Source organism: Aethalodelphis obliquidens, unplaced genomic scaffold (genome assembly GCF_003676395.1).
Source record: "Aethalodelphis obliquidens isolate GAN/ISIS:26980383/991018 unplaced genomic scaffold, ASM367639v1 scaffold2, whole genome shotgun sequence".
Taxonomy (NCBI): Eukaryota; Metazoa; Chordata; class Mammalia; order Artiodactyla; family Delphinidae; genus Aethalodelphis; species Aethalodelphis obliquidens.
In genome coordinates, this window is record NW_020837946.1 from 77,800,801 (window position 1) to 77,872,889 (window position 72,089).

General features: G+C 37.0%; 1 protein-coding gene across 6 annotated transcripts; it reads left to right on the top strand.

The window, feature by feature from the left end:
- Positions 1–7,204: 7,204 nt before the first annotated feature.
- Positions 7,205–58,266, top strand: STAM2 (signal transducing adaptor molecule 2). 6 transcript variants are annotated; one of them, XR_003438131.1, is made up of 14 exons: positions 7,206–7,533; positions 35,629–35,713; positions 36,642–36,717; positions 36,828–36,926; positions 38,051–38,197; positions 39,743–39,812; positions 40,349–40,535; positions 43,925–44,019; positions 46,057–46,139; positions 46,274–46,361; positions 47,333–47,387; positions 51,196–51,349; positions 53,428–53,569; positions 53,939–54,054. XR_003438131.1 is itself a non-coding variant. In XM_027131350.1 (14 exons), exons 1-14 carry the CDS (start codon positions 7,260–7,262, stop codon positions 55,817–55,819), a joined length of 1,812 nt encoding a protein of 603 aa, XP_026987151.1. In that variant the 5' UTR covers positions 7,213–7,259; the 3' UTR covers positions 55,820–58,266. The 6 variants fall into 6 exon arrangements, 5 of the variants coding, with proteins under 5 accessions (XP_026987160.1, XP_026987151.1, XP_026987149.1 ...); XM_027131350.1 differs by lacking the exon at positions 53,428–53,569 and adding an exon at positions 55,588–58,266 and having other exon boundaries at positions 7,213–7,533; positions 46,060–46,139; positions 53,939–54,108; XM_027131348.1 differs by lacking the exon at positions 53,428–53,569 and adding an exon at positions 55,588–58,266 and having other exon boundaries at positions 7,215–7,533; positions 53,939–54,108.
- The last annotated feature ends 13,823 nt before the right edge of the window (positions 58,267–72,089 follow it).

Consider the following 72,089-nt stretch of genomic DNA (forward strand, 5'->3'; position numbering starts at 1 on the left):
CACATACTATATGAAAAGCTCTCATGATCCCATTGAATCTTCATAGCAAACTTATGAAGTTATACTTACAAATAAGAAAACTGAGATTCCTAGAACTTAAGTATTTTCCCAAAGTCACATAGTCAGTGGCAAGGCTGTGAAAATTCACCTGACTTCAAAAACTGATGCTTTAAGCCATGGAAAATAAGGTTATTGGGTAGGGAAAAATGAGTTATTTACCACAGACAGTGACAGCCCAGATTGAACTTTCTGTGGCAGGCAAATCCAGTAGGTTCTTGAGGGAACAAAACCATAAAGGTGGTGTTTCAGGATAATTAAGTTGTTTTGTGGGCAGGGATAGGCTAGCCCATATGATGTCTTTAAAAGAAAAAGGCTCCCTCTCTGGGAGAGATGTAGCCTTATGGGTTCATGACTCAGTTAACAGAGCATGAAGTAGATCCCAGCCCCTTCTATTGGGTGCCCTTTCTCAAAGGGAAGAATTGGAAGGCGTGGAGGAAAAGAGAGCGTGGGATACAATAGAGGTGATGCCAAAGGGAGGGGGTGGGTGGACAGCAAAAAGAAAGTTTGAAGACAGAAGTGAAACAATTAGGTTTTTAAAAACTGGAAAAATAGAAGCAGAGTTAGAGCTTATTCTAAGGTTTCTAGTATGTAGGTCCAAAACACTGTAATGCCTATGACAGAAAAGAGAGAGAAAAAGAGAGCCAACTTCTGGTTTCTGGTCTAGAATCCAAGAAGCTTAGGAGTTGTCACTCTGGTCCACACAATAAGAAAAAAAAGCTGACCTGAAAATCAACAACTCTTTTTAGCTCCCTCAGAGATCTGAGGTCACAGGGCAAACTGCTGCCCCCAAAGTTGGAGAGACAGACAGGCAGCAGAAGCCTCTGCTGGAACAAGTACTGGGGTAGGGAAACCTGAACTGTGATTGATGAACTGCTGGAGGCTCACTGTGGATAAGTCTGAGAGTTAAACACTTCATGAGGACCCAGTAACAGGGAGGCCCCCCCCATTATTGTAAGTTTTACCTCTAGGAGCCCTATCAAGTTCCCACAAGGAAGATCAGAGAAAATCCCCTTGTGCTTCTGGCAGGGGGAGGAGGAAAGTAGCCATTCTGAAATAAGCCCAGAGCATTCTATTCTTTTTAAGGAGGCCTGACCTCAAGAGAAATTATTATTTTAGAATCTGGTAAAACCCTAGATTCTAACCTAAACTAGGGTTTTACCAGAGCCTAACTAACTAGGGTTTCACCAGAGCCTAACCAACCTGGCAGAAATTAAGCCAGGTTGAAGAAATGTCTAACATCCCTGCCATGTCTGAATCTAGTTCTGATGCTTGCTCTTCAAACTGTTTTGTTTTGGTTTTTGTCTTTTAGTATGCTTTGTGAGTTTTGGTTAAAAGCCAGACATGATATACTGGGTAAAAGGAACTGAGGAGAATAGGCCTTTTGTGTGAAGTTTTATGTTTACCTGGGTAGGGTTTAGGTTGTGCTCCACACAAGATTTACTAAATCAGAAACTCTGCAGTGGGGTCCAGCAATCTGTGTTTTTAGCAAGTCCTCCAGGTGGTTCTGATGCCAAATGTTAAGAACTACTTCCGTAGCATCACAATTACTAAGATCATGGTAAATTGGAGTTGGGTACAGGTAGAAGGGCATGCACTGGCTTCTATAATAGCTCTAGCATTTGAGAGAGGCGAAGACAGTTATAAAAACTGTGGAATTGGATGGCTGTTGTTAATTACTGTTAATGTGCTTCAGGAAGGAAATAACAAGCTCAGGTTAGCCAGCTCTCTACTTAAGGCATCATGAAGTCTAGGAATCTTCTATGGCAGCCTTTAAAGAGAACGTCAGAACCAGGTTGCCTTCGAGAAATGGTTGATTCTAAGAATGCAGCAGAGAATACACAAGATGAGCCTAGAGCATCTTATAGTACCAGGAAAGTAAAGAAATGCTAAAAAAAAATAGTAACACATCAAAGGGACATAGAAGTCAACTGAAAGAACTCCCAGTGACCAAAGATGGAACACTTTGAGCAAACGCAAACAAGAAAAGAGCAAAAAAAAAAAAAGTATTATTGGGTTACAACTCAAAGTATAAGATAAATATACATGAGTTCATACTGCTATAAACAATTTAATAAATGGGTAAATAGGATAAAAGAGACAAATTTTCCTTATAGAAAAATTCCAATAATATACTTAGATATTCCCCTCTACAGAAGGTAAAGCTTAATGCCCTTCCTTCCCCTTGAGGGTGGGCTAGACTCAGTGACCTGCTTCCTAAGAACAGAGTAGGGAAAGGGAAAAATATTAACTTTTAAGTGGAGGAACTTGGCAAATGCTACATTTACTAAGTGCTAAAAGTTACCATCACCAGATATCATGTACTCCTTACAATAATGTGATAAGGACACTCTACCTCTGTGAAATACTTTCCAAAATCCTACAACACCCATCTAATCATGAGAAAGACATCAGACAAACTTAGATTCAGAGACAATCTACAGCATATCTGGTCAGCACTCCTCAAGACTGTAAAGGTCATGAAAAACAAGGAAAGACTGAGAAACTGTCACAAACCAGAGGAGACTAGGGAGACATGACAACCAAATGAATTGTGATACTCTGGTATGCACAAAAGGGTTAACATAGCAGGCCTGAGACCACTATCCTTAGAAAGGCCTGCTTGCCACACCACTATATATAAAGTAAATCAACAAGGATTTACTGTATAGCACAGGTAGCCATATTCAATATCTTGTCATAATCTATAATGGAAAAGAACTTGAAGCTGTACACCTGAAACTAACACAGTATTGTAAATCAATTATAGTTAAATTTAAAAAAGCAATCAGAAATGATCATGCTAAGTGAAGTAAGTCAGAAAGAGAAAGACAAATACCATATGATATCACTTACATGTGGAATCTAAAATACAACACAAATGAACCTATCAAAGAAACAGAAACAGAATCAGGGACATAGAGAATAGACTGGTGGTTGCCATGTGGGGGGGTGGTGGGAGAGGGTTGGATTGGGACTTTGGGATTAGCAGACGCAAACTGGTATATATAGAATGAATAAACAGCTAGGTCCTACTGTATAGCACAGGGAACTATATTCAATATCATGTGATAAACCATAGTGGAAAAGAATATGAAAAAGAATGTATATATGTATAACTGAGTCACTTTGCTGTATAGCAGTAATTAACATGACATTGTAATTCAACTATACTTCAATAAAAAATAAATTAAAAAGAAAAGGAAAGTCCTGCTTGCAAAGTTGGCCCTTGACTGGCATCTGGGAACTTAGATTTTGGGAGAGTTCCCACAATTTCCCTGATAAGAATGGCTCATGGTGTCTAAACTGTACAAACAATGTGGTTTATGCTGACTACCTGCTTTCCTTCTGAGAGTCTGGAAACATGGGTGCATGTTAGGTAGAGGGTGCCTGTGTGACTAGACCCCGGTAAAAACCCTGGGCATTGAATTTGCAATGAGCTTACCTGGTAGATGACATTGTTGTACGACTCATTGTTGGAGGATTTAAGCATGTCCTGTGTGCCTTCCTTGAGAGAGAACTCTTAGAAGCTCGCACCTCCAGACTTTACCCTATGTGCCTTTTCCCTTTGCTGATTTTGTTTTGTATCCTTTAGTTGTAATAAAATATAGTCATGAGGATGACTATATGCTGAGTCCTATGAGTCCCAATGAATCATTGAAACTGGGGATGACCTTGGGGACACCTGGCACACCTGGATTGGATCCTGGAAAAAAAAAAGGAGGCCATTAATGTAAACATTGGTAAAATCCAAATAAATCTGTGGTTTAGTTAATAGCAATGAACTAATGTTAGTTTCTTAGTTTTGACAAATATACTATGGAAACGTAAGATGTTAACAGTGGGAAAAAGGGCTGAGGGGTAAATGAGATCTCTCTATACTATCTTTGTAACTTCCTTGTAACTCTAAAATTATTCCAAAATAAAAAGTTTATTTAAAAAACACTCAAACTGAATGCTTTGGAAATTAATGAAAAATAACATACCACTCATCCTAAAGACACATAGAGAAATTATCCAAACTGAAATACAAAGAGAAAAATGAGAGAAGGAGAGAGAGAAAGAGAGAGACAAAGCTAGCTAGCTTTATTTGCTATGGCCAGAGGCGGGGCCAGAGGGACGGATTACAATTAAAAAAAAAAAAATCAGACTCAGGACCTGATTGTGAGAGTAGCAGAATTTAAAAGAAGGTTGAATTCATAACCCATAGCATAATGTAAAGTCAGGACTCTGCAGGGGAAAGAATGAGACCCTGAGACCTAGGATGATGGGGATATCTGGGTGGATACTCTTGAGAACTTTGAGCTGATAGATTCACCTCAGTCCTCTGGACTGACAGAAGTGGTGTGCTTGCCCCTGCTAGAGGATAGTGACCTCCCTTTGCCCGAAGACCATGGAGAAGCCTCATCTGAGGAAGATGCCTTCCAAAATGCTGCTTTCCCTTTCAAGCTTTCCCTTTTTATCCAGAAAGAACCAAACCACTGCTTTCCCTGCTGACCTCAATCCTTATTCACTGAAGTATTGGGAGGAGGTCATGTTCATTAATCTTTTGCGAGGGAGAAAAAGAAAAAAAGATTTCCCACAACCCCCTTCAGTTTTTCTAGACCAATAACTAGAGTCAAGTTTCATCATGTCTTGACTGGGGAAGCACTGTCCCTGTTTTGGAATAAAAAGGGTTATTCACCAAATACGGACTGGCAGAGTTGGAAGAACATACCTGAGGTTGGATCTTGGTGTATGTTCAGAGAAAGTGGTGTGAGGTAAGGATGTAGATTTGTTGACTGTAAACCCAAAATAATAACAACAACAACAAAAGCCCCTAAAGAGACAGAATTTAACTGAAATTGATGAGATTATTTTGTTATCAGGGAGACTGGGGCTCAAAAGAGGTTGTACAACAGAAATTTTGCACACCAGAACTTGTGGGCTGCCATTGACATATCTTTTACTTCTTCAATAACTTCATTAGGTGAAGTAACAATGAACAATCTTTGTATCTTCTTGTTTCTATCACAGGGCCTGGCTCTTAGTGACTATTAAAAATTTTGTTAACTGGATTCACCAAGAGACTGAGTATATGCACAGATGAGTAAATACCCATAGATTCTTTTTTTTTGCAGTACGCGGGCCTCTCACTGCTGTGGCCTCTCCCGCTGTGGAGCACAGGCTCCGGACGTGCAGGCCCGGCGGCCATGGCTCATGGGCCCAGCTGCTCCGCGGCATGTGGAATCCTCCCGGACCAGGGCACGAACCCGGGTCCCCTACATCGGCAGGCGGACTCTCAACCAGTGCACCACCAGGGAAGCCCAACCCATAGATTCTTGAACATGCTTGCTATTAAAGATGTGGAGGAGCTAAAGGAATCTCTTTAAAATGTGAATAGTTTCCAAAGACAAATCCTCAGACCTTTGTTCTTATCTCAGTACAATCTCCTCTACAATATCTCTTCTTCAAATACTACGTAACTCCTAAACTGTTCCACTGCCTGGTCTGCTTCTTAATATATGTCATGCACACTGCTGTCAGATTACTATCTGGAAACTCTTTTTTGTGTACTCCTCTGCTGCTCAAAATCTTTAAATGATTATCTAGTGCCTTATGTGATAAAATTAAAAATTCTTAGCTTGCTCCTTAAGGCTCTTCCCAATCTGTTTCCTCCTATCTCTATCTACCCTTGTTTTCCATTCCAACACTAAGCCTTAATCCTAGACAAATTCACCTAGAAAGTCTCCAAACATATCTTGAACATCCTAGGTTCAATGGTTTTTGAAAATCAGCTCCTTTCACCTGCTGATGTTTCCTCCTTATTTGTGAACCTATCTTTATGATATAAAATGCAACAACCTTTCTGAACTATTCCATGTATAATGGTTCTCTCTCTTTTGTATCAAGTCTTTACACAGAGGTTGTAAAATGGTCTTGTTTAGCCCATTATTAAAAATGTTGAAGTAATTCTTAACATTAAAAAAAATCATTGAGGGATTCCCTGGTGGCGCAGTGGTTGAGAGTCCGCCTGCCGATGCAGGGGACACAGGTTCGTGCCCCGGTCCGGGAAGATCCCACATGCCGTGGAGCGCCTGGGCCCGTGAACCACGGCCGCTGGGCCTGCGCGTCCGGAGCCTGTGCTCCGCGACGGGAGAGGCCACAGCGGTGAGAGGCCCGCGTACCGCAAAAAAAAAAAAAAAAAAAAAAAAAATCATTGAAAAACTGGAAGCTCTAGTAGAGCCCACACTTAAACAAATAGCTTAAGTTTACTGGTAGCTGCCATGCACTGTTTGGTTGGATTTGAAAAGTATTTACTGAGCACCTATTACTTGCTGGACACTCTTTTAGATGCTGGGGGTACAGCAGTGAACAAAAATAATCATGGAGTTTATAGTCTAAAGAGGAGAGACAGAAAACATAATTCTATATTAGGAAGTGATAAATGCTATAGAAAAATAAAACAGGGTTAAGAGGGTTTGGGAGCGTGTGGGTGGGAAGGGTGCTTGCACTTACACACTCATTTCAATACCTGGCTGTCTCCGATGGGAATTTGAGTTTGTGACCGCGATTGCATATCAGAACCGTCATGTATTGTCACGTATATGCTATACACTGTCCCCATAAAACTGTCAGCAACTTGAAGGCAGGGACGGTGCCTCATTCGTCTCTGGATTCCCAGAGTTGAGCAGTGTTTTCAGTGTAAGAGCGCGATGGAAAGCGAAAAGTGAGGAGTCCCGATTTCCACGGCGGTTATTCTGGCGGGGTTTAGGCGCCGAGGAGAGTGTAACCCCAGAACCGCCAGGAGCGGAGCCAAACCCTTCGCCGACTCTCGAAACCAGTGAGGCTCCATCCGTTTCCAGGGCAACGGGACTGTGACGCGAACGTAGCCGCGGGCCCTCAGCCGCGTGGGACTAGCCCATATTTTAGGAAGGAACTAAACTGGAGAGAACTTGGCCGTCGGAACCAGCAGCCCTACGCAGGGAATCCCAGAACACCTCGCCCCCTGCAGAACTGCCGCCGGCATTGCAGCTCCCGGTCCTCTGGCGTCGCCAAGTTATAGGCTCGACAACTTCCGGCCCTGAAGGTCCCCCCTCCATGGCTTGCCGGGGTCCTAGCGATGGAAAGGTGGCCTCGGCGGCCGCCTGACCCCTACGGGGGCTTCGGATCAGGGCTGCTGCCTCCTCCCGGAGGGCGGCGGCTACAGGGCCGCTGAGAAGATGCCCGCAGCTGGTGGGACCTCATACCGGGAGGAGAGGTCGGGGCGGAGCGCAAGGGCGGAACGCGGACCTGGAGCTGGTCCGTCAGGCAGGAGTGGGGCAGGTGCGGTGGCGGAAGTGCCGGACGCGACTGGAGCCGAGCCGTCTAGGAAGCCGGGGCCGTGGGTACCCCAGCCCGGAGCAGCTGCAGAGCCTCCGCCTGACCGCAGCAACTCGGGCTCGGGCGCCGGCGAGATGCCTCTGTTCACCGCCAACCACTTCGAGCAAGATGTGGGTAAGTGCTGGGCCGGGGCCCCAAGCCGTTGTTTGTTGTGCTAGAAAGTGGGCGGTGGCGACTCCGGGGACTGGAAAGCCTAGCAAAGGGGGAGGAGGGTGCGGCGTCGCTGCTGCCTGGCAGCCGGGATTTTTCTGGGGGCAACCTCGGCGCGTCCCTAGCTGCCAGGGGAGTGTCCCCAGCCCACCTGAGGTTGGGAACCCCGAAAGAGGACCGTTCCCCTCGCCAGGCACAGGAATAGGGAGGAGCCTGGGGTTCTCTGGAGACCGGACTAATTGAGCAATTGCGGAGTTGATGACACAGAACTTCCAGCTCCCTCTAGAACTGGTTGAGTCTTGTGTCCCCCCCTCCCCACTCCCCCGCCCCGCGGTTAAAAGTGATGCAGCAGACCCTGTTGTCTAGGGCAGCTCAGCACTTAGAGACTTCAACTTGCCCCGGTTCAATAAGAAGAACCTATTTTATCTCGCTTATATATAGATGCGTCCAACCCTTGATCGCACGGCTTCAGGATTTATTTATGATAGTTGGAAGTGTTACACTATCCATGGATAGTGCAAGTGCTATAAGGTGTTCTGCCTTAGGGTATGGAAAGGAAAACCCCAGGATTTCAAAACAGTCCAGAACACCTGTTTTACTTCTTGGGGGGTCGTCAGTGACTATGGAGTGAGAAAAAGATGGATTGGGCATGAGAACTCTTAACTTGTGGCTTTAGAAAAACAGTAAACCAAGCTGGCTAAAATAAATATTTTTGTAGCAGTAGTTAATTCTAGGTAGAGTTTTAGGATTTAGTGGAATGAAAAAAACACATGGCTGCAAATTGCCAGTTATACAGAATATTGCACCTGTTTCATAGTTACAATTTTCTAATTATGGGGAAAGTCTAGAAAGTGCCCTATTTTGGTATATTATGTGATTCCAAAAATGTGTTCAGAAGTCAAATATGATGTATAAGTACCTTCCTTTCGCAGAGAGCTAAAAAACTATAGATTTTGATCCTTAGATAGTCTTCAAATACGTATTTCCATAATTTCATTCAACTTTTTTCTTGGTAGTTTAACATTGCCGACTGCTATAAATCTAGGAAGCATAATGTTGAGGTTCACAGCGTCTGCTTTTGGAACACCTAATGATGTCTTCCTTTGCTGCAGTGAGACCTTCACTTTTTATTGTTGTGAAGACTTTCATTTTGTCATAGTGGGAAAAAAAGGCAAAATAGAATAAGACAAATGATTTTCAAACTTAACAACTGTGGAACTCTTCAAGGGAGATCTTTCCTGGCAGCCCATTGTTTTCTGATTGACAACTTCTCTGGTGAAAGTAAGCCAAGTTGCTTTTCTAAACCTCCCCCTCAGTGTCTCCTGAGGTTCCTACATGGTTTAGTGGATCACAGTTTAGTTCCACTGTAGTAAAAGAAGCACTGCTGTTCAGACAAAAAAAAAAAATACTGTGTATAGATTATTTCATGGGCAGTGCCATCAGCACTGTACTTACTTGTTAACTCAAGTATGACTGACTGAAGTCAGTTTCCAAAAGGCAGTTTAAGATAAAATAGAAAGTTTGATTGTAACCTCTTTTAGGCAAGTGGTTGGAATTAATAGAAAAAGTGGCATGAAATACTAAGGATTTCAAATTGGCTTTATACATCTATCATAGAAGAAAAATTATATATTGCACTTTTCAAAACTTAAAGCCCCTGTTAATTTGAAATACAGTAGTTAAGTAATATGACGATCAAGTCATTGTTTAACTTGAGATGCCCACAGGAATGTTCCTTTGCAGTGTCATTGTCCTTTTCATCTTTCTTTGATTCAGTCAGATTTTTATTACCATTGTTTCTTTTTTGTCATAGCTTTGTTTACCTTTCATTCAACAAACAGGCTTTGAGTGATTACTGTGTGTCAGACAGTGTGTATCAGACTTTGGGAGCACAAATTTAATAAATAAACTGGGTTCCCTCAAGGAACTCTCAATCTAATGGAGGACTCGTACACACATAAAAAGATAATTGTATTTTTCACACCATATTACGATACTAGAAATACAGGAGATGCTTTACATTCTCCCTGTATTTAAAACAATCATCTTCCCTGAAGAGAAGACAAGGACCTTCAGGCAGACACTTTATTTGTAAAAGTGTTGACACTATCCTCTCTCTTCCCCTGCTATCCTGATAGCACTTACACCTGCAGGAAGTGACCATCTCTTACTATATGTATGGTTTGGTCATTTTTATAATTAACTGTAAAGTTGAAACTACATTCCTTTGGTCGATGCAGTCTCATCAGAGGGTGAACAGTGTTTCTGACATCATTCATGTGGGGAAGAAATCCTTTTCTCAGACCCTGAGACTCTGAGAAAAGGCTGTAGTGACTCAAGATGTCTAGGAAGGCACTCATAAGTTGATGATGGTATATGACTTGTCAAATGGTAGCCGGCCAAAGGCTAAGAGGTAAGGAACTCTGGCAAGTTCCTGGTTTTTTTCTTTTTTTTCTTGGAGTCAGAACCTACAAATCCTGAAAGGTATGCTAGGTATGGTAGCATTAGAGCTCTTTAAATATTTATTGGATCGCTTCTCAGCCTTTTGATCAGCTAAGATCAAGTGTAAATATTTATTGGATTTCTTCTAATATGGGTTTATTGTTTGTTTTGTTGAATAAAATTCCTTTGAAGCTGTGCTGAGAAAAAAAGAGAAAATATCCACATACATCCCCCCTCACCCCGGGCCCTGATTCTTATCTTGAAGGGGAGTGTAGGTTTCCTAAGGTAGAGAGCTGGTTTGGGGCAGCCTTTTTAGGAGATCCCAAGGAGAAAGTAAAACGTGAGGGACAGAGCCACAATAGGAAGATTTAGTGGCAGTGTTAAAAGGGCAGACAGATGTCATTTCCTTACATCCTGTACCGATTTTTCCAGTCTCATTACATTGATTCCTGAGTCATGGATGTCTGTTCTGCTCCGTAACCCCAGTTCTTATTTCCGTGTCTTTTTTCTCCTTACTCAAGCCAGGCAATCTTTCTTGCCAGTTTCTGTCTCTGTGCCGTTTACTACTATTCACTGATAGATTTTTGCTTTTTTCAGCAATACTTGGTATCTCCTTTCTTAAAGATAAACTTACTTGTGTCCCACAGAGCTGAGCTCAAATTCTACTTCTACAAAAACTCTTTTCATACAGTGGATTGAAGTATGAACTTTATCTTAAAAGGAGACTTTTCCAAGTAAAATTTGAATGCATGTATTGCTATGTCTTTGGCTTGTGTTTGGTCAAATAACTTGACAGTGAGTAGCTTGGAGTTTTTGATATTGGAATCGTTTTCTCCAATGAAATTTTACAAGAAACCCTAATATAAAAATAGATATTGGGCTTCCCTGGTGGCGCAGTGGTTGAGAGTCCGCCTGCCGATGCAGGCGACACGGGTTTGTGCCCCAGTCCGGGAAGATCCCACATGCCACGGAACGGCTGGATCCGTGAGCCATGGCCGCTGAGCCTGCGCGTCCGGAGCCTGTGCTCCGCAACGGGGGAGGCCACAACAGTGAGAGGCCCGCGTACTGCAAAAAAAAAAAAAAAAAAAGATATTGATGGCACTCTGGTAATACAAATTTACTTTATACATTTAAATATATTACATTTACATAGTCATTAAGGCAATTCTTGAACACATGAGGTTGTTGCAAAATATTAAAATTAAAAAAATTTTGGTTTTAGGTGAGAATGACAGCTGTAACAGCCAGTTTTTTTCCTATACTTTCTTTTGCTTACATGGTACCAAAAATTTCTAATACCTAGTCCTAATTAAAATAGTTACAAATTTTAATTAATATATTTTGTAATTTTTTAAACGATGAAAAATTTTTAGCATAAAGTATAGAATATAACATAAACTCTATTCCTGTCAGTCACCTCTGTCAAGTCCTAACATTTTGCCACACTTCATTCTTTTTTTTTTAAAGAAAACATTCAAAATACAGTAGAAATTATTACTTTTATTTATTAGCTACCTGATAATATTCTTTTTCCTCTCTTCTCAGAGTTAAACACTCTAAAAAGATTTAAAAGTCTATTTTGTAATATATACTATACATACAAATATACTATATATATTGTTTTGCATGTTTTTAAACTTCATAAAAAATAATATTCTCTGTAGTCATTTGTAGCTTGTCATTTAGCATTTTTTGTGAGAGTTATTCATGTTGATGTTTGTAGCTTTAGTTCATTAATTTTAAGAGCTATGTGATATTCCACATTTTTTAACCCATTCTCCTATTAATGAACATGAAGTTTTTTGCAGTTTTTTGCTATCACAGACAACACTGCAGTGAAAGTTATTATCCACGTTTTCTTCTTCACAAGAGTGAGAGATTCGCAAGGGATTGTATCTTGAAGAGGAATTCTTTTTTAAAAATGCATATAGTGCAAAGTTGCAAAATGTTAAATAATACAGAATTGTTCTTCTAAGTGTTTGTGGGAGATTTTACTCCCACCAGCAGTGGAAGTGAAGTCCCTGTTGTTCCAGAGTCTCACTAACGCTGGGTATTGTCAGACTTTAAAATTTATGCCAATTTGATGGGTGTGAAATAGGGCATTGTTTTCCATTTATTTCAGCTTCATTGCAGTTGAGCATCTTTTCATGTCTCTTGGTCAGTCTGTTTTCTTTTTGTATAAATTGCCTGCTCCTTACTTTCATGTACTTATTATTCTGTTGGATTATTTTTTCTTATTGATTTTTAAAGTTTCACATGCGTTCTCTACTAATCTTTTGTTGTTTATGTGAATTGCAAATATATATCCTTGTCTGTTGCTTCTTTTTGTTTTTCTTTTTGTGCTGCCTTTTACTATTAAGAAGATTGAAGTTTCGGTTTAGTAATATTGTCTTTCTCCCTTGATTTTATTTTTCTTGTTCAAGAAAAGCTTTCTCTCCTCCTTGAGTCTATAAGGATCTTGTTATGTTTTCTTCTGAAAGTTTTATTGAAGTTTTGATTTTCACAGTTAGGTCTTTAGTCCACCTGGACTTGGTCTTTATGTAAGGTCTAAGGAGAGATTTGATTGGATAGTCGATTCACAGTAGACAATTATCAGTTGCCTAATCACCATTTATTGAATTATCTATCCTTCCCCCACTAGTTTGGAGCACTTTCTCCTTCATATAGTAAATCCCTTTCCTTGTATGAGGACTGTGTCTGTGCTTTCTGTTCTACACTGTTCTCTTTATCTATCCTGTACCAATACCACATTCTAATGCCATTGGCCTTTATAGGTGGTAGGGCAAGCCCCCTGTCTTGTTTTTCTTCATTTTTATACTCTTAGCTGTTTTTTGCCTTTTTTCTTTCATATGGGTTTATTATCAGATTAGTAAAATCATAAAAGGGAATTTCTTTTATGTTCTTTTAGAATTTGAGAAGACATTGTAGTTTATATTTTTGATTCATATGCACTGATGATGTTGATAGTTAATAATACACTTTTTATTTCCTGATAATAATGTTTAGTTCTAATCTTACTTAGATTATATAGTTGACCCTTGAACAACTCGGGGGGTTAGGGATGCTGACCCCCTGTACAGCTGAAAATCCATGTGTTAACTTTTGACTCCCCCAAAACTTAACTACTAATAGCCTACTGTTGACTGGAAGCCTTACCGATAACAGTCAGTTAACATGTTTTGAAGGTTATGTGTATATCTACATATATTTTATACAATTCATGACATACTTTTTTCTTATTTTTTTTGATATTTCTAGGCTACCCGGTTTGTCTGCAAGTTTTTTCTAATTGTTACAAATCTCCAAAAATTTTTCCAATATAGTTATTTTTAAAAATCTGTATATTAAGTGGATCTCTGCAGTTAAAACCCATGTTATTCAAGGGTCAAGTGTAATTGTAAAGTTAGGTAAGAGAGCAAGAGGATGATTTTTCTACAAGTAAGTATACACATACTACTACTGTCCCTTGAGGTGGAAGGGAAAGGGAAAGAACTTTTTTTTTTTTAAATATTATTGCCTTATTAGGCTCTGTAACTTTACTTGATAGTGAATAAATGTTTGTATTGAGTATAGGGATTGAACCTAAGAAGGTCTATATGACAGATATCAGACATTGCCCCCTGAAAATTATTGACATTTTGAAGCCACCTACTTATTTTTAGCTCATATTACTTCAACTTCATATAAAAAATTTGTTGGTACATGGTGGTGTAATTTTAAGAATTTTAGCCATTCTAGTGGCATCTCTTTGTGGCTTTAATAAGTATTTATTTATCTAATCTTTAATATAGTTGTTCACTAAATTAATATCCTCTTTTTTGAAATATCTGTTTAAGTTTTTCACCCATTTTTCTTTTCACTTAATTTTCACAACTCCTCTTTTAAGCATGGCAGCCATTTTAATTTCCATTTTACAGATGAGAACATGGATTCAGATTTGAGTCAGAGCTGAGGTGAACTACCTAGCAACCTTAAGCTAATATGTAAGTTTCAGAGCTGGGAATAGAGAAGGTGGGTCTTCAGTGTTAGTGGGTGATGTGTGTACTCCACATGTGCATAATGATTTCCTCAGTCTGCAGAGGTTATGTGGTCATCTGCCCAACCTAACTGCTTTTGATTCTCCATCTGTGATGTTTTGGCGTGTTAGTGGCTACTTTGAGACTCATTTTTCCTTTTCCCCAGCTCTTATTGTGTCTTGCACGTGAAGCTTCCAGATAGGTCTGTTAAAATAGAAATTATACTTACTACATTTATTCTTCTGCCCTGTTCCGTAATGTAAGGATGTTTGTAGAAAAGAGCATGCCTGTTCTGTGGAGTTGTGAGGGGGTATGGCTCTCAATGAACAGGATTACAGAGGGCATCTTGGGAGTATTAGACAAGAAGAAAGTGAACTTGTAGGAATGTAAAGGCTGGCTCTAGACCTTTTACCTTTTAAATAGATGATTTACAATATTAGAAGGAAGTAAAAGATGATTTTAATTTTGTTTCTTCCTTTTTCCTATCTGCCCAACTCTCTAAACTCTTCCTAGTCCCCCCACAAATGTTGGTGGTAACATGTGAAATGAAAAAAGAGTAGCAATCACTCTTCTGTATTCCACCAGAGCAAGAAGTTCTTAAATATGTACATTGTGTTATTAAATGATGCGGTAAATGGAGTTAAGTGTGGCATTGTGTCTGATTCTTTTCTTATAAACAAGAGTTGGTCTTGCATTTGTCCTATTCAGTATGTTTAAAATGTTCATGCATAGAGAAACTGAAAACTAACTTGTTGAAAGAGTTAATTTAGCAGTTTTGAACAAAAATTGCACCCAAGAGGCAGATTAATAGAAAATATGCCCTGAGCCAGACTGCCTAGACTGAAATCCCGCTTTTACTATTTAGTATCTGTATGATCTTGTGCTAGTTACTTTTCTGTCTCAGTTTGCTCATGTATAAAATGGGGCATCTTCATTGGATTCAATGTAAGTAGTTTAGCGTATGTAAAATACTTTGAAACTATTGTTATTTTTTTCTTTTTTAGTTAATTAATTAATTTATTTTTGGCTGTGTTGGGTCTTCGTTGCTGCGCACGGGCTTTTTCTAGTTGCGGCGAGTGGGGGCTACTCTTCATTGCAGTGTGCAGGCTTCTCATTGCGGTGTCTCCTCTTTGTTGCAGAGCACGGGCTCTAGGCGTGCAGGCTTCAGTAGTTGTGGCACACTGGCTCAGTAGTTGTGGCTCTCAGGTTCTCGAATGCAGGCTCAGTAGTTGTGGCGCACGAGGCTTAGTTGCTCCGTGGCATGTGGGATCTTCCCGAACCAGGGCTCGAACCCGTGTCCTCTGCATTGGCAGGCAGGTTCTTAACCACTGTGCCACCAGGGAAATCATTGTTATTGTTTTTTAATTAATTATTACCTATCATTCATTACTCAGAGCTGTAAGTAGGCTTTCATTTTAGGAAAAGTAGAATTTATATTACTGTTTTCTCCAGAGTAAACTGAAGATTTGTATCAATAAAAATTTTACCCAAACAAATCAAAGCATTAAATGGGGAGGAGGATTAAATGAGAAAATGTATGTTGAACCCAAGTACTCTAAAATGCTAAGTGTGGTTGTTGTCATTGGAGTCAGAGAAGCAGTGAAATATTTATAATCTGTCAGTTTGAAGTATTGGGCGTTTAAATATTTTAATTTAACTACAGAAGAATTGTGTGGTCTAGAAATTTAATAACAAATATGTATTTAATAGTGTAAACATGTAAGATTTCTAAACTAGAAAAAATTGGCTGTTCTGTATTTTCAAGTAATTGTTTAGTTTATAATGAATTGGTACAAAGAAAAAGCATTTTTATATCTTTAGTAAAAGCTGTCAGCTATGGTTTCCTGTTAGATACCAAAATGAATTTTACTTATTTACTTGCTTTCCATTTTCTAGTTTATTTCTTCTTCTGGGAAAAAAAAATTTTTTTTTTTTTGCCAGTTTTCCCCTGTTCTTCTACTATAGTTTTAAGGTATAAAAATAATTGTTTAAAATTAATACATAAGAAGTAATTTTTCCTCTAAGATCTAAGCATTGCTTTAGTCATAGCCCAAGATATTGATATATAGTATCCTAATTATAATAAAATTTTATGTTACCTTCTGTTATAGTCTTAATTATATGTTGTGATTGTTAATGTCCATGTGATTGGCTATTATGTTTGATCTAATACAAATACAGTGTATTCAGAGAACACACTGAGTCTGTTGTCCTAGATTATTTTGGTGTTGGTAGTTTTGTGCACATTTGAAGAAATATTTAAATTCTGCTTTAATGTACAGGCAGTCTTCACTTTACGTAATTCCAACATGCATGAATTTAGTTACCATGTGTAATTAATTAACAACAATTCCCCAACAACAAGTCTGTAATAACCTGAGCATAGAGCCCAACTGAGCCTGCTTAGATTTTGAACTACAGAACTATGAGCTAATAATGGGTGGTGTTTTAAACCACTAATTTGCATTTGTTACATAGAAAGTTTAAAAACTTAATATACTGAGACTCTTCAGTTTTCTTAAATCTTTTTTCACTGTTCTTCAAATTTGATAACTTTTGTTGACTTTTCTTCATGTTCACTAACTTTTCTTTTTTTTACATGTTCAGGTTTGTATCTGAGGTTATATTAACTGTATAATACTGAAACTTTCTTTTTTTACCAAATGACAACCATTTCCTCCATTACTCAAAACTGTATATGAACACATCCCATAGTAGTTGACAGTTAGGACTTTTTACTTAATTGCATTCATTCACTTGCTCATTCATTCATTCTTCAAACATTGAGTAGTCATTTTAATTTACCATAGATTGTGCTTATGTGTTTCCTTTCCCATGATAAATTAACTTTTGAGTAAGGATCACTTTTTAAAATTTTCATTTATTTTTTGGTACAGCAAGTTCTTGTCATCCACTGTATACACATCAGTGTATACATGTCAATCCCAATCACCGAATTCATCACTCCACCACCACCCCCCCCACTGCATCCCCCCTTGGTGTCCATACGTTTGTTCTCTTCATCTATGTCTCAATTTCTGCCCCGCAAACTGGTTCATCTGTACCATTTTTCTAGGTTCCACATATATGCGTTAATATGCGATATTTATTATTCTCTTTGTGGCTTACTTCACTCTGTAAGACAGTCTCTAGATTCATCCACGTCTCTACAAATGACCCAATTTTGTTCCCTTTTATGGCTGAGTAATATTCCATTGTATATACGTACCACATCTTCTTTATCCATTCGTCTGTCGATGGGCATTTAGGTTGCTTCCATGACCTGGCTTTGGTAAACAGTGCTGCAATGAACATTGGGGTGCATGTGGTTTTTTTTGTTTCTTTGTTTTTGTTTAATACAGCAGCTTCTTATTAGTTATCAGTTTTATACACATCAGTGTATATATGTCAATCTCAATCACCCAATTCAGCACACCACCATCCCCACTCCCCCGTGGCTTTCCCCCCTTGATGTCCATACGTTTGTTCTCTACATCTATGTCTCAACTTCTGCCCTGCAAACCGGTTCATCTGTACCATTTTTCTAGGTTCCACATACATGTGTTAATATACAATATTTGTTTTTCTCGTTCTGACTTACTTCACTCTGTATGACAGTCTATAGATACATCCATGTCTCAACAAATGACTCAATTTCGTTCCTTTTTATGGCTGAGTAATATTCCATTGTATATATGTACCACATCTTCTTTATCTGTTCGTCTGTCGATGGGCATTTAGGTTGCTTCCATAACCTGGCTATTGTAAATAGTGCTGCAGTGAACATTGGGGTACATGTGTCTTTTTGAATTATGGTTTTCTGTGGGTATATGCCCAGTAGTGGGATTGCTGGATCATATGGTAAATCTATTTTTAGTTTTTTAAGGAACCTCCATACTATTCTCCATAGTGGCTGTATCAATTTACATTCCCACCAACAGTGCAAGAGGGTTCCCTTTTCTCCACACCCTCTCCAGCATTTGTTGTTTGTAGATTTTCTGATGATGCCCATTCTAACTGGTGTGAGGTGATACCTAATTGTAGTTTTGATTTGCATTTCTCTAATAATTAGTGATGTTGAGCAACTTTTCATGTGCTTCTTGGCCATCTGTATGCCCTCTTTGGAGAAATAACTATTTAGGTCTTCTGCCCATTTTTTGATTGGGTTGTTTGCTTTTTTAATATTGAGCTGAATGAGCTGTTTATATATTTTGGAGATTAATCTTTTGTCCATTGATTCGTTTGCAAATATATTTTCCCATTCTGAGGGTTGTCTTTTCATCTTGTTTGTAGTTTCCTTTGCTTTGCAAAAGCTTTGAAGTTTCATTAGGTCCCACTTGTTTATTTTTCTTTTTATGTCCATTACTCTAGGAGGTGGATCAAAAAAGATCTTGCTGTGATTTATGTCAAAGAGTGTTCTTCTTATGTTTTCCTTTAAGAGTTTTATAGTGTCCTGTCTTGCATTTAGGTCTCTAATCCATTTTGATCTCTAATCCATTTTGAGTTTATTTTTGTGTGTGGTGTTAGGGAGTGTTCTAATTTCATTCTTTTACATGTAGCTGTCCAGTTTTCCCAGCACCACTTATTGAAGAGGCTGTCTTTCTCCATTGTATATCCTTGCCTCCATTGTCATAGATTAGTTGACCATAATAGGTGCGTGGGTTTGTCTCTGGGCTTTCTATCTTGTTCCATTGATCTATAGTTCTGGTTTTGTGCCAGTACCACATTGTCTTGATTATTGTAGCTTTGTAGTATAGTCTGAAGTCAAGGACTCTGATTCCTCCAGCTCTGTTTTTTTCCCGCAAGACTGCTTTGGCTATTCAGGATCTTTTGTGTCTCCATACGAATTTTAAGATTTTTTGTTCTTGTTCTGTAAAAAATGGCATTGGTAGTTTGATAGGGATTGCACTGAATCTGTAGATTGCTTTGGGTAGTATAGTCATTTTGACAATATTGATTCTTCCAATCCAAGAACATGGTATATCTCTCCAATTGTTGATATCATCTTTAATTTATTTCAACAGTGTCTTATAGTTTTCTGCTTACAGGTTCTTTGTCTCCTTAGGTAGGTTTATTCCTAGGTATTTTATTCTTTTTGGTGCAATGGTAAATGGGAGTGTTTCCTTAATTTCTCTTTCAGATTTTTCATCATTAGTGTATAGGAATGCAAGAGATTTCTGTGCATTAATTTTGTATCCTGCAGCTTTACCAAATTCATTGATTAGCTCTAGTAGTTTTCTGGTGGTGTCTTTAGGATTCTCTATGTATAATATCATGTCATCTGCAAACAGTGACAGTTTTACTTCCTCTTTTCCAATTTGTATTCCTTTTATTTCTTTTTCTTCTCTGATTGCCGTGGCTAGGACTTCCAAAACTATGTTGAATAAGAGTGGTGAGATTGGACATCCTTGTCTTGTTCCTGATCTTAGAGGAAATGCTTTCAGTTTTTCACCATTGAGAATGATGTTGCTGTGGGTTTGTCATATATGGTCTTTATTATGTTGAGGGAGTTTCCCTCTGTGCCCACTTTCTGGAGAGTTTTTATCATAAATGGGTGTTGAATTTTGTCAAAAGCTTTTCTACATCTATTGAGATGATCATATGGTTTTTCTCCTTCAGTTTGTTAATATGGTGTATCACATTGATTGGTTTGCGTATATTGAAGAATCCTTGCATCCCTGGGATAAATCCCACTTGATCATGGTGAATGATCCTTTTAATGTGTTGTTGGATTCTGTGTGCTAGTATTTTGTTGAGGATTTTTGCATCTATATTCATCAGTGATATTGGTCTATAATTTTCTTTTTTTGTAGTATCTTTGTCTGGTTTTGGTATCAGGGTGATGGTGGCCTTGTAGAATGAGTTTGGGAGTGTTCCTTTCTCTGCAATTTTTTGGAAGAGTTCGAGAAGAATGGGTGTTAGCTCTTCTCTAAATGTTTGATAGAATTCACCTGTGAAGCCATGTGGTCCTGGACTTTTGTTTGCTGGAAGATTTTTAATCACAGTTTCAATTTCATTACTTGTGATTTCGTCTGTTCATATTTTCTATTTCTTCCTGGTTCAGTCTGGGAAGGTTATACCTTTCTAAGATTTTGTCCATTTCTTCCACGTTGTCCATTTTATTGCCATAGAGGTGCTTGTAGCAGTCTCTTAGGATGCTTTGTACTTCTGCAGTGTCTGTTGTAACTTTTCTTTTTTCATTTCTAATTTTATTGATTTGAGTCCTCTCCCTCTTTTTCTTGATGAGTCTGGCTAATGGTTTATCAGTTTTGTTTATCTTCTCAAAGAGCCACCTTTTAGTTTTATTGATCTTTGCTATTGTTTTCTTTGTTTCTGTTTCATTTATTTCAGCTCTGATCTTTATGATTTCTTACCTTCTACTAATTCTGGGTTTTGTTTGTTCTTCTTTCTCTAGTTCCTTTAGGTGTAAGGTTAGATTGTTTATTTGAGATTTTTCTTGTTTCTTGAGGTAGGCTTGTATAGCTATAAACTTCCCTCTTAGAACTACTTTTGCTGCATCCCGTAGGTTTTGGATCGTTATGTTTTCATTATCATGTGTCTCTCGGTATTTCTTGGTTTCCTGTTTGATTTCTTCAGTGATCTCTTGGTTATTTAGTAAAGTATTGTTTAGCTTCCATGTGTTTGTGTTTTTTACGTTTTTATCCCTGTAATTCATTTCTAATCTCATAGCATTGTGGTCAGAAAAGATGCTTGATATGATTTCAGTTTTCTTAAATTTACTGAGGCTTGATTTGTGACCAAGATGTCATCTGTCCTGGAGAATGTTCCATGTGCACTTGAGAAGAAAGTGTAATCTGCTGTTTTGGGATGGAATGTCCTATAAATATCAATTAAATCTATCTGGTCTGTTGTGTCATTTAAAGCTTGTTTTTCCTTATTAATTTTCTGTTTGGATGATTTGTACATTGGTGTAAGTGAGGTGTTAAAATCCCCCACTATTATTGTGTTACTGTCGATTTCCTGTTTTATAGCTGTTAGCAGTTGCCTTATGTATTGAGGTGCTCCTATGTTGGATGCATATATATTTATAATTGTTATATCTTCTTCTTGAATTGATTCCTTGATTATTATGTAATGTCCTTCTTTGTTTCGTAACATTATTTTAAAGTCTATTTTATCTGATATGAGTATTGCTACTGCAGCTTTCTTTTGATTTCCACTTGCATGGAATATCTTTTTCCATCCCCTCACTTTCAGTATGAATGTGTCCCTAGGTCTGGAGTGAGTCTCTTGAAGACAACATATATATGGGTCTTACTTTTGTATCCATTCAGCAAGCCTGTGTCTTGGTTGGAGCATTTAATCCATTCACGTTTAAGGTAATTATTGATATGTATGTTCCTATTACCATTTTCTTAATTGTTTTGGGTTTGTTCTTCTAGGTCCTTTTTTTCTCTTGTGTTTCCCACTTAGAGAAGTTTCTTTAGCATTTGTTGTAGAGCTGGTTTGATGCTGAATTCTCTTAGCTCTTGCTTGTCTGTAAAGCTTTTGATTTCTCCATCGAATCTGAATGAGATCCTTGCCGGGTAGAGTAATCTTTGGTGTAGATTTTTCCCTTTCATCACTTTAAGTATATCATGGCACTCGCTTCTGGCTTGTAGAGTTTCTCCTGAGAAATCAGCTCTTAACCTTATGGGAGTTCCCTTGTTTGTTATTTGTCATTTTTCCCTTGCTGCTTTCAATAATTTTTCTTTGTCTTTAATTTTTGCCAATTTGATTATTATGTGTCTCGGCGTGTTTCTCCCTGGATTTATCCTGTATGTGACTCACTGTGCTTCCTGGACTTGGTTGGCTATTTCCTTTCCCGTGTTAGGGAAGCTTTCGAGTATAATCTGTTCAAATATTTTCTCAGGTCCTTTCTCTCTCTCTTTTCCTTCTGGGACCCCTATAATGCGAATGTTATTGCGTTTATTGTTGTCCCAGAGGTCTCTTTATTTTATAAATAAAGACAGTCCCAGGCTGTCTTTATTTCTTTTCATTCTTTTTTCTTTATTCTGTTCCGCAGTAGTGAATTCCACCATTCTGTCTTCCAGGTCACTTATCCATTCTTCTACCTCAGTTATTCTGCTATTGAGTCATTCTAGTGTATTTTTCATTTCAGTTATTGTGTTGTTCATTTCTGTTTGTTTGTTCTTTAATTCTTCTAGATCTTTGTTAAACATTTCTTGCATCTTCTTGATCTTTGTCTCCATTCTTTTTCCAAAGTCCTGGATCACCTTCACTATCATTATTCTGAATTCTTTTTCTGGAAGGTTTCCTATCTCCACTCCATTTAGTTGTTTTTCTGGGGTTTTATCGTGTTCCTTCATCTGGTACATAGCCCTCTGCCTTTCATCTTGTCTATCTTTCTGTGAATGTGGTGTTTGTTCCACAGGCTGCAGGATTGTAGTTCTTCTTCCTTCTGCTGTCTGCCCTCTGGTGGATGAGGCTATCTAAGAGGCTTGTCAGATTTTCTCCACTGATTCTTTCTGCAGTCTTCAATCTGTTTTAAGCCCATTTAGTGAAATATTTTAGTTGAGATGTTGTATCTTCAGTTCTAGGTATACCACTTTTTAAAATAGATCTTTATTGGACTATAATTGCTTCACAATACTGTGTTAGTTTCTGTTGTACACCAAAGTGAATCAGCCATATGCATGCATATGTCCCCACATCCCCTCCTTCTTGAGCCTCCCTCCCATCCTCCCTATCCCACCCCTCTAGGTCATCACAAAGCACCGAGCTCATCTCCCTGTGCTATGCTGCTGCTTCCCACTAGCTAACTATTTTACATTCGGTAGCGTATGTATGTATGTATGTCGATGCTACTCTCACTTTGCCCCAGCTTCCTCTCCCCCCATGCCCCCGCCGTGTCCTCAAGTCCATTCTCTATGTCTACGTCTTTATTACTGCCTGCAGGTTCATCAGTACCTTTTTTTTTTTTTTAGATTCCATATATATGCGTTAGTGTATGGTATTTGTTTTCCTCTTTCTGACTTCACTCTGTATGATAGACTCTAGATCTATCCACGTCACTACAAATAAATCAGTTTCGTTTCTTTTTATGGCTGAGTAATTTTCCACTGTATATGTGTGCCACATCTTATTTATCCATTCATCTGTCGATGGACATTTAGGTTGGTTCCATGTCTTGTCTGTTGTAAATAGTGCTGCAGTGAACACTGTGGTACATGTCTCCTTTTGAATTATGGTTTTCTCAGGGTATATCATTCTATTTTTATAGTTTCTATTTTTCTGCTGGGCACTCATCATCTACTCACTTATGACCATCGTTTGCTTTAAGTTCTTGAAAAAAAATATAATATCTGCTTTAAAGTACTTTTTTGCTAATTCTAACATTTGGATTATGCTTTTTTTTTTTTTTTTTTTTTTTTTTTTTTTTTTTTTTTTTTTTTTGCTGTACGCGGGCCTCTCACTGCTGTGGCCTCTCCTGTTGAGGAGCACAGGCTCCAGACGCGCAGGCTCAGCGGCCATGGCTCACAGGCCCTGCTGCTCCGCAGCATGTGGGATCCTCCTGGACCGGGGCACGAACCCGTGTCCCCTGCATCGGCAGGCGGACTCCCAACCACTGTACCACCAGGGAAGCCCTATGCTATCTTTTTTATTGATTATTTTTATCTTGATTGTGGGACACTTTTTTGCACATCTAGTGATTTTTTTATATTACGCTGGTCACTCTTTATTCTTTGTAAGGAGGCTAGATTATGTTGTCTTCCTTTAAAAGAGTGTTGAATTTTGTTCTGTCAGGTAGTTATATTATTGGAGAATCTTTTAGGTTTTTGTCTGGCCTGGTTTTCTTTGTGAGGTAGGCCTATTTCAATATTGTACTAAATTTTCCGGTACCTGTACTCCTAAGGTGTTTTAGCCTTTCGGGGGTTTCAACTGATAGCCTGAAATGTTCTCTCTACTCTAGTTGGGTGGAGTATTAATCTTCTTGGGCTGCCATAGCAAAATACCATAGACTAGGTAGTCAAGCAACAGAAATTTGCTTTCTCACAATTCTGGCAACTGGAAGTCCAAGGTCAAGGTCCCAGCAGGGTTGGTTTCTGGTGAGGGCTCTCCCCTTGGGTTGCAGATGGCTGCATTCTCACTGTGTCCTCACATGACCTCGTCTTTGTACGTGTGAGGAAAGACAAGTGAACTCTCTGGTGTCTCTTCTTATGAGGACACATTCTCTTGGATCAGGACTTCGACCTTATGACCTCATTTAACCTTAATTACTTATTTTGTGTCTAGTCTCCAACTACAGCAATGCTGGGGGTTAGAGCTTCAAGGTGTGAATTTTGTGGGGACACAGACATTCAGTCCGTAACAGGAACTTTAAAAGACTCCTTGCATTGCACAACCTTTCAGCCTCATAGTAGGTTATCTGTGCTAGACCTCATAGAGCCTCACCCTGTGTGGATGTGGGTGTGGGTGTGTATAGCACAGCCCTTGAGCAACGAGGACCCATGATTAAATCCCTGTGCTTAGAAATCTGCTGTCTCCTAGCTGCTTTATTTGAGCTAGTCCTCCTTGTATTGGGACAGGAAAGTGTTCCCAGGCAGAACACTGGGGCCATCGAGAGGCTCACTTCATATTTCCCTTCCCTCAAAGACCTCAGATGTGCACTGCTTGTTATTCATTTCCTGAACACAGTTGCTTTGTATATTTTGGCCAGTTTTATCCTTGTTTTCGGTAGAATAGCAAATCTGGTACCAGATATTCTGCCATGGTTGAAAGCAGAAAAGTCATGAGTTTTTATTTTCAAACATAGTAGGAGAAGCTTTAAAGATCTCTTTTGGGCATTCTTGTTTTTCATAGTTAATTTTTTTTTTTAATATTACTGAAGAAGCCTATTTTATTAAAAGTTTTATGGGTAGACTTGGACTTCCCTGGTTATGCAGTGGTTAAGAATCTGCCTGCCAGTGCAGGGGACACGGGTTCAAACCCTGGTCAAGGAAGATCCCATATGCCACAGAGCAACTAAGCCCGTGCGCCACAACTACTGAGCCTGCACTCAAGAGCCCACGAGCCACAACTACTGAAACCCACACGCCTAGAGCCCGTGCTCCGCAGCAAGAGAAGCCACTGCAATGAAGAGTAGCTCCTGCTCGCCGCAACTAGAGAAAGCCCGTGCAGCAAGGAATACCCAATGCAGCCAAAAATATATATATAAATAAATAAGTTTATTTTAAAAAAATGTTTTATGGGTAGACTTGAATTCTTTTTAATGCTGTGTGTTGAACATAATGGACTTTGTAGAGGGTGACTCTTTTGTTCGTTATAGGTATTGATGGACTGATTCTTTATGATATTGTTAGAACCTTTCTGAAGTATTTCACTGTGTATTTGAAGCTCTCTATATACAGTAATCAAAACCTGGTGATGAAATGTTATAACTTACACCCACCAAACCCTAGAAATTTAGCATTTATTTAGGCCCCAGGAGGGCTCTTTTAACTCTCTCCCCCTATATGAATTTGACATAGGATAATGTGAGATATGGCCCCAACGCTGGGCAAAGTGACATGCTATAAAAGAATGTTTCCTTAATTATAATAGTTAAAATTTTTCCAGGAGTTTAAGATACTCATAAGTACATAATTTAACTGTTACTTTGTTCACTTGAAAAATGAAATCCTTTTTGGCAGGCCATTATAAAGTCTTTAGATTTTATACTTTTTGAAAAGAGTAATTATGAGTCCTGTATTTGTTGAAAGTAAACTATGCTGGATAGAGTAAGTCAGGATTTTTCCATTTTCTATAAGGATTACATCAAGTAAAAACAATTCTGTTTAGATATTTTTGCAATTGTTAGAAGGATTTTGAGGGGTATTGAAAAGGCTTCACATTTAATTATGTATCACATCGCCAAAATTGAAAAAGCAATCATTAAAAGTTGAGTTCTAGCAGAAATAGGTAGGTTATTGGATGGTCCAAAATCGGACTCATTTGCATGTGGGGGGTGGGTATGAGTGGGTGTGAGTGTGTGTATTTGTACTCATACACATATGTACTGGCAAAATTTGGTAATTGATTATGCTGGCTTCTCAGATCAGAGAGGAAAGGATAGATTCTTAGATGTTGGAACTACTGAAATAATATATATATAATTTATATAATTTATATAAATACTTTTCTGTCCATGCCTCACTCCATGTGCCAAATGAAATTTCAGAAAGACTAAGGATTTGCCTGTAAATAATATATATACAGAAAAATATACGGGTGAATATTTAATCTCAGGTAGTTATAACATTGCCAAATGACATTTAAAAAAAAAAAAGATCAATCTGTACAGCAAAAACAAAACCCTATCGATTATAAGCAAAGAGAAGAGTTGAGCATGAAGCTGGCAAGTCATATGTAATATATGTGATTTGTTCTTCAGACTCAAGGTAAAAAGTTAGTCACCTATATATCACTGTACAAGAAGTCCTTTGCCTCCCTCTCAGGCATTCCCTTCCGCACTTACCTTGTCTGCCTGTTGAAATTCCCAGAGGTATTGTCATTCCTCTTTAGTAAACAAGCAGAGAACTGGAACCTCCCTCTTAAGCCCCCGAGTGCTGTTGCCTGTTGTTGCCACAGGGTGTTGCTATTGAAGCTTGATCCTGTGCAGCCCCTTGATGTCTGCTCAGCGGTGAAGCTCGTAACTGGTCCAGAAGTTTGCACAGACTTCACTGGGGGCACATGGGGCCTCTTAAAGGCTTTTAGAGTTCATATAATCAGAAGTTCTGCTATTGTTTCCCACTTTACAGCCATTGTACCAGGGTTATAGGATATGAAGGAGCAATGAGCATCATTCATTCATTCGACAAATATTTACTCAGCACCTGCTATGTGCACCAAATACTGTTTTATGAATTGGAAATAATAATAGTGAACAAAACAAAACAAAAAATTCCTGCCATAATGCAGTCTACATTCCTTCTGAGGATTGGGTGGAGGAAGAGTAACAGTGGCAGAGACAGACAGTAGATAAGATTAAGTGTGTATGCTATGACACATCTACAGAAAGGCCTATGCATGAAGTCCTGACCTCTTTTAATTATTTTGTATTTATTCTATGTGGGACATCAATATGAATGGTAACAGTAAGTGTATCAAAGAAGAGAGGCTGAGTACTTGATGTATTTAAAATTATAGTTTGCTGATGACTTCTCACTAGCTTGTATAGGCACTTTGTGGCCACACTGTATACAGTGGTGCATCATGCAGCTATTAAAAATGTTAGTATAGACATATATTTATGAACATGGAGAGATGTTTATTATAAGTGGAAATGCAGGTTAGGAAATGATACATTTAGTATGATCACGGTATCTTATCTGATTGGTAAATTAGGGAGTAACTGGCCCTACTGATGCCCTTTGTCAGCATAGCAGCTAGCTAGTCTTTCCACAGCCATTGAGTGATTTCTTCATGGAATAAGTTGTACAGGGGCTCACCCCTGAGGGAGAGCTCTTTTTCTTTCTAGTGCTAACATGTCCACCTCTGGGGCTATTAGCAAGCCCATTTGTCCAGCACACCTAAAGCTTCTATTAGTAATGACAGTAATATTTTATTCTTTGTTTTGTTTCTCAACTTGTTCATTTGGCAGGGAAGTGGTTATCAGTTTTTGGGTGCTCTCTTTGGACACCTTATACTTATAAGCCTATTTTGTTTAGTTTTACACATATTTTTATTATTTTTCCATATACATATATAGGAAGAAGTCTGGGAAAATATGCATCATAGTTTTCCAAGAGGTTTGTAGAATTAGAAGATTTTTGCTTTCTTTTTTTTCTTGTCTGTACTTTTGAATTCACTGGAATTATTAGATATGTAATTAAGAAATAGTTAAGCATTTTAAACCTCTGAAAAATATAGCCTGGTCTGACTTTCCCTGTAGAAGAGTTAGTCATCTTTGTACAAGGGAAGAAGCTGGACCTGAGTAGATGTTTCCACCTACAGAGCTTGGTGCTTGAGTCTAGAACTTATGGTAGGCAAAAATATATTACTTTTCTGAAGTCTCTGACTTGTCATTTCATCACATATGTCAGAATAATTGCCTTTTATCCTTAAATTGTGTTAGGCAATTTGCATGATTTTTTTTTTTTTTTTTTTTGCGGTACACGGGCCTCTCACTGCTGTGGCCTCTCCCGCTGCGGAGACCGGGGCATGAACCCGCGGGACCTGCATCGGCAGGCGGACTCTCAACCACTGCACCACCAGGGAAGCCCCCAATTTGCATGATTTTTAAAAGTTTGTTACAGTATTTAATTGAGGTCAACTGGATTCTGTATTTTTCTTTCCTACTTGCAAAGTATAGCTGTTTGCTAATAAGCCTGTTTATTTTTTTGGTTTCTTTTACTATCCCTTGCCTTTAGAAAAGGAGCTACTCTAGATTCCTACCATCCTTTCTGCTTATCATAGTGATAATAGTACCCTTATATGTATATAGTACCCAGGTTTGTCTGTATTTGAAATCATAGGATATATTTATTAAAAGGGGAAAAGACATAAGGAAAATGTTTCTAAAGTGCTAGTTTTTAATATCCCCACTTCTCTATACTAGTAGAAAAAAATTGTATTGTCCCTCTTGATATTGAAGTTGTAAAAGAGTAAACATGCTACATAATTAAATTATTATAGTTTGACCATGCTTTTTAAAAATTTACATTTTTAATTTTTATTTTGATCATGAAATATTTCAGACCACAAAAAAAGATACTGAGAATAAAATAAAGAATTTCTGCATACTCACTTTGCAACTTAATAAACAAAAGTTTACAAATACAATTAAGTCCCTGTGTACATTGTTTTAATTCCCCATCCACCTCCAGTTTGGTGTTTATCATTCTTGTGCATATGTTAATATATTTACTGTCTGTATATGTATATCTAAAGAATAGAGCGTACTTTTAAATGTTTTTTTAAAACAGAAAGTTTTAATTTTATATGAAACATTCATATATTGCTAGTAAGAATGTAAAATGATACAGCTGCTTTGGAAAACCGTTTGCCATTTCCTAAAAAAATTGAACAGTTACCATACAACTCAGCAGTTCTCCTAGGTATATGCCAAAGAGATATGAAAACATATATCCACACAAAAACTTGTACACGGATGTTCATAGCAGCATTGCATTATTCAAACTTAGCCAGAAAAGCCACAAAGAAAACCCCACCCAAATGTTCATCAGCTGGTGAACGGATAAATAAAATGAGGTATATCTGTAGAATGAAATATTATTCAACATTGTAAAAAGGAATGAAGTACTGATACCTGCTTCAACATGGATGAGCCTTGAAAACATTATACTAAGTAAAAGAAGCCAGTTACAAAAGACTGTATATTTTATGATTTCATTTATATGTGAAGTCCAGAAAACGTATAGAAACAAAGTAGATTAGTGGTTGTCTAGGGGGAGAATGGGCTGTGATTTCCCATGGTTAGGGATTTATTTTTAGGATGATGAAAATGTTCTAAAGTGAGATAGTGGTGATAGTTGCACAACTCTGTGAATATACTAAAAACATTGAATTGTACACTTTAAATGGTGAATTGTATTGGGATGTGCATTATATCTCAATTTAGCTGTTTTAAAAGTTCATGTGAATGTTATATATAAGCTTTTCAAACTCAGCATAAGCCAAACAAATCATTTTGAGATTTACAGATTTTTGGACAGTTCAGTTCTTTGTAACTCATTTTCACATTCTGTTATATGAATTTACTGTATTTTCTTAATCCATTTTCCTTTTTGCTCTTAAAAAAATGCTTCAGTGAGCAGTTCACTCCATGTTTCCTTATACTGTAACACATTTTTAAGGCTTTCTTTGAAGTAAGAATTTGGTAGAATTATTGATCATTTGAAATTTATTTAGTATTTAATTATTTAGAAGACATTTTATTGGTGTACCTCAGCACATTTAATTATACAACTTAAAATTGAAATTAATAAAAGTACTCATTGTCTGAAATCTTTCTGTGCAACTTTTATATTTGGCAAAAGAAAAGGTAAGACTTCTCAATCTTAACTACTGTGCCTTTCTTGGTATTTTTATTTTATTTTACTGTAGTTTAACTGAAGTATAGTTAATGTAAAATATTGTTAGTTTCAGGAGTACTACATAGTGATTTGACATTTGGGTGCATTATGAAATGATCACCATAATAATAAGTCTAGTAACCATCTGTGCCCATATCAAGTTATTACAGCATTATTAACCGTATTCCTAATCCTGTATTTTTATCTCTGTGGCTTATTTATTTTAAAACTGAAGTTTTAAAATATTCCCCTCATCTATTGCCCCCCCCAACCCTGCCAAATCCCTCCCTTCTGACAACCACCCACATTTGTTGAGTCTGTTTCGATTTGTTTCATTTTGTTTTGTGTTTTAGATTCTACGTATGAGTGAGTTCATGCAGTATTTGTCTCTTTGAGTTACTTCACTTAGCATAATATTGTTTATATCCATCCATGTTGTCACAATGGCAATTTTATTTTTTTCATTTTTTTAGAATATTAATGAGTAATATTCCATTAAATAACATGTATATACACACACCACATCTTCTTAATCCATTCATCTTTTGCTGGGCGCTTTGATTGCTTCCATATCTTGGCTTTTATAAATAATGCTGCAGTGAACATTGAAGTGCATATATCTTTTAGAATTATTGTTTTTATTTTCTTTGGGTAAATACCCAGAGTGAAATTGCTGGACCACATGGCAGTACTATTTTTAATTTTTTGAGGAACCTCCATACCATTTTCCATAGTGGCTCACCAATTTACAGTTTCACCAGCAGTTCACGAGATTTCACGTTTCTCCACATCCTTGCCAACACATGTTATTTGTTGTCTTTTTCATGATAGTCATTCTGATAAGTGCGAGGTGGTATCTCATTGTGGTTTCGATATGCACTTCCCTGGTGATTAGTGATGTTGAGCATCTTTTCATGTGTCTGCTGGCCATCTGTAAGTCTTCTTTGGAAAAATGTCTATTCATTTCCTCTGCTCATTTTTTAAATTGGGTTGATGGCTTTTTTTGATGTTGAGTTACATGAGTTCTTGGTGTATTTTGGATATCCCTTATCAGATATATCATTTGCAAATACCTTCTCCCATTCAGTAGGTGGCCTTTTTGTTTTGTTGATAGTTTCTGTCACTGTGCCAAATCTTTAAATTTGATGTAGTACCATTTGTTTATTTTTGCTTTTGTTTCCCTTGCCTGAAGAGACATATCCAAAGAAAACTACTAAGACTGATGTCAGAGAGCATTCTGCCTATGTTTTCTTCTAGGAGTTTTATGGTTTCAGGTCTTAACATTTAGGTCTTTAATCCATTTTGACTTTATTTTTGTATATGGTGTGAGAAAGTAGTCCAGTTTGATTCTTTTGCATGTAGCTCTCCAGTTTTCCCAACACCATTTATTGAAGAATTTATTTCCCCATTATATATTCTTGCCTCCTTTGTCATGGATTCATTGATCATATAAGTGTGTTGTTCATTTCTTGGCTCTTTATTATGTTCCATTGATCCATGTGTCTATTTTATGTCAGGACCATACTGTTTCGATTACTGTAGCTTTTTAGCAGTTTGAAATTAGCTAGTGTGATATTTCCAGCTTTGCTCTTCTTTCTCAAGGTTATTTTGGCTATTTGGGGTCTTTGTGATTATGTACAAATTTTAGAATTATTTGCTTTAGTTCTGTGAAAAATGCCATTGGTATTTTGATAAGGATTGAATTGAATCTGTAAATTGCCTTGGGTAGTATGGTCATTTTAACAATATTCTTCCAATCCAAGAACACAGGACATCGTTGTTTTCAACTTCTTTCTTCAGTTCTTGTAGTTTTCTAACTATGGGTCTTTTACCTCATTGGTCAGATTATTCCTAGGAATTATATTCTTCTTAATGCAATTGTAAGTGGGATTATTTTCTTAATTTTCCCTTCTGATAGTTTGTTGTTAACATATAGAAAAGCAACATATAGTATATCATTTGCAAACAGTGACAGTTTTATTTCTTCCTTTCTAATTTGGATTCCCCTTATTTCTTTATCTTGTCTGGTTGCTGTGGGTAGGACTTCCAATACTCTGCTGAATAAAAGTGGCAAGAGTGGGCATCCTTGTCTTTTTTCTGATGTTAGGAGAAATACTTACAGCTTTTCACCATTGAGTATGAGGTTGGCTCTGGGTTTTTCATATATGGTCTTTATTACTTTGAGGTATGTTTCCTCTATACCCACTTTATTGAGTGTTTTTATCACAAATGGATTTTGAATTTTGTGAAAAGCTGTTTCTATTAAGATGCTCATATGATTTTTATTCTTCACTTTGTTAACGTGGTGTATCGCATTGATTGATTTGTGATTGTTGAACCATCCTTGCATCACTGGGATAAATCCCACTTGATTGTGGTGTATGATCCTTTTACTGTATTGTGGAATTTGGTTTGCTAATATGTTTTTGAGGATTTTTGCATCTATACTTATCAGTGATATTGGCCTATAATTTTCTTTTTTTGTGTGATTTCTTTGTCTGGTGTTGATATCAGGATGATGCTGGCCTGGTAGACTGAGTTTGGAAGCATTCGTTCCTCTTCAGTTTTTTGAAATAGTTTGAGAAGAGTAGATGTTAACTCTTCATTAAATATTTGATAGATTCACCTGTGAAGCCCTCTGGTCCTGGACTTTGGTACTTTGGTTTCTTGGAGGGTGTTTTTGTTTGTTTGTTTGAATTACTGATTCAATTTTATTACTGGTAATTGGTCTGTTCATGTTTTTTTTTCTTCCTGATTCAGTCCTGGGAGATTGTACATTCTAGGAATTTATCCATTTTTCCTAGGTTGCCCCTTTTACAGGCATACAATTGTTCATAGTAATTTCTTATGATCCTTTGTATTTCTGCATTGTCAGTCATAACTTCTCTTTTATGTCTGATTTTATTTATTTGGGCCCTCTCTTTTTTTCTTGTTGAGTCTGTCCAAAGTTTTATCAATTTTATTCATCTTTTCAAAGAACTAGCTCTGAGTTTCATTGATCTTTTCTATTGTTTTTTTAGTCTCTCATTTATTTCTGCTCTGGTCTTTATTTTCTTTCTTCTATTAACCTTTGCATTTTGTTGGTTCTTCTTTTTCTAGTTCCTTTAGGTGTAGGTTGTTTATTTGAGAGTTTTCTTGTTTCCTGAGCCTGGCTTCTGTTGCTATAAACTTCCCTCTTAGAACGGCTTTTGCTGTGTCCCAAAGATTTTGGATCATTATGTTTCCAGTTTCATTTGTCTCCAGGTACTTTTTTTATTTTTTCTTTGATTTTTTTTTCAGCGGCTCATGGTTATTTAGTAACATATTGTTTAGCCTCCATGTGTTTGTGTTTGCAGTTTTTTTCTTGTAGTTGATTTCTAGTCTCATACCACTGTAGTCAGAGAAAGATGCTTGGTATGATTTCATTCTTAAATTTATTGAGAGTTGTTCTTTGACCTAGCATATAATCTCTCCTGGAGAATGTTCCATGTGCACTTGAAAAGAATGTGTATCCTGCTGTTTTTGGATGAAATGTTCTATATATGTTTGTTCCATCTGCTCTATTGTGTCATTTAGGCCAGTGTTGCCTTATTGATTTTCTGTCTGGATGATCTGTCCATTGATGTAAATGGGGTGATAAAGTCCCTTACTATTATTATATTACTGTCAATATTTCCATTTCTGTTTGTCAATATTTGCTTTATGTATTAAGCTGCTTGAACGTTGTGTGCATAATTTACAATTGTTGTATCTTCTGTTGGATTGATCCCTCTATCATTATGTAATGTCCATCTTTGTCTCTTGTTACAGTCTGTTTTAAAGTCTGTTTTATCTGATATACATATTGCTACCCCAGCTTTCTTTTTGTTTCCATTTGTATGGAACACATACCTTTTTCCATCCACTCACTTTCAGTTGGTATGTATCTTTCGATCTAAAGTGAGTTGCTTGTATGCAGCATGTATATACAAGTCTTGTTTTTTAATTTATTCTGCCACCCTGTGTCTTTTGATTGGAGCATTTAGTCCATTTACATTTAAAGTAATTATTGATAGGTTTGTACTTACTGCCAGTTTGTGAATTGTTTCTGGTTGTTATCGTAGTTCTTTTTTGTTCCTTTTTCCTTTGATCTCTTGTGATTTGATGACCATCTTTAGTGTTACATTTGGATTCTTTTCTCTTTTTTGTATGCGTATCTATTGTAGGTTTTGGGGTGGGTTTTTTTAGTAAATCTATTTATTTATTTTTGGCTGCGTTGGGTCTGCATTGCTACGCACAGGCTTTCTCTAGTTGTGGTGAGTGGGGGCTATGCTTCATTGTGGTGCGCAGGCTTCTCATTGCAGTGGCTACTCTTGTTGTGGAGTACAGACTCTAGGTGCATGGACTTCAGTAGTTGTGGCACACAGGCTCAGTAGTTGTGGCTCGCAGGCTCTAGAGCACAGGCTCAGTAGTTGTGGTGCACGGGCTTAGTTGCTCTGCGGCATGTGGGATCTTCCTGGACCAGGGCTCAAACCCATGTCCCCTGCATTGGCAGGCAAATTTTTAATCACTGCGCCACCAGGGAAGTCCTTATTGTAGGTTTTTGATTTGTGGTTAGCATGAAGTTTATACATATCAACATATAGATATATATCGAGACATATACATATATATATATAATCATATGTATATTTTTTGACTTGATGACTTCTTTTTTTATTAACTTATTTTATTTACATACTTGGCTGCATTGGGTCTTCGTTGCTGTGCACAGGCTTTCTCTAGTTGAGGCAAGCGGGGGCTACTCTTCGTTGCGGTGCACGGGCTTCTCATCGCTTTGGCTTCTCTTGTTGCAGAGCACGGGATTTAGGCATGTGGGCTTCAGTAGTTGTGGCACACGGGCTTAGTTGCTCCACGGCATGTGGGATCTTCTAGGATCAGGGCTCGAACCCATGTCCCTTTCATTGGCAGGTGGATTCTTAACCACTGTGCCACCAGGGAAGTCCCGACTTGATGACCTTAAGTTCAAAAACATTCTAACCACCTTACATTTCCCTACATTTTTAATTTTTTTATGTCATATTTTACAATTTTTCATTTTTTGTATCCCTTAATTACTCTTGTGGTTGTAGATGAATTTACTATTTTTGTCTTTTAACCTTCCTACCAGCTTTGTAAGTAGTTAATCTACTACCTTTACTGTATATTTGCTTTTACTAGTGAGATTTTTCCTTTCATAATTTTTGTATTTCTAGTTGTGGTCTTTCCTGCTTAGAGAAGTCTCTTTAACATTTCTTGTAAAGCCAGCTTAGTGGTGCTGAACTCTTAGCTTTTGTTCGTTTGTGAAACTCATCTCTCCTTCAAATCTGAGTGATATCTTTGCTGGCTAGAGTATTCTTGTTTGTAGGTTTTTTCCTTTAATCACTTTAAACATATTGTGCCATGTTCTTCTGGCCTGTAGAGTTTCTGTCAAAAAGTCAGCTAATGGTCTTACAGGAGTTCCCTTGTGTGTAACTGGTTGCTTTTCTCTTGCTGCTTTTATGTCTTTCTTGGTATTTATTGTTATGCAAGACATCCTTATTTTTGTGTGTGCTTATCTCTTATAGAAAAGGCCACAAATGAGTACAACACTACAGAAGATTGGAGTCTTATTATGGACATATGTGACAAAGTTGGAAGCACTCCTAATGGGTAAGATGCCCAGTCATGCCCGCTGAATGTCTAGGAACTTAATAATCTGTGTCTCTTATCCTGATGTAACTTTGGAAGGAAAATGGGATTTTTACTATTTCCTTTTGGGGATAAAAGTAAAGACATGCTGGGTGGCTGGATTTATGTGGTTAACCTCATCCTGAAAGAACAAATGAAAAGAATTGACCAAAAACTTGAAATATTAAAACACATAATTAAAGCCTTTTTACAGCAGGGACACACGTTAACAATGAATAGACTTAATTATTTAGGGAATTCCCCTGTGACTTAGACATGTTTAATAATGAAGTAGGTAAATACAATAACATAAAACATATATACTAAAAAGACCTTTTAATAATGAATAGGTAAATGCAATAAATCATAATGAAAAAATGAATATAAATAATGGTGCTTTGGGGATGGAATGGAGCAGTCAAGCTGAACTGATTATACGTTAGAAGTTTAGAAGACTGATGAAAGCATTTGTTTTAACATTACAGCTTTTCAAAGTGCATTCATGCATGTTTATACTTAAATCTTTTGAGACTGTATATCTTGCTAGTTTTTTTTCCCACAAGATAAGAATTTGCTCTGTGAAAGCTCAGTCTGTCTTGAAGAAATGAAAAGGTAATTTATATGATATTATTCTCTTGTGTTGACTGACCTTTTTTGAAATGATTTGGCTCTTCATTTTTGATTTTGGAATGTACAACCTTTGCAACAAGTTTTCTTTTTCTTTTTTTTCTTTTAAGTTCTACAAGTCTATGAGCAAAACATTGTGTAAGATCATTTGATAGATTGAGTCCTTTAATGAAGTGACATTTGCAGGTGTATATATAAGGTATTCTGCTACCAAATAAGTTTAAATTTAAAAGTAAATGTTTGAATTGAAATTCTGAATACTTAACCTTCTTCATTTTTTTAGAGCAAAAGATTGCCTAAAAGCCATAATGAAAAGGGTAAATCATAAGGTTCCTCATGTTGCTCTGCAGGCGTTAACTGTAAGTGAAAGTCTTGTTATTATTTGACCCAAATTTTAAATGTGTATTTATTTCAGTTAAGTAAGATAATATCTCAACATTTATATATTGATTTTTATTTTAATTAATAGCTTCTTGGGGCTTGTGTGGCAAACTGTGGAAAGATATTTCATTTAGAAGTATGTTCCCGTGATTTTGCAACAGAAGTACGTGCTGTGATAAAAAATAAGGTAAATTTTAAAAAGAGAAGAAATTTGTCATTAAAAAATATATATGCTGTGTTATTTTAACTATATAAAGCATTAATAGAGTTGTATAGTAAGGGAAATCATTTTAAATAGATTTGAAATGAAAAAAACTTTCTGTTCTAAAATTTGTTGTTTGCATTTGTAACACCAAAAACTGTTTTCCTCCCCAAATCATATATATTAGTGATAATAGCTGATCTTTATTGAGGGTTAGCAGTCACTGCTTTAAGCATTTTATGTATGCTACCTTTTTTAAAGCTCTTAACAACCCTTAGAAGTTAGATTCCCTTATCATTCCTATTTTATAGATGCAGAAACAGACTTAAGAGAAGTTAAGTAACTTGTCTAAGGTTATGCAGCTACTAAGTGGCATAGTTGATGTTCATATTCTGGTTTCTGTGACTTCAGAGTCCAAACTAACCACCATTCTGTCCTGATTCCCATTAGAGATGGTGAGCAAAGGGGGCCTTTATTTTAGAGCAGGGTGGAGAGGGTCTTCTTGATGGGGTTGTTATTAATTTATTTCTGTTAGAAGCTCTGAAGCACTATTCTCATGCTATTAGTGGCAAAAATATCAGAATTTTAGTTTAGTTGATATGAAAAGCTTAATCTAATATTGAGAATATTAAGAAAACATAAAAGAAATATCCTCTGAATATAATAGATTCATTGTCATTGTATAAGGCATAAATGTTGATGTTCAAAAAGGGTAATTTTCTGGGCTTCCGTGGTGGCGCAGTGGTTGAGAGTCCGCCTGCCGATGCAGGGGACACGGTTTTGTGCCCCGGTCCGGGAAGATGCCAGGGAGTGGCTAGGCCCGTGAGCCATGGCCACTGAGCCTGCGCGTCCGGAGCTGTGCTCCGCAACGGGAGAGGCCACAACAGTGAGAAGCCCGCATACCGCCAAAAAAAAAAAAAAAAGTAATTTTCCAAGAAACAACTATATATTAAAATGTAAATAAGCATTTATCAAGTGCTCATTTAGGCTAAGGATTGCTAGACTTTTGTTGATGTTCATAAAATTAGAGAATTTTGGTGGTAATTCTCTTTGTTAAATAATTCAAGTACTTATTTTAACAATTTTTTTCTTTGCCTTTTCTTTAAAAGGCTCATCCTAAAGTATGTGAAAAACTGAAATCTTTAATGGTGGAGTGGTCAGAAGAATTTCAGAAGGACCCACAGTTTAGTCTGATATCTGCAACTATTAAATCTATGAAAGAAGAAGGAATTACTTTTCCTTCAGCAGGTTCTCAGGTAAGAGATCATTCAGACTCATGGTTGACCCTATACTATTTTGAAGATATATACCTTGGGTAAAAGCTGGCAAGGTTTATCTTAGTCATCATTGCTTACCTGCACTCTACAGGAGTCTGTCTAGCGTAGTGCCTTATATTGAGTAGACATTGTAATTGTCAAGTGAATTACTTCTACAAATGAGAACTTTGAGAAGTGAATCATCCATAAATAATCTGTTTAATGCTACTCTGAATGTAGAGTCATGCAAAAGGCATAGATGTGTGAGAGAGCCCTTATGTTCAAGAAATTTATAGTCAATTTGGAGGGTAACTATATACATGTGAAAAATAACTAGTTATAATTGACAAATATGGATGAGGGATACACAAGCTAGATGCCAGGTTAACTACAGATTGGGATGGTGAAGAAGGTGAAGAGTAGAATTTTTAGGCTGGAATGTATTTCAGTATGTAGAGAGGAGTAAAGAGGTCATCAAGGAAGGAATGACATGAACCAGTTCATGGACTTGAGAAAGCTCAAGACCTGTTTGTTGAAGAATGAATATGCCTGGAGTGAATAGTGTAGTTTACATATAAGATGGGGTGAACTATAAGATGAGAAATTTATTTGGAGATGTAGGGGGTAGCTTTAGTAGGACAGGGGTGGGAGCAGGGATGATGAGTCACAGAGTAGGTTGTTTTTTTTAGTCTGTGGGAGAAAAACACTGTGTCTTGGCTTTTGCTCTCAGTGCCTCTTCTTTTCCAGGATGTGGGCTAGGCAAAGAGACTAAGAGAAGTACTGTATATTTTTTTTAAATTTTGGACTGTAGACTGAAGACACAAAAAGAACCTTTATAGCTGACCAGGCCTAAGGGTTCAAGATAGAATTTTGAGATAAAAACCTTATAAGTAACAAAAGTCTAGCATTTTCCTGCTCTGTCCTTTCTGCAGGTCATTCTCAAAAATCTGTGTTAAAGAACTGGTTGATGGTTCAGAATCCTGGACATCTCTGTCTTCCATGCCTTTAAGTTTAACCATGACCTTCCTTAGTCCTCTGCTATGCCTGAAGAGCCACCACCATTCAAACACAATGAGTAGTAAAAGGGGGCTTAACGTGTATGCCTAGAGCTGCACCTTTTGTCTGCGTCCTCCCTCCTCTTTTCTTCAGTCATTATCATGGCTTCTTGCTTCTACTGCTCGCATAGCCCTGTGCCTCTAGCAGTATAGCACCTCTCACTGAATGAGAGACCTTGGACCACTGAGATCAGGAAGGGCAATCAGGAAAGATTCATATTTAAGTACTTTCTGTATGCCAGGTTCTGTGTCAGATACTAAGATTTATGCAAAATGTAAGCCGGTTCGTGCCCTTTGTGATTTTTTTAATGTTTTCTTGAAAATTCTGATGTTCTGTTTTAGTGCTTGAAAACAACTACTTAATATTATCACAAAGACCTTCACTTTTAAGTGGAACTTAATTAACTTTTTAATTAGCATGAGCGAATAATCATAGAGCTTGTGTTTTCCTTGAAAAGGTAGTTGTGTTCATTTTACTCATACATTACAGACCGTCTCAGTTGCTGCCAAGAATGGTACGTCATTGAACAAAAACAAAGAAGATGAGGATATAGCTAAAGGTAAATAAAGGATCATGCACGTGTAATTTAGTGTTGCTAACCTAAAAACTAGTGGAGTCTGAAAAGTAAGAGAAACAATTGACGAGATATAAGATTGATTGAACTCATAAGCGTTGTCAGTAACATGTATTTAATGTCCTACCTTTGACGAGATTACATTTCACCTTTTCTTTAATGCCAAAGTTATGAGTCAAGCACAGAAATATGTTCATGACTTGTCCTATATGGAAAGCTACCCATATTATAATGTCACAATCTGTTTGCTGTAAAAATAATAGCTGCTATATATGACAGACTGTGATAATAAGGAATGAGCAAAAACTTATTTTAAAAAATGTCATGGTTCTCTGCCCTGTCCCCTCTCCCCTTCCTGCCCCCACAAAAGCTAATTGTTTAGCGTTCAACTGGACAAATAAGATATTCACTTGATTTATTCTTATTAAATAGTACATTATGTAATATTTCTTATTAAAGTTTTAAAAAATAAGAATTAATTCTGGCTGTCTTGTTTTTTGTATTTTAATTTTTCAAACTAGCTATTGAATTATCATTGCAAGAGCAGAAGCAGCAGCACACAGAGACAAAATCTTTATATCCATCTGCAGAAATTCCATCAAATAATAAAGTTGCAAGGAAAGTGAGAGCTTTATATGATTTTGAAGCTGTGGAGGACAATGAACTCACCTTTAAACATGGTGAAATTATTATTGTTTTGGATGACAGGTATGTTTTAAATATTTCTTGAATATTTTGAAGTTATTAAGTATAATACCCTTAATTTAGAATGCTGGATATTCAGCTTTTGACTTTGGTGTATTTAAATCGTACTAGAACCTTTTCTACCTTAGTTATTTTTTTCTCAAATTAGACTGGGTAGTGTGAGTTTCTTATTCTTTTGTTAAATTTGGTAATAAAGTATTCTTTAGATCTTGGATTAAAAATGTATTAAATAATATTGTTTATTATCACAATTGGGAAACAGAAATATTCAGTCATCTGAATGGCATTTATATTAGGAGTTGTATATTCTAAAATTACTGGCAAAAAAAAACTTTAGGAAGAGATATAGTTATATTACCTTTGATCAGTGCAACCAAAAACTACTCAGCTCCTCCGCAATTCTTAATCTGCTACTGCCTCTCCCTCGCAATTTCTCTATCACTTAAAGTTGTAATAAAGAATAGATCTGTCTGTATTGGGCCTAAGTCTATTTTACTTTGCTTTTAAAAGAAATTGATGAAATTTAGCAAGAGTGAGACCTCATAGCTTGTTGCTGTGAAGAGAGATTGCAAATGTATTTGGTATCCATTATAAGTAACTTAGTAAGGATACATTAGTATATTTTTAAATGTGTAGATACATAAAATCATTTTACTTTGCTACAGTAAATATTTATTGAGAAAATGTTATGTAAATAAGCTGTGTTTATAATAAAAAAGTGACCGAGGGCACAGTTCTTTCTTCATGAAACCTAGAATAAAGTAAGGAAGTTAAAGTTAGAGGTAATTAGGTGGGATGCAGATTGTGAATGCCATAAGAGGTAACGTTGGGGTCCAGAAGAAAGCAGAATCACACCTGGTACAAGCATCTAGGAAAGAAGGCTTATCCAGGGGGTCTATTTCAGGTGTTTGGAAAGGAATAGACAAAATTATCATTTCCAGATTCTGTGGCTGTCCATTTACAAGGTCCAAGAGAATCAATGATCAAACTGTTAAAACTGATAAGAGTTCATCAGGTTGTTGGATATAAGCTCAGTATACAAAAATCAGTGGTATGCTTTAATCACAACTATTTAGAAAATGTAGTAGAAAAAAATGTCATTCTCTATAGTCACAAAAATTATAAATGATTGAGGAATAAATAAACCTAACAAAGGTACATAAGGACTTTATGGAAAAAATTATAAAATTCTTTGAAAGATACAAAGGAATATAAATATATGTAATATATTTATGTAAATATAAATGGAGAGAGATACCATGTTTATGGTGAAGAAACCTTAATATTGTAAAGATTTAATTTTTCCAATGTTAATGTATAAACAGTGCATTTCCAATTAAAAGCCCAATAAGACTTTTTTTTAGAGAACTTGAAAACATTTTAATTTTAACATTAATATGGAAATGTGAAGGTATACAGTAACGTAGGGAAGGTACTTACCCTGCCAAGTATCAAGGCATATTAACAAGCTGTAGTAAATAAATACATAGACTGTTGCAACAGGATGGAATCCAAAAATAGGCTCATGAAAGATAGCAGCTTGCTGTTTGAAAGATAGGCTATCATAAATCAGTAGAAAAATTGGTGTACTATTAAGTTTTTGTGCAGTATAAATAAAATTTGATTCAGCTTCACACAGTACATAAAATTTCATTCCAAATAAATTAAAGAACTAAACGTGGGAGAGGGATATAAAGGAAAACCTGAAACTATTAAACAAATATATAGGAGAATAGGAGTTCAAGGATAGAGAAAGATTTCTTTTTTAAAAAAGTGTAGGGGGCTTCCCTGGTGGCGCAGTGGTTGGGAGTCCGCCTGCCGATGCAGGGGACGCAGGTTCGTGCCCCGGTCTGGGAAGATCCCACATGCCGCGGAGCGGCTGGGCCCGTGATCCATGGCTGCTGAGCCTGTGCTCTGCAACAGAAGAGGCCACAGCAGTGAGAAGCCCGCGTACCACAAAAAAAAAAAAAAAAGTGTAGGGACTTCCCTGGTGGTGCAGTGGATAAGACTTCATGGTCCCAATGCAGGGATTCGATCCCTGGTCAGGGAACTAGATACCACATGCATGCCGCAAATAAGAGTTCACATGCCACAACTAAGGAGCCCACCTACCGCAACTGAGGAGCCCATGTGTCGCAACTAAAGGAGCCCACGTGCTGCAACTAAGGAGCCCACCTGCTGCAACTAAGACCCAGCACAACCAGATAAATAAATATTTTAAAAAATAAAAAAAAATTAAAAAGTGTAAACCATAAAAGGTTGCTAAATTTGATTATAGAAACAGAAAACAACATGCAATAAAACTGTAAGCATATGTTAAAAGACAGTGACAGTTTGAGAGAAGGTATTTGCATAATGCAGACAAACAAATGCTAATCAGAATATGTACAGAACTCCTACATATCCATGAAAAGAGACAAATGACCCAGTAGAAAACGAAAAGTGGACAGAAGGTATGAACGAGCAGTTTACAGAAGAGGCATTTTGGATGCTCAGAAGTGCAGATGAGCACAGCAGTGAGATGATTTCTCCTGTGTGACATCATGTGTTGATTGGACAGTTAACACGTGTGAGCAGAAATGACATTCTCACACACTGCTGAGGGAAAGGAGGATGGTGAATTGCCACAACCACTTTAGGGAACATTTGGCAATACTAGTAACGTGTTCTGTGGCCCTGCAAGTCCATGTCTGTGAATAAGCTAGAGAATTGTTGCATGTACGCCCTAAAATCTAGAATGATTATTGCCCCAATCTTCATAAGGGTGAAAGACTGGAAATAACCTAAATGTCCGCCTGTATGGGGATGGATAAATCAAATATGCCATGTTTGTGTGATGCATCTTTAAAAGGAATAAGCAAGAGCTGAAAGTATTGACATAAAATTTAAAAGATCTATAATGACTAGTATTTATATCTATAGAGCTGACTATAGATATCTATAGGTATATAGATATCTATAGATATATAGATATTTATATCTATAGAGTTTACTATATAGATATAGTAAAAGAATAAAAAATACACTTGAAGGAAGGTGACATACCAACTTGATAGTGGTGGTATGAAAGATGGATGTGAGTTTGGGACTTGGGGATGTTGATAAAGGAAACTTCAGTGTTATTTATAATGTTTTGATTTTTTTTAAGGCCCAGAATCAAATATGACCAGTTGCTGATTGGTTCTAAATTTAAGTATGGGAGTATGGATGTTTTGTTTTATTTGTGCTTTTTTATAGTTCCTATTAAGTTTAAGAAGAACTACATTTAAATATAGTGGGATTTGAGCTGGTATTTTCAAAGTAGGCTAAATTTAATTTTTATCTTAATTACTCTTGACATTAGTGTACTGAAATGTAGAGTAACAAGTGACATTTTTGTACTGTATTTTCAGTGATGCCAATTGGTGGAAAGGAGAAAATCACAGAGGAATAGGACTCTTCCCATCTAATTTTGTAACAACTAATTTAAACATAGAACCTGAGGCAGGTAAGTTAAGTCTGAGGGAAGGTTGAATCTATTGAAGTTTTTTTTAACTTGAATTTTGTGGTTCAGTTTGAAATATAAAGTAGATTGGCATTTAACTCTTGTTTTAAATCATTTATTTATAAGGAATACAGTGTAACATACTGCTTACCAAATTAAGGCATTAACTTATCCCAGGTCAATTCCAAGAGTTATTTCCTTAACATTATATTTTAAATCCTTTGAGAGCTAATGTACAGAGGTACAATTAAGGCATAAAATAAGCTGTGCTTGACCATGTAAATATTTAAATCAATGTAATTATAGTTTAAGAGGCAGTATGTGTTTGTTCAGTACAAACAAATATTTGTTTTATTCATCACTGAAGCACAGTATCAAAGCGGGCTGGGGGTGGGGTGGTGGTTGGGAGAACTGGTTGACAAGTGCTGAGTGTGATTACAGGGGTTAGGAGTACGCCTAAGTTTTAGACTTTTCCTCACCTTGATTTGATCCTAGCGAACTCAGAACAATAACAAAGTCATGTAATCAAGGCAGTAGGTCCCTAGTTCAGATCTTCTGAACTTCACTCAGTTTTGCAGCCATAGACCGTTCCCCTCAGCTGCTGCCAACCATACAGAGAAAGCTTCCATTTGTTAGGCAGGCAGGGAGTTGGGGGGAGCTGAGTGTAAAGAATAGCTGATGATAACACTAGTGATGGTGAGGATCAAAAATAGAATTGCTCAGTGGTGTTTAAGCACTCATTTGTCAGGTGTTAAGCCAAATCTTTTGCTTGCACTATTTCGTTTAATGTTCATAAGTCTGTGAGATAGGTACTTTTGTTACCTCATTTTACAGATAAGGAAACTGATGCTGAGGTTATGTGGCTAGTAGGTGACAGCCAGGATACTAAAGTCAGCTAGTCTGCCGTTAGAATGTACTTGTACTAACTGACTCACTGCTGGACATACTGCTTCTAATCCTTATAGTTCTAGAGAAAGAACTTAAATTGAAAACTCTCTGCACTGTGTGTAACATCATCTTTGTATGGGTAGGGTGATGCATTCAATTAAAATGAAGTGTAGAGAGATGAATACTGAGTACTCTGCCACTATTTATACTTTTTATTCCTCTAGTCTGACTCTCTAAGTAGGTATGAAAATTAGAGACACTAGTTTTAATAACTTGATAGACCACGCTCAGGGAATCCTATACTATGGTGATTTCCCCTTGGCATAGGCTAGAGAGATTGAGCTGCAGTTTTAAAAGGAAAAAATATTTGGGGTTTTCAGTAAGTCCTCATGTTATGCTGAGGTCTGCTCCTTAGGGCATATTTGAAAGTTAGCCAAATATTTGAAATAACTGTTGGGACTTATAAGTTCTTTGGTTATATAAACTTTGATTTTAATTTTTTTTACTAAAATTTACTTTATTAAAATATAGTACATTATAGCAGTACTCCAGTGAGCATTTAAATAGTTTTTTGTATATGTATGTTTGTAAGTTATTTTTCAGCCTTCTTTTTCCTAGGAAAAGTTTCTGTTTTGTGTTGCTTTAACCGTTATCAAAGTTAGGTTGAAATCAAGTCTATTTTTTTGTACATATAGAAAATAATTTTTTATAGCAAGGAAAGAGTGTAGAAGTTGTTCATAGATTTAACTCTGAAATGAGCTAATTAGATAATACTCTGTCTACTCTCTCATATATATATATTCACCCTAGTGATAACACTCAGTTCTCAGGAAAGTGTCTGTAATGACAGTTCCCATGAATTGCTTACTTGTTCCTCTAGAATGTAAGTTCCATCAGGGCAGGGATTCTTATCTGCTTTATTCATTGGTGTATTTCCAATGCCTAGAACAATGCCTGGCACGTAGTAAGGGCTAAATAAATGGTTGTGGCATGAATGAGTGAACATACGTAATAATTTATATTGATTATGAAATGTGATGATTATTTAAAGGGTTTCCATTTTCTTATGGATAATCACAGGCTACTTATAAATTAATGACTAAAATACCAAAGTAAATACTAAGGAACTTAAAGTTTACTTTGTTTCCATAGCAGCTGTGGACAAATTGAATGTAATTGATGATGAAGAGGAGGAAATTAAGAAATCAGAGCCTGAGCCTGTTTATATAGATGAGGTAGGATCCTTCTTTTGTTTAATGGTTAAACTGTTGAGACTTAAAATGTATTATCCTTGAGAATGCTTGGAAAGAGTAATTTTTATTATCATTGAAATTAAAACTCTTTGTAAAGTGTCCTATTACTTTTTTAGGATAAGATGGATAGAGCCCTGCAAGTATTGCAGAGTATAGATCCAACAGATTCAAAACCAGACTCCCAAGACCTCTTGGACTTAGAAGGTGAATATTAGGGATTAATGTCATTTAATGTTTTAGCTATTTATAATGTCTTAAATTTCTTCTGCCTTGGGTTGCTTCCAGAGTTTAGAAATCTCTGGTGGGAAATAAGACTGGTGTAGTAAATGAGTAAACATATTACTTAGAAGATGTTGCTGTAAAACTGCCTATCCTGTCTAGTGAAGAAGTCTTTGCTTTTCTGTAATATCACTAGTGAAATTTGCAGTCCAAAAAAGGACAGAATTAGAAATAACAGCATATTAATTGAGTCAAAATGTTCGAAATTCTTATTCCTCTTTTAATTCTCTTGTGTCGTAACTTTAAATGTCAAAATTATACATGATCTGTGTTAACTTTGTAATGCAGTTATTTGATGCATGCTGATGTGTCTTTTTAGTCTCTAAGAAATCTGAAACAAAACAAATGTCTTTATGTCTTTTTTAATCCATTGGGAGAAAAATCTCTGTGATAAATGGAATTAAATTTTTTTATGGAAGAAAGCCTGGTTATGAATATATAATATTATGCTATTGTATCAATGTTTACATTTGGAGATATATAAAATGTTTTATTTTGAAATGGCTTAAATAAATGAAAAATGTTCATATCTAATCTGTACTTAATTACATATTTTATACACTGTGACTCAAATTCCTTTTACTTTAGCTAATAATAGTTTTCTAGGTATTTTTAAAATTTTTGAGGTAACTCCAAATTTCAGTCTGCAAACTTAGTACTTCCAGAGAACATGGTGGGATTTCTGTTCTGATTTTGACTTTGCCTTGGTCACATGATATTAATGTTGATGCTGAATAGTATTAAATTTGGTCTTTTATAGTACCTTCTCTAGCATAAACTTAATTCTCTTTGTATTTTGCATGGTGTTGCATATGGTGCTCTGTTGTTCAAAATTTTTGAAATTGACTTAAACTGGTTTTTAGTTTCAAGATTTTAAAATATTTTTGTATTTACAGATATCTGCCAACGGATGGGTCCAATGATAGATGAAAAACTTGAAGAGATTGATAGGTGAGATTCTTCATGCAGGAAATAACAAATATAGTTTTCCTAAGTTTACTTGTTTTTGGCAGAACTTTAAGCTAGGGAGTTTTTGTGGAACTGTTCCAATCTTTTGAAATTGTTTCTCAGTTTCCAAAACTCTTACAAACTAATAGCAGAATGGTACTTTTGATTTTGGTGCAGTTTTTTTCATGGCAATATATTACATGCAGAATGATAGACTCCAGCTCTTACAGTGCCAGTCTTCCTTTTCCTACTTGGGCTGGAGTTGAGAGATAATGAGTTGTGAAGAATAAAGCACAAAAATGGGAATAGGGATCTTAGGCAAGCATTGTTTTGTTATATAATGAGAAGTAGTATTTGTAAAACTTTCAAATGAAATTTCCTATGTGTTTGTGACTCTAAATCCAGTGTATATACCTTCTGTTCTCATTTTTGTTCCCTGTATTTCTGTATCTCTGTTGTCCTTTTAATTTCATTATCCTATCTAGTCTTACACTTCCTTAAAAATACTAGCACTGAAAGACAGACTGTCAGGGTTTTGAGCTTTTAACTTAATTTTGCTCCTTCTCTTATTCCTCAGAGCTTTCTGTCTGAAGTCAGAGGGGGCAGCCGTAGTGAATGGCAGACAAGGAAGAAGGCTTTAGTGCTCCACCATCCTCCCTTTCTGTTTACTGAACTTGTGTACAAAACAGCACAAGAACAGGAACTACTTTACTTCTTATCTACCTTTACCAGAGAAGAGTAGTAGCAGCAAGATTTTTTTCTAGTCACTGAAGATTATAATCTTTGTTCCCTGAGACTTTTTTTTTGTAAATTTGTTGTATTTTCTACAGAAATGAAAAATAAATCCCTGTCGCAGTAAATGAAATGATGGTAGCAGTTTCATCACATTTTATTGGTCTTATTTTGGAGAAAGCATTGAATATCTACCTATACATCTGTTACTTTGGTTTCATTGAAGGCATGTTAATGGTCAGTGAATAATCAAATGGGAAAGATTAAAAAGAAAGATAGTATTATCTTAGGTGTGGTTAGGGGTGCAATTATTATAAACCTTTCTGGAGCCTAAACATAGTCTATATCTTTTAACCCAGCGATACTAAATACATAGGGATATATGCAAAGATTTACCTCTTAGAGTGTTCTTCACAGTGTTATTTATAACAAACTTGAAAGTAACTAAAATAACTCTTTTTTTCCCCTTAATTTTTATTTATTTATTTTTGGCTGCATTGGGTCTTTGTTGCTGTGCGCGGACTTTCTCTAGTAGCAGTGAGCGGGGGCTACTCTTTGTTGCAGTGCTCAGGCTTCTCATTGCAGTGGCTTCTCTTGTTGCAGAGCACGGGCTCTAGGCGCGCGGGCTTCAGTAGTTGTGGCTCATGGACTCTAGAGCGCAGGCTCAGTAGTTGTGGCACAGGGGCTTAGTTGCTCCGCGGCATGTGGGATCTTCCGGGACCAGGGCTCGAACCTGTATCCCCTGCATTGGAGGTGGATTCTTAACCACTGCGCCACCGGGGAAGCCCTAAAATGTCTTTCAATGTGAAATTGGTTTAAAAAGTATTCTACATCCATACATTCTACAATAAAAAGCATTACCACTGATAAATATCTATTGACATGGAAAGATGTCATGCTATATAATGAAAAAAAAAACCGAAGATATGACAGTATAATTTTATTTTTGTTGATAAAAAAGAATATCTTCAGAGAAAAAGGTCTAGAACAATTAAAAATTAGAGTGATATTTTCTGATATGAGTTAATTTTTTGAGTGAAAGCTCACCTGTTAACCAGTTCTCTCTTCAATTTCAGTTCCTGAATGGGCCAGCTGGCATTTTCCATTCCATGCCCACTAACTGCAGATGCATCTCCTGTTCTGGAAAATGCTTGCTGTTCTGCAACAAATTTTTATTGACTATTTACCTTTGTCAAACATTCAGAGATGAATAAAATATTGCTTCTTCACTTGAATGGATCATTGTCAGTTTGTTTTTCCTTAAAAGAAAAACAACTTTACTGTCAGAATTTAAAATTTTACATTTCATTTCTGTCTGTCATTGTACAGAATGAAATTTTGTAGCATTTATCACACTAGGAAATTATATTGTGTAAACAATATAAATTAACCCCAAAAAAGTGTACATAGAGTTATTGAAGAGAGATCCATAGCTTGAACTTAACTATGTTCCAGGCTGTTCTAACGTTCTTTCCTTCTACCTTCCGAAAACCGTTTTCTACCACCTTAATCAAATTACCCTCTTCATTCTTCCCTCGTGTACCCTTCTCGTTCCTTTCACTTGCCTTAATTCACACTGTCCCACTGACCTGACTTAGCCTTCCTTTTTTTGCTTGGCCTCTCCATCCTTCCTCAGGTGCCAGCTTAAGTCCCAGCTTCTCCCTAAAGCCTTTTCAGTCAAATTAATCCCCTCCTCTAAACTCTTCTGTTCCCTACCTATTTCATTTAATTTTGCATTCAAATATATGCTGTCTTACATCATTTGCTATTTTTCAGGTGCTTAGCCTTGTCTTCCTAGTAAGTTGCAGTCTTTCTGAAGGAGAGGACCACACCTTCTGCCTAATTTCTCTGTCCCAGGATAGTGTTGGGCACAGTTTAGTAAAAAATTTGTTTCTTTGGTATTATGTCTCAAATCCTGGAAGGTGATCTCAAATGTGCTCAGTCATCCTGCCCTTCTATGTTCTTCTGGTATTCATCAGTATACTGGGTTATGTGGACCAATTGCCTATGGTTATTTCTTAGTCACAAATTTGTCAGCATGGACACTAATTTCTGAAGCTTCCTGTATGATTTATAACTGGTATTTCTGAAAATAGAGTTTGACCTCCTTTATACTGTCACACATGCAAGAGAGGAAACAGCACTTTTTGTTTGTTTGAGACATAACAGTCTCTGATAGAGGAAAGGTGACAAGTCCTGACAGGACTCAGTCCAGGTCATGTATTTGGGAGCCCTGTGTCTGGCTGCCTGTGTTTGCCTCTTGTCTCTCGAGTCTCTCTGTGTACATATTTAAAAAGCTACATTTAATAAACAGACTTGTGGGTGCTTTAGGCCAGATAAAGTGGCCGTTCAGGGTACTTCCCAGGGTAACAGGCAAAATTGTACCAAGTCAAAAGGATTTGCATTGGAGTTCCTTGGGCAGATTTGAAGATGCAAATTTGAAAATGTTCTTATTTGGACCTGGTTTCACTCACTTTTTCGGAAGAAACCAGCAAACAAGCAGTAGAGACTAGTTCATTATATTGTTTTCATTTTCATTTTCAAGGATAAATAATATTCTTTTTTTTTTTTTTTAATCCTTTCATGAGTATGAGCAGATGAAAATGTGTGTGATTTTGTTTGTGAATGTACTTTTATCTCAGTCATATTGTATTTCATAGCAGGCTCTGGGCCTTGCCTGAGGACTTTCTTCTACTAAGATTTTTTTAATTAAGGCTTGGACTCTTCCTAAATTTAGTAATTATTCTTCTTTGTAATTGAATTTCCAACAGAGACCTGTAACATAAGAAACAACATTCTCCTAGCACCAGAATTATGAATTGATTGCATTTTATGAGGTGTGGAAAGGAGTTCCCCTAATATTATGAAGTCATATCAGCCTAGATATTACATGAATTAAATAATTCCTCCTCCCATTTTCCCTTTTTGAATATACTTTCATATATATAAAGAACCTTTTAAAATATGAGTAGAAAATGTGGTAAATTTTTAAAAATAATTTATGTTGCTAAAAATTAAAAATATGCTTAAAATACTTAAAAACTTTGAAGAGTATTAAAGTGCTTCCCTTCTATGTTAGGAAGCATTCAGAATTGTCTGAATTGAATGTAAAAGTCTTGGAAGCTCTGGAACTATATAACAAGTTGATGAATGAAGCACCAGTATATTCAGTCTATTCAAAGATCCATCATCCAGCACATTACCCACCTTCATCAGCTGGAGTTCCAATGCAGGTGAGCATTTTTGAGAACATTTTTCAAAATTTAAGAAAAGTTTTAAATTTAAAAAAAGAAAGCTTTAAAGCATAGTATTAAAATTTCTATGGTCTATGAATAACATTATAAAATTCACCTTTGTCAAAAAATGTTGGCTAAACAATTAGTGTTCACCAGGACAATTACAAAGACACTGATATTTCACAAATACATTTTAGTTCATTTATAACATAATGAAGAGACCATTAAATATATGAGGGGAGTTCTGTTCTTCATAAGCTTTTGTAAATATAAAGCATAAATCCTTTATGTAAGTGTAAATCCTTTTTGTAAGTATAAATCCTTTGATTTAGGACAGTGCCTGGCATGTCACAATTTCTACAGATGAGGTACTGATGCTGTTCCTGTTGCTCAGCAAGCAAAATTTAACATTTCTTTTAAATTTCTGTTAAGATTTCTTTGACTTACATGATTATTAAAAGGCTTCATTAAAGAACTCATTTTGTTCTCAGATCATGCTTTATATTTTCTTAGATGCACAACTTAAATTGTGCATGCATAACATATATGATGCAGGCATATAGATGCAGGTTCCATGAGCCATTCATGAACACCATCTTTTCCAGAACTTTACACCTTTTCTGTGTTTCCCAGCTGAACTGAATATTTATTTTTATCAATATCCATTATTCTGAAACCTTTTTGAAATTTCGGCCAGTTAGTGATTGAATTCAGAATGAGTTTGGATGAACAAATTTCATATTAATTTACAAAAACTGGTATGTAAAGGAGTGTGTGAAGGAGACACCAAGGAGAAAAGATAGAATATGGATGCATAATCTAGATGACTTGACACAACATAATTGTTAAGTAAAAAAAAGAATAGTTACCATGGTAACTCACATCGGACAAGATGCATTTATCAAATATGCCATGCCCTGAACTTTTGAAAATGATGAAAGAGTCATTACATATGAGGATAGAAAGAATTTCTGGGTGCAAAAGACAGCTGGAGTTTATTCAATATTGCTTCTGTTTTCAAAGAGTTATCTGCTGCTGCTATGAACATGGAACAAAAAGAAATGTTTGCGCCATTGTGTTATGGGACTGTGTATTGTATTTACTTCTTTGTGTGTCTGTAAAGGGTTATTTATTATTCCTATGTCAGGTTTTTCTGTTTAGTTGCATACTATTTACAGTCTGTGTTTTGCTAAGCATAACTCATTTCTTTAAAAAGCTAGCTTTCAAAAAAAAAAAAAAAGCTAGCTTTCTGTCTAGTTTGAGTCTTCACATGATGCTATCTGTACTATTCGTGCATAACAGCATTTGAAATATTCAAAGTTCCTATTCTAATTTGAAAAAAAAAGTTCGTACTAAAAAAAGTTAGCGTAACACACCATTAATTGCATCTGTGAAGGCCACTCAGGAATCCTAACCTGCAGAAGAGGTCCGCTTCCACCATCTCAGCCTGTGGTCAGTGGGCTGTTATGTGTCTGCTAAGGAGGTAATATGATTGTACTTATTAATGTCATAGTTGATTTGGCATTTCTAGCATTCTAAATTTTCATGTCATTGGTCTTTGCTTTAAAAATAGCTTAGTTTAAAACTTATGGTTACCAAGGGGGAAGGGGTGGGGGGGGAGGGATAAACTGGAACATAGGGATTGACATATACACACTACTATATATAAAATAGATAACTAATAAGAACCTACTGTATAGCACAGGGAACTCTACCTAAAACTCTGTAATGATGTATATGGGAATAGAATCTAAAAACAGGTGGATATATGTATATGTATAACTGATTCACTTTGCTGTACAGCAGAAACTAACACAACATTGTAAAGCAACTATACTCCAATAAAAATTAATTTTTAAAATGAGCTCAGTTTAAAACTGGAGCGATTGATATTTATTAAACGTGCATCGTTTTGATGCTGTATTTGGTAAGCAGATGGTAGATCCTGTATGTTACCCTGGAAATTAAGTAGGGCACATATAAATATTCACAGAGACTTAGACCTTTGCTATTTCTTAAGAGTACATCTCCTTTACCCATAGTTCTTCTTTCCTTTTGTCCTATCTGTCCTGCAGGCAGGATGAAGGAGGCATTGGCAGAGAGGGCCTGCACTCTGCCTTGATACCATTTATTCTTCAACTTGCTCTTTTAAGTTTCATTCTTAAGAAGTTGAATAAGTCACCTGAGATGGGGGTGAAGAAGGTCATCTCTCTGATGGTAACTTGAAGTGATACTGTGCTGCCCTTCAAGGGAGTATATAGTTTTCTGTGGCTCTTCAGCAAGACATGTTACTTAGTAATAGGCAACCTGGGTGGATTCCAACGTGCTCCTTAAAAGTACACCACCTCCCTTCCTTTCAACCCCCTGCAAAATAAAAGAACAAGTAAATCATAAATTTCCATAGATTTGGCACTGTGATTTGGAAGCGCTTCGCTTTTTATACTAGGGTGGATAGATTGGTAGAATCAGATTGCTCCCCAAAGAAGTATAACATTTTATTTCATTTAAGTCTTTTAAAGTTTTAAATGAATTGCTAGGTAGTTGTTTGGGAGATCAGTAAGTCAACTTTTTCTCTTTGGTTAATAGACATATCCAGTTCAACCACATGGTGCAAACTATATGGGTCAAAGTATTCACCAAGTCACTGTTGCCCAAAGCTACAGCCTAGGACCAGATCAAATCGGTCCACTGAGATCGCTGCCTCCAAATGTGAATTCCTCAGTGACAACACAGCCTGCTCCAACTCCGTATTTAAGGTGAGTGTTTGGGAGCTGTGTTAATTTTGTAATTATATGCATTAAATTTTCACAGATTTTCAGAATGAGAATAATTAGACCCTTCTCTTTATAATAATAGTGCCCTCTTTTGCTATTGAGATGAAGTTGTAGAACTTCCCATTCAAGATCCCATGAAATTGGAATGGTGCTGTCTTAGCTTTGTTAACCATACTGAGATGGTGCCTAGACCTGGCTTATGGTCTGGGTCCCCGGGACAAAATAAAGCTAACTGTCCCTTACAGGACCCAAGCCTGTACTTGGGTCCTGTAAGGGTATACTTAGCATGGTGCTCTAATCAGCCTAGTAAAGTAGTCCCAGACATATTTTAGGAGCATGTACTCCTAAAAATCAGAAAACTTTTGTTACTTTGACTCTTAAAAAGAAGTGTGTTTGAGCTGTGGAATTTGTAGTCTAAGTTTTCATACTAACTTCTATTCTGAAAAACATGTTTAAATCTTGCCTTCTGTTAAGTTTGCTTAACCACACAAAATGTTTATTCAGTACAGTCACGTGTAATGATTTGTAAGGTCTCTTCCCAATCTTAAATTCCATGTGTATAAATTTTAGACATTATCTGGAAATTAAATAAATCTGTTGGTACTGGTGTTTGATTAAGTTAAAATGTAAAAATTTTGTTATCCTGGGTGACACTAGGAATTACAGAGAGAAAAACGAGTATAGACATTACTCGTTTTTGGACGAGTATAGACATTAATCCTCCTATATTGAAGCAGTGTATTTGGTGCATTTAAAAATTATATATCTTTTATAAGATATGCTATAGTAATTACAGGAACAAATGAAAGTCCTGCGATTTGGTGTGACTTTTCAACTTAGTGGGGTTTTGGGGGTTTTGTTTTGTTTTTGTATAGTGTCAATAAGTAAACTATAGGTCAGGACTATTTTGAGGGTAGATTCAGGACCCTATGTGGATTACATGTTCTCCCTGCCTTTATTATTTTTATGTAGGGATTCAGGTTAAGCTATCCCGGGCAGCTTTGAAAGTGCCCTACCAAAGGAAAGTATAAAGAGTGGGTGAGGAATAGTGGTCTCCTCTGTGCTGATCGAGAGAAGAGGGAAGGGAGAAAATGGGCTGAGGGTGTACTTGAGCCGGGGTTTTGTTCTCATTGCAGCTGGCCAAGGACGCCAGCATCAGAAACAATCTGCGTCTCCTCAAAAGATTTCTAAATGTTTTCCGTGAGAGATTTTGGAGAAAACAGAATTAGATAGGCCGTATAAGCCTATATTTTATTTCTTTTTGAGTACTTTCTTCTTCCCAAATATAAAAATTACATTAACAGTATTGGATAGCTGGAGTAGTTAAATCATAATCGGAATAGTAGAGGTATATAAACTTAAAGAGACGGAAAAGACATTTTTATTTTCTCATGATGATTGATCTCTGACCGTAACTTAGATAAAGTAATTATGGTTTTCTTTTTAAAATTTTGTTTGTAGTGCTGGACAAGACACTGTTTCCAATCCTACTTACATGAATCAGAACTCTCACCTTCAATCAGCTACTGGTGCAGCTGCTTACACGCAGCAAATGGGGATGTCTGTGGATCTGTCATCTCACCAGAGCACTACTTCCAGTTTGCCGCGGTCGGCAGGCTTTGCAGTGGCAGCTCCAGCTCATTCAGTTTCACAGCAGCAAACAGATTACCCTCAGCAGCAGCCTCTCCTTTAAAAACAAACCAAGCAAAAAAAAAAACAAAAAAACAAACAAAAAAAAACAAACCAAGCATTTTCTTGAAAGCCTTCCTAAGTGTACTACTTGACCCTTGTGATTGTAATCTGAAAATATTAAAAGAAGAAAAAAAATTTTTCTCAGCTCAAAAGGCCCATGAATAAAGCTCAGAAACGTATTTTACTCTAACAGGCCATAAAAGGTTTTTTCAGTCCCAACTTGTTTGAGGTCAAATTTTTGATGAGAGGCAGCTTCAGGTTCCTTCCAGTTAGTTTTTTCTTACTTTCAAATCTCTCTACACAAATCTGGACAACCAGTAAGTAGCCTTATGACACTAAACAACATGACATAGGAGCGTATAAAGAAACCACCATTTACCCCTAAAATATGGTAATTGGGAGAGCACTGAAACGTTTAAGTATTTTTTGTCTGCATATTTTTTTTTCAGAGTTTCCCACCCATCATTATTTTAAAAGGCAAACATGTTTTTGTGTACGCTAGCTTCCCTACATATTTCCTTTGGCTTCTTAAATTGTAGTTGTGTTTGCAGTACTGTCAGTTTTGCTCTCAGTGGTGTGTTGAGTAGTAATTAGCATATAATTGTCTACAGAAGCAAGAGCACTTTGGGAGGAACAAAAATGTTTTCTGTTATTATCAGTGAAGACCATGTAAATGCAGTTGTGTGATAAAGCATTTAGCCAGTCCCCCAGTCATGCCAACAAGTGGGCTGAGGAATGCCCCACAAAACATTTCCATTCCCTGGAAAAAAACGATTTCTTTTCCTACAGGCTTCCTTGGCATTTAGAATTGCCACTAATGACCTTTTCAAGTGATTTTGGCCATTCTCTAATGAAGGTATGGTCAGTTTTTTTGTTTGTTTTGTTTTCCTGTAGTGTGGTGTGCAGAGATGCTGCATTCCCTTTTTACAGAGTATATGTGAATTTAAGCTATGAGACATTCCTAATAATTTGATGTGATATATATACCAAGTGTGGATGATGTGTGTTTTTATTGATGTTGTTCTTTTAAAGAGATGATTTGAGTACCACTGGTATGCCAGACTGTTGAAAATTTTGGCCATTCCTTTCAAAAGTAATCCTGAGCCTGTGGAATAATAACAGGCAATGGCTTTATAGGGAAGCCATCAAGACAGTTTTCCTGAAGCCTATGTTTTAAAGTGAGTTTATAGTGCTAACAGATTCCATGTACTTTAGGAGTTCGGTAGTAAACCAATAAGGATTGTTTTCTTTCCTAAAAATTTGCACACTACTGCATCATCTGCCAACTTTTTAGATAACACAACATGCAAATACATATGCTTACAGATATATGGTATTTAGACTGGGGAAAAACAATGGACATAAGTTTTGTTTTTAAAAAGTTAACTTGTGGGAATTCTCTGGTGGTCAGTGGTTAGGACTCGGCGCTTTCACTGCTGGGGCCCGGGTTCGATCCCTGGTTCGGGGAACTAAGATCCCGCAAGCCGCCAAAAAAAAAAAAAGTTAACTTGCATGGAAGCAAGATTTCTATATTGTTTTTTAAAGAAAGCCCTTAATCTTTCTACCAAGAATCCGTTTGAAGACAGTACTCTGGAAATTTTTGTCATTTATGTAGTTACAGAAATTTGATTATAAGTATGTTCCTTTTTCAAAGAAACTGTATATTAGAACAAAATAGTCTTATGTATACTACTTGGTCTACATGTAAAGGGAAAAACAAGCAGTATTTGAAAGCCCAATTTCTGTCATTGTCTTATTTCAGGTACAAGTAACTGGAAAGAAACTTAACCTTTCATGTCTCTGTTCTGTTTTTTATCCAGTATTTTCCTTCTATGTGAATTCAATTATATACTTATAAAAAATTCTAAAATGGCACCTTACTTTTTTGGAAATGAATCTTCTATTCTTTAAAGAAAACAAAACATAAAAAACATTTACAAAGCTGCTCTTAATAATAATTAATGTTTGCATATATATGGAAAATCTTATTTTTCCCCCAAACAATATTTAATAAAGTTATTTTAATGTTTGTGTAAATAATTCATGTATAATTGTGATCTGAGTTGTAAAAGCTTAATTCTGTATAAGTCTTTGAAGTAGAATAAATACTGCACACCCACTAAATCGGGATCTGCCATTTAAGTTCACCTAATGTAGTTTTGTAATGATATAACATGCAACATGTATATAGTGTATATTGGCATTTAGCAGTGAAATTTTATACATCCAGAAGTTTCTTCTCCCTTTTAAATTAAAAATTATTTTTGCCATACTGTAATGAATTTTGTGTTGCAGGTTGTTGATAGTATAAAAACGTTATTGAATCTGTGTACTGAGATGATATTTTTGGTGTTAATAAGAAACACAGGGTTGTTATTTTTCTTTCTTTTTCATGATCTTATGGATTGTATTTAAGACCTGTTTATAATTAAATGTTTTCTGCCAAAGGAATTGTCTAACATCAAATTTCTACATTAGGTTCATAGGTTTATATAAAAAATAAAAATAACTTCTGCTTTTTCATATTGTATCTTGGTACATTAGAAAGAATTCCTGAAAATTTATAATAAAATTAATTTTCGCTAATGTAGGAAAAATTTCCCCTGGATGTTAAACTGTATAAAGTAGGATATGTTCTTATAGTTTGGAAAATGTATGGTCTATCAGTATTGTCTTATAATTTGGTAATTTGTTTATAAAATTACCTGAACATTAAATAATTATAATATATCAACTAGGAGTTGATACTTGACTACGTAACAAATTTCACTGTAAATTTTTGAAGATAGTTATAGTTTCATTGTCCAAATTTTTTAAAAAATTGATTATTAGATGTTAAAAAAAATTATGGCTTAAAGATTTAAAAAGCAAGTTTTTCTTAGTAAAAATTGTAAGTGTCAAGGCCCCTGACTTCTAAGAGAGGATTTATTGAATTGTCATTATGATGAGAAAGCTGAAGTTATTTTTGTAAATAATAAATTGTAAATAATATAGCACCAGTCTGTCATGCTTTGTTTCTGTCAAAAGGCATTTTTCTTATTTACTTACATCAGTTTTAGTAAGTAAAGGGAGGACTCAATTCTAGGGATTTGATTTTTTTGTTAATTTGATTTATTTTTGTTTGAAGGTTAAAGATTTTTTTTTTTACATTTATTTATTTATTTTTGGTTGCATTGGGTCTTCATCGCTGTGCTTGGACTTTCTCTAGTTGTGGCGAGTGGGGGCTGCTCTTTGTTGCAGTGCGTGGGCTTCTCATTGCGGTGGCTTCTCTTGTTGCGGAGCACAGGTTCTAGGTGCGCGGGCTTCAGTAGATGTGGCGAACGGGCTTAGTTGCTCCGCGGCATGTGGGATCTTCCCAGACCAGGGCTGGAACCCGTGTCCCCTGCATTGGCAGGCGGATTCTTAACCACTGCACCACCAGGGAAGCCCCAAGATTTATTTTTTAATAAAGCTTTCTGCAGAAGAACTATTCTAATTTTACCAAGCCAAATTTGAGTTTGCATCTTTAAAAAACATTACTGTGTCAAAAAAAATTAGGTTGCTTACGTAGAGTAGTGGGATGAATAGTGTCCTCCCAAAATTCACGTTCACCCAGAATGTCAGAATGTGACCTTATTTGGAAAAAGTCTGCAGATGGAAGTAGGTAAGGATCTTGAGATGAGATCATCCTGGATTTAGGGTGAGCTCTAAATCCAATGACAGGTGTCCTTATAAGAAGAGAAGACACAGAGACAGCGAGCAAGTCATGTGAAGATGGAGGCATAGATCGGAATTATTCTGCCACAAGTCAAGAACTGCCTGGGGCCACCAGAGCTGAAGGAGGCAAGGAAGGATTCTTCCCTAGAGACTTCAGAGGGAACATGGCCTTGCTGACACCTTGATTTCAAATGTCTAGCCTCTAAAACTCAGAAGAAATCAGTGTTTTAAGGCACTATGTTTGAGGTACTTTGTTATGGCCGCACTAGGAAACTAATGAACTTGGATAAAAGTGTACAGCAAAATCTGGATACCAAGCATTCCAAACTTTTACAAGATTGGTTAAAATTGTCACAAGAGTTCTGAGACAAATGTTTGTAGCCCAATAGCAATCTTTTATTATCTTTTCCAAACTATAATGAAATTGCATGGATAAATGAAACTAAGACCCCTGATAATCCCATAATCCCATTTTTAGTGATTTTTTTAAAAAACATCTACATTTCAATTATTGCTTTCTTTATGCCAGAGGTGTTAACAAGATTGTAGCTTATGCATTTACTATTCACTCTTCTCCTCTATCTTGAGTAGTGGGTATTGAACGAAAGGAGAAATGTTCAAAGGCAAGCAGAGGAACAGAAGAAGAAACCAGAAAACTGGATTGGATATTCCCCAGAAAGGCTACTGAAGAATGGAGTTGTGTTCTTATTTTATACCATTTAATATACTCATGAGGAAAAGAAAGACTTTCCAATATCTTTATCCAATAAAGATAATAAAGATATCCAATACAGCAAGTCAGTGACCTCTACTAATTGTCTAGGGAGCCTGCTACCTTTAAAAAAAAATTGAGGTGAAATCATATAACATAAAATTAGCCGTTCTGAAATGAACAATGGCATTTAGTACATTTATAGTGTGCAGCCACCACCTCCCAAAATTAGACTTTTTGTGTCTCGCTGTTTTCACTTAATATAAAGTTTTTGAGGTGCATCTCTATATATACCATAATATGAGGTTCATATACCACAGTTTATTCATTCATCTGTTGATGGATACTTGGGATGTTTCCACCTTTTTGCTGTTGTGAATAGTACTGCCATGGACATGCATGTACCTGTTATTTGAGTACTGATTTTCAATTCTTCTGGATCTATACATAAGAGTGGAACTATTGGGTTATGTGGTAATTCTATATTTAATTTTTTGAGGATCTGCCAAACTTCCACCAACAGTGCACGAGGGTTCCAATTTCTCTACATCCTCACCGACGTTTATTTCCTAGTTTTAAAAGTTATAGCTCTCCTGGTAAATGAGAAGTGGTACCTCATTGTGGTTTTTGTGTTTCCCTAATGATTAATGATGTTGAGCATCTTTTCTTGTGCTTGGCCATTTGTATATCTTCTTTGGAAAAATATCTGTGTGAGCCCTATGCCCACTTTTTAATTGGATTGTTTGTCTTTTGTTATTGAGTTGTAAGAGTTCTTTATATATTATGGATACTAGACTCTTACTATATACATGACTTAGATCTAGTTTCTTCCCTTCTATGGGTTGTCTTTTCACTTTCTTTTTTTTTGCGGTACGCGGGCCTCTCACTGTTGTGGCCTCTCCCGTTGCAGAGCACAGGCTCCGGATGCGCAGGCTCAGTGGCCATAGCTCACGGGCCCAGCTGCTCCACGGCATGTGGGATCTTCCTGGACCGGGGCACGAACCCGTGTCCCCTGCATCGGCAGGCGGACTCTCAACCACTGCGCCACCAGGGAAGCCCTTTTCACTTTCTTGATGATGTTCTTTGATGCACAAAAGTTTTTAATATTGATGGAGTCCATTTTATCTATTATTTTTTTGTTGCTTGTGCTTTCGGTGTCATATCTAAGTTCATTACTAAATCCAAGCTCATGAAGATTTTCTCCTGTTTTCTTCTAAGCGTTTTATGGTTTTAGCTCTTATAATTAGGTCATTGATCCATTTTGATTTAGTTTTTGTACATGATGTGAGGTAGGACTCCCAACTTCATTCTTTTGCATATGGGTATCCAGTTGTCCCCATTTGTTGAAGAGACTGTTGTTTCACCAGCTGCTTTTTGACACTGCTATAACGTACTCTAATGGTAGTCAGTTCTAGAACCTAAGTCCTCCAACTGCAATGCATCAACCACATAGCTGTATAGTTTGCAGTTCTAAGAGGTGACAGCCTTGTACTCATCTGATTACTTCTGTCACATACCAAAAGGGGAATCAGTGCTATCTTGTCAGCATATAGCTCCCCACGGTGAACAGGTAGCCCATGAACAGATATGTTGGGTGTCAATGTAGAGGTGGTTTTTAGCTGTCACATAAATTTTTTTTTTCTCCAAGTAACTTCAAACAAGTGTTGTGAAAAGTACATTGTCTAAACTTTATAAATGGGACATAGAACCCCAGACAAATATAATCCTTATCATATTTCTTTCCTGGGAAACCCTCCCGCAGGGATTTTTGCCTACATGTCTTTGGTCAGGACTGTGTCAAAAGGCTACCCTTAACGGCAAGTGAGTCTGGGAAAGTGAGTATTTTGTTTTCCAGCCTCTATATAATATAGAGAAGGCAGGAAAGAAGATGATTAGGAATGAATGTAGAGTGAGCCATTCTATAGTATCTGCCACAGAGACAGACCTGTCCAGGTGTGTTTACAAGCTGGTGTTACTATTTGTGTGCCTGGTAAATAAATTCAGACTCAAATTGCTCTGTTACTGTCCCATGGTCAAATAAGCTCTTGTTCAGATTCTCTAATATAAGCACACCATAGTTTTTTAGTCAATAAAGGCTAGAATTAATATATTTACATCTGACTTGATTATTAAAACTGGGACATTTTTTTTTTAACCTCAGGAGAGACAGAGAAGTCCCTGGAAGTGGAGATGGGGATTAAAGATTTAAGCTGCTCTTGTCACTTCTATTTTAAAATAGATTTAAAAAATTACAGGTTTATTAGCATTCATTAATTAATTCATATAATAACATAGCTACTATATGCTGGGGATGCTAAGAACTGAATTTCCAAGGCTGAGTTGTTTCTCGCTTCACCATGCACTAACTGGTTATATAACATCAGATGTTGCACTTTGACTTGATTGTAAACCATTTTCATATACAGTGTCATTGAATTCTCAACACTTTTTAGAGAGGTAGGCAAAGAGGTTAAATAATCTTCACAAGGTCACACAGCTAGTTAAGTGGCAAAGTTAGGATTATGAACCGGTCTATCCGATGCTCACGCATGTGCCTTTTCCCTTTTCCCTTTTCCTTTACACTAGTGTGACTATTGCCTAGAAATGATTTGTATATTAAGGTTATCAGGTAACAGCTTCCTTTCTCACAAATCACTGAGATTGATGGGGTCCCAAAGGGCTCACATGGATATAAAATGCCTTCAGATGTGAGAACGCTCATCTAAAGAAGAGCATACAAGTGGCTGGATCTATTTACTGTGTAACTTGTAGTACACTTAGCTCTGTCACACAGGTGGGCTGATGAGACCACAGTTTGATGCAAACAGACTGGCTCTTTCTGAGACTCTGACAGGGTTCTGTGTTTGCTGAAAGAGTGAAATTCAAGGGATTGCTCTGAGGAAGACAGCAAGTGACAACTAGTTGAGTGATCTGAACTAGGAGAGTAGTTCCGAGTTGAAGCCTGGGGACCCACCGTCAACATACATAGGCTGGTTTCTCCAAGAACCAAAGTTGCTGAGAAAAATCATTCAGCCTGAGCTTGGGGTTCCGTTACATTCTCGGTAAGGGCTAAACTCTTAAGGATCACATATTAGGTAGGGTCTTCATGATCTCACCCATGTCAGTCCTTCTAAGTGCCTCCACTTTCTCACATATATGCTAGATTCCAACCCCCAAGCCCCAAATTCCTCAGGTGCTAATTTTGCTTTTTTGTGCCTGCGTTTGGCCCTATCGTTTTCTCTGCCTAAAATGCTTTTGATCACCTAATAAACTGTGTTTTTAAGTGTCAGCCCAAATTTCACTGATTCTGGCTTCCAGACCTTGCTGCCCTTCTGTGGGTAGCATCTTGTAACTCTCTTAGCCTAGTTGCCATGTTGCATTGGAATGATCTGTCTGTGTGTCACATGGATGTCTCTGTGTGCGATACTATAGTTTTACTCACCATGCATTTCCAACCATCTTATTAATATTCCTCCATATGGAAATCAGTAAATAAGATAATAGGTCTTGCATTCCCGGACTCCTTTGCAGCCATGGGTGACCCAATGACACGGTTTCAATGTGATATAGGTCAGAGGTCCTGGGGAGGGCTTTCTAGGATGAGAGAAACACCTTTGAAAGAAAAGGCTTTTGGCTCTTTCCCCTTATGGCTTACAAGGCAGATGCAATGTCAGGAGATAAAGCAACCATATTGTGACTATGAGGAAGAAAGTTATGATGGCTCAGGAAGATTACAGATACCTGGCTCTGATGGCACCTTTGAGAGCACTACCAGTTCTAGACTCTCTTCCTCTGGACTTCCTCATATGTGAGAAAAAAAAAGTCTTTATCTCTTGTCAACCCTATTTGTATAGGTTACTGTTGGTAGGGTTTTGCTATTTGTATCTGAAAGCATTCCTACCCCCACTAGGTCTACAAAATCCTTCAGAACTTGGAGTTGTGTTTTACTCATTGGTGTATTCCCAGGGCCTAGCATAGGCATATAAAACATTTGTGGAATGAAGAATAAAAATTGATTTAGCAGAGAGCTGCATAGCACCTCACAGTGCCTGGCATTCAATAAATGTGTGTTTTCTTCTAACTTTTCTTATCCTTGTGCTTGTTGTTTATCATAATCATTCCATTTTAACATGTGAAATCAGCATGTATTTTACAGTGGATAGGCATGCATTGTAGGACTTCATTTTATTCCCTCAAAGCTATTCAACCAATGATGCATCTTAAACTCCAAGTTGTCTTAGAATCCAGGGAATAGGGCATTATTTTAACTGTCAAGAGACAAAGGGGGTTAGGGTCCTAACTGTCAAGAGACAAAGGGGGTTAGGGTCCTAATTGTCAAGAAGGCCAATAGCTCATTGAATAATACATTGAATAATACTCATGGATGCTTTCCAGAACAGCATGCTCATTTCTCCACTCTGAGCTCAGAGACTGAAGCAGCACAGAAGCACAGTGAACATTTCTTTCTGGCTTACGGCTTTATGGACTGGAGGAGGAGCGAGTGGTTATGAAGAACACTCAGTAAATAAAGGAGTCACCTAGAAGGTTGAAAGGTCATAGGTAATTTAGGCAGGTGACATTAATAAGAGACACAACGAGAGGATATGGGGATTAAGGAAAAAGCAAATTCTACGTAATCGTCCTGACAATACTGGATATCTCCATTTCCATGTTTACGTGTTTATACTTGCTGTGAACCACTGGTATAGATTCATTCATGTTCTCTGCCAACTTTGAATCTCTGTAAGCCTTTGTCCTTCACTGGGGACAGAAAAGTAGGAAAACTAGTACAGTATTTGAATATTAGTTGGAATTTAATTAACATTCAGCACCAATGAACTTTTATTTATTTATTTTTGGCCACACCACACAGCCTGCGGGATCTTAGTTCCCCAACCAGGGGTTGAACCCATGCCCCCGGCATTGGAAGCGCAGAGTCCTAACCACTGGACTGCCAGGGAATTCCCTAATTTGAACTTTTAGAAGAATGTTTCCTTTCAACATTATAGAAAGAATTAGCATTATTTATGACAACCACCCAAAAATGGCAGAATGAAGACGATGAAGGATAGAGGTGATCAGATTTTATACCTACCTAGTTCAGTAAGTTATCCTTCAAGTGAAGGGTTATATTGTTCTTTGTAGTTTTTTACTCTCCCCTTTCCTGGAAGAGGCTTATACATATCTGCCCATGCTCTTGACTTCTGGAGTAGTATGTCTCCATTCAATGATTTTGGTATTGGTTGCATGTCATTCATTAGCCAATGGGATATGAGCTGATGCAACAAATGCCCACATCTAAGCAGAAGCTTAAAGAGACATCATGAAATTCCTGTAACTCTGTTTTCTACCCTCTTCAGAGCTACTATGTCTCAGATCGGGGCTGCTCCTTTAGCCTGGGCCTGGGAATAGGAAGACAAGAGGAACAGAGCCACTGCCTGGACCAGAACCACGGGCTCCACGGCATTGTAATCCACTAAGATTTTAGGGTTGTTTGTTACCAAAGCAAAGATGACAAATATGACTGGTAAAAGAATAGTAAACAATTTAAATTAGCTAATAGTTAGCATCTCAGTATAATTCCCCACTTATGAGTCATCTTCACAGTAATTATATTTCAAACTTAAATTTTAAAAATTTACTTCCATTACCATCTGTATCATTTGTACCCTTTAAAATTGTACCCAGAGAATAGCATTTTCACTGGGTTTTATAGCATATAAGCTTTTTTAGGGTTAAGAAAGTGGAATTTTTTTTCCAATTTCTGAAACTATAATAATCTTTAATATCCTGAAGGTCCATGGCTTTACGTGACTTTTGAACAGATTTGCAAAGTTTGAACCAGAGCATTAGGGGAGGGGTGGGGGGAGAAGAGGTAATTGGAGAAATTCTTTAGAACAAGACAAAGTAGATCCTCCCAATACAAAAACTCAGAAAATTTACATTGGGATTGTTATGCAGTTGAGCACATGTGCTACTGTTGTGATTTTGTATGCTCCTAGCTTAAAAATACAAACAATATTCTCCAGGTGCGTGGACCCTAGACAAAGTGTGTTGTAATTTGATTTTTAAACATGAAACCACTTCCATCTTACGATTCTGAGCTGAGTTCTGCAAATCATGTTTTTTTTTTATAACAGTGCCTCAGACAGGATATTAACTGTAGGAAGCACTTTTCAAAATGTATTAAGTGACAGAATAAAGTTTATTAAGAGTATTTGCAGCTGAAAAAGTGATTTGGCAGCATTCAGTGTTTGAGGAAGGAAAGCAGAGTGTAAGGTCATTTGCTCTTGAGCAAGTCATTCTCCTGAGCTCAGATTCCTAATTTGCTAAAAGCGGGGCTTGTTCTAGATGGTTACTAAGTTCCCTTCCAGCTATGAAATTTTAGACTCTTTAAAAATAAAATGTTATCTTGGGATCGTTTTAGATTTACAGAAAAATTGTGAAGATAGTACAGAGAGTTCTACACCTAGTTTCCCCTATAAACATCTTATGTTACTATGGTACATCTGTTACCATTAAAATCAATATACATTATTATTAACCAAAGTCCATACTTGATTCAGATTTCCTTAGCTTTTGCCTCATGTCCTTTTTCTGTCCCAGGATCCCATCCAGGATACCATATGTCATTTAGTCATCATGTCCCCCCAGGCTCCCTTTGGCTGTGACAGTTCCTTGGACTTTCCTTGTGTTTGATGACCTTGACAGTTTTGAGGAGAACCAGTCATATATTTTGTAGACTGTCCCTCAATCGAGATTTGCATGACATTTTCCTCATGAATAGACTGGGGTTATATGTTTGTGGGAAGAAGACCCCAAAGGTAAAGTGCCTTTCTCCTCACTTGATACCACGGGTATGTACTGTCATCCTGATCACCGTTGATGTTGATCGATCTCGAACACCTGGCTGAGGTAGTGTTTGTCAAGTTTCTCCACTTCTCCTTCCCACGTTGCACTCTTTGGAAGGAAGTCACTATGCGCAGCCCATACTGAAGGAGGGGCAGCTGTGCTTTCCTCCTTGAAGGGTGGAGTATCTAATAAGAGTATTTGGAATTCTTCTGCATGGAAGGTTTGTCTCTTCTCTTCTGTTTATTTATTTAATCATTTATTTTTATCACTATGAGCTCATGGATATTTATTTTATACGTTAGGATATATTCCAATACTACTTTATTTTATTGCTCAAAGTGTTCCAGCTTTGGCCTTTGGGAGCTCTTTCATTTTGCTCCTGTGCCCCTTTGATATACTCCCAATCATTTTTTTTTTTTTAGCACTTCTTTCCTTTCTGGCACTTTAAGATGCTCCAGGCTTATGTTATATATTTCCTGCCCCACTCCTAAAATCAGCCATTTCTTCAAGGTGCCCCTTTATTAGAGAATAGTATTAAAAACCAAGATCTGGATCCTAGATGCATTTGTTGCTGCTGAGATAGTTATTTCTAGGCCCTCAACTGAAGGCAAGAAAATATGTGTGTATACTAACCTGTGTATATACACATATCTATAAACGTTTCTATATGGAACTATCTGAATCTATATCAAGGTACACTTGAGCTCACACCAGTGTCTCTGACTCTAATCCATTACCACATGGATCACCCCAGCCTTCTCCTGTTGCTCATCTGTAACCTTCCACTCCAACAGTAGAAAAGCTGGCTCCCAGTACTGGCCATCTGTTTACCTAATTGTCCAATTCCAGTATGTATGTATAGTGACTTCTGAATTGTTAACCTTTCCCCATCAGGAGACAACTTTGTCAACTGCAGTACAGTGCTTATGCACAGTTCCTTTTGCCTTTAGTCTTACAGACTCTACTCATTTCCAGAGTTACTTAGGCCAGTACCTTTTCCCCCACGCCCTTCAGTGAAGTTGTTTCATATATTTATAATAATAAAAATTAAAAAAAATAATATTCTTTTGTCACATTCTGCATCCCATCTTGGAATCGCAAACTTCCTAAATGATTATTTTTTAAAATTTGCACACATTAAAGTTCACTCTTGGTGCTGTAAAGTTCTATAGATTTTGACAGATGCATAGTGTCAAATATCCACCATTACAGTATCATACAGAATAGTTTTACCACCTGAAAAAATCCCATGCTTCACCTATTCAACCCTCCCTGTCTCGAACCACTGACCTGTTTACTGTCTTTATAGCTTGACTTTTTCTAGAATCGCATATAAATGTAATCATTTATGTAGCTACAAATGTAGCCTCAGACTGGCTTCTTTCACTTAGCAATATGCATTTAGGGTTTTTCCATGTCCTTTTATGGCTTGTTCATTCTTTTTTATCACTGAATGGTATTCCATTGTATGATTTACCACATTTAAAAAAATCCATTCACCTATTGAAGGACATCCTGGTTGCTTCCAGTTTGGGGAGATTATAAATAAAACTGCCATAAACATTTGCATGTTGGTTTTTGTGTGGACGTAAGCTAGACTGTTGGTGTGTTTAGCTTATTAAGAAACTGACAAACTGTCTTCCAAAGTGGCTGTACCTTTTAGCATTCCCATCATCAATGAATAAGAATTCCTGTTGCGGGCTTCCCTGGTGGCACAGTGATTAAGAATCCGCCTACCAATGCAGGGGACACAGGTTCGAGCCCTGGTCTGGGAAGATCCCACATGCCGCAGAGCAACTAAGCCCATGCGTCACAACTACTGAGCCTGCGCTCTAGAGTCCGTGAGCCACAACTACTGAGCCTGCGTGCTGCAACTACTGAGCCCGTGTGCCGCAACTACTGAAGCCCACACACCTAGAGCCCGTGCTCCACAAGAGAAGCCACCACAATGAGAAGCCTGAGCACCACAACAAAGACCCAATGCAGCCAAAAATTAAAATAAATATAAACTAAAAAAAAAAGAATTCCTGTTGCTTCTAATCCTCACTAACAATTGGTATTGTCAATTAAAATTTTTTTTTAACCATTCTGATAAGTGTGTAGTGGTATTGTCATTTTAATTTGCATTTTCCTATTGACAAATGATGTTGGGTATCTTTTCATATGCTTATTTGCTATCCATATGCTTATTTTCTACCATCTTTGGTAAGGTGTCTGTTCAAATTTTTTGTCCATTTATTAATTGGGTTTTCTAATTGTTGACTTTTGAGAGTTGTTTGTATATTTTGTTTACAAGTTCTTATCAGATTTGTGTCTTGCAAATGTATTCTCCCAGTCTGTGACTTATTTCATTCTCTTAACAGAGTCTTTCACAGAGCAGAAATTTTTAATTTTAATAAAGCCAAACATACCAACTTTTACTTTGTTGGATCACATTTTTGGTAGTGGTGTTTCTAAAACCTCATCACCAAACCCAAAGTCATGTAGATTTTCTCCTATTTTTGCTCCTAGACATTTTAAAGTTTTGCATTTTACACTTAGATCTATGATCTATTTTGAGTTAACTTTTTAAAGTCTGAAGATTTTTCAAAATAGAGGCTTTGAGATAATCCATATACCATGCCATTCATCCATTTAAAGTGTACAATTCAGTGCTTTTTAGTGTATTCAAAGGTATGTGCAACCATCACTCTAATCAGTTTTATTAACATTTTCTTTGCCTCAAAAAGAAGCCCTGTACACTTAGCTATCACCTCAATATCCCCCCAGCCCTAAGCAATCACTAGTCTATTTTTAGTCTCTATAGATTTCCTTATTCTGGACATTTCATGTAAATGGAATCATACACTATATGACCTTTTGTGATTGATTTCTTTCACTTAGCTTAATATTTTCATTTTTTTTAGCTTAATATTTTCAAGGTTCATCCATATTGTAGCTTGTATCAATACTTAATTCCTTTTTATTGCCAAATAATATTCCATTGTATAGAGATACCACATTTTGTTTATCCATTCATCAGTTGGTGGACATTTGGGTTGTTTCCACTTTTTGGCTATTATGAATAATGCTGCTATGAGCATTCTTGTACAAGTTTTTGCGTGGACATATACTTTTGTTTATCTTGGGTATATACTCAGGAGTAGAATTGCTGGGTCATTTGGTAACCTTATGTTTAACCACTTGAGTAGTTGCCAAACTGTTTTTCAAAGGAGGTGCACCATTTTACATTCCCACCATTAGTGTATTATATTTCGAATTTCTCTGTGTCCTTGCCAACACTTATTATCTTATGTTTTCATTATAGTTATCTAGTGCATGTAAAGTGGTATCTCATGGTATGTTGTTTTTTTCTTTGGCCACACCATGGAGCATGCAGGATCTTAGTTCCCTGACCAGGAATCGAACCCGTGTCCCCTTCAGTGGAACATTGGAGTCTTTTAAAAAAAATTAATTAATTTTTGGCTGTGTTGGGTCTTCTTTGCTGCATGCGGGCTTTCTCTAGTTGCGGCAAGCAGGGGCTGCTCTTCGTTGTGCTGCGCGGGCTTCTCACTGCAGTGGCTTCTCTTGTTGCAGAGCACGGGCTCTGGGTGCACAGGCTTCAGTAGTTGTGGCACACGGGCTTCAGTAGTTGTGGTTCACGGGCTCTAGAGCTCAGGCTCAGTAGTGTGGCACACAGGCTTAGTTGCTCCATGGCATGTGGGATCTTCCCGGACCAGGGCTCGAACCCGTTTCCCCTGCCTTGGTGGGCGGATTCTTAACCACTGCGCCACCACAAAGTCCCGGAACATCGGAGTCTTAACCACTGGACTGCCAGGGAGATGTCCTCATGGTTTTGATTTGCATTTCCCTGAAGACTAAAAATGTCAAGCATCTTTTCATGTGCTTATTGGCCATTTGTATATCTTCTTTGGAGAAATGTCTATTTAGATTCTTCACCTATTTCAAAATTGGGTTATTTGTCTTTTTATTACCGAGTTGTAATATATATGTGTGTGTGTGTGTGTATATATATTATATACAAGTCCCTTATTACATATATTGAATATGATTTGCAAATATTTTCTCCCATCCTGTTGTCTTTTCACTTTCTTGATATTGCCCTTTGAAGTTCAAACATTTTAAATTTTGAAGCCCAGTTTACTTTTTTTTTCTTTTGTTGCTTGTGCTCTTGGTGTCATATCTCAGAATCCATTACAAAACCCAAGATCATGAAGATTTACCCTTATGCTTTCTTTTAATAGTTTTCCATTTTTATGTAAAACTTTCTCATTTAGGTCTTTGGTCCATTTTGAGTTAATTTTTGTACGTGGTGTGAGGTAGGGGTCCAACTTCATTCTTTCAGCTCTGGTTCTGGGGGCAGGGACAATGGTGTATCTCTCTGAGTGACACCCTCACTTTAGGAGCTGAGTGCTTGGTAGGGAGGGGCAGTAGGCCGGTCTTCTGGCTTGTCTCTCCATGAGTGATCAGGGCCCCAATATTCTCAGTGGCACTGTGTCCAAGGTAGAGCCCCCATCCCACAAGTGAGGGCTGGGCTAAAGAAGGGAACCCCCACCTCTCTGCTATATTTGATGGGAACTTAGCCTCAGCAACAGGTGGCTGCTGCAGGATGATAAATGCCCCATGACCTGTCCCTCTCAGGAAAATAACCCTCCATCTGGGAGCTGAGGGGAGAGGGAGCCCTGTGTTCTCAGCTGACCAGTGTACAGTAAGTTTCCCTCTTTCTGAACTGGATGGAGGTGGTGGTGGAGGGGAAAGCAGGTCTTAGTTCAAATACCACAGGCTCACTTTTCTTACTGAGTTTTAGTAAATTTTCTTGAATAAAGGTTTCTTCATTGGCTGCATACCCTCAGGACCATTTCCAGAGACTAAAGAATTTTTTAGAAACTATTTTCACCATTTCTGCTATAAGGTAGGTACAGAGAACCCCTCACTGTCATGCTGCTGTAGATTCTTTTTTTGATAACTCAAAGTAGTAAGACTGTGGGCAGTGGAACACCAGAAAACTCAA

What these genes read in the sequence shown, in the direction of transcription:
- STAM2 (XM_027131348.1), top strand. Translation starts at nt 7,260, where the DNA reads ATGCCCGCAGCTGGTGGGACCTCATACCGGGAGGAGAGGTCGGGGCGG. An exon ending in AGCCTGTTTATATAGATGAG is followed by an intron (nt 46,140 to 46,273) that starts GTAGGATCCTTC and finishes TTACTTTTTTAG; the next exon opens with GATAAGATGGATAGAGCCCT. An exon ending in AGACCTCTTGGACTTAGAAG is followed by an intron (nt 46,362 to 47,332) that starts GTGAATATTAGG and finishes TTGTATTTACAG; the next exon opens with ATATCTGCCAACGGATGGGT.